At 35.8% G+C, this 61,022-nt stretch overlaps 3 protein-coding genes and 1 pseudogene across 3 annotated transcripts; 3 read left to right on the plus strand and 1 right to left on the minus strand.

Annotated features, from left to right (window-relative positions):
- Positions 1 to 16,099: 16,099 nt before the first annotated feature.
- On the plus strand, positions 16,100 to 17,044 carry LOC141516673 (olfactory receptor 5B12-like). The gene has a single exon (XM_074227670.1). It carries the CDS (start codon positions 16,100 to 16,102, stop codon positions 17,042 to 17,044), a length of 945 nt encoding a protein of 314 aa, XP_074083771.1.
- Positions 17,045 to 29,959: 12,915 nt separating this feature from the next.
- LOC141516674 (olfactory receptor 5B12-like) lies at positions 29,960 to 30,907 on the plus strand. The gene has a single exon (XM_074227672.1). It carries the CDS (start codon positions 29,960 to 29,962, stop codon positions 30,905 to 30,907), a length of 948 nt encoding a protein of 315 aa, XP_074083773.1.
- A 14,081-nt stretch (positions 30,908 to 44,988) lies between these two features.
- Positions 44,989 to 46,172, minus strand: LOC141516675 (eukaryotic translation initiation factor 3 subunit M pseudogene; annotated as a pseudogene).
- Positions 46,173 to 50,857: 4,685 nt separating this feature from the next.
- LOC141516676 (olfactory receptor 5B12-like) lies at positions 50,858 to 51,784 on the plus strand. The gene has a single exon (XM_074227673.1). It carries the CDS (start codon positions 50,858 to 50,860, stop codon positions 51,782 to 51,784), a length of 927 nt encoding a protein of 308 aa, XP_074083774.1.
- Positions 51,785 to 61,022: the final 9,238 nt, after the last annotated feature.

The following is a 61,022-nucleotide window of genomic DNA, read 5'->3' on the forward strand; positions in this document are numbered from 1 at the left end:
ATATAATGTAAACCCAGATAAATCAGCAATTTTAGTACCAACAAATCTCTGCAAGAAGAAATAGTAAGAGATACCCCATTTTAAATAACTTTAGACAGTATAATACATTTGAGAGTTTATCTGTCAAATAGACTCAAGAAATACATGAATGAAATTATAAAACTTTTTCTTTAGATAAATAAAGGCAGATTTAAGTCATTGGCAAAAATATCAATTTCATGCGTAGGCAAAGTCAAGATAATAAAAATGACAATTTTACCTAATTTACCCATTTGTCCCAAGTAAATTACTAGAGGTTGTTTGACAGTTTGAAAAAATAATGACAAAATTCATTCAGACAAACAAGCAAGATTAAGAAATTCAAAGATACCATGAAAACACTGCAAAGGAAGACACTTCAGTAGTATTAGATGTTAAACTACATTATAAAGCAGTAAATATCAACACTGACACTGATTAAGTAATAGAAAGGTGGTTCAGTGGAACAAAAAAGATATACAATACACAATATTAAAGCATTGTAGTAACCTTGTGTTTGACAAATTTAAAAATTTAGATTTAGCGATATAATTTGCTAGTTCGTAAATTTTTTGAGAAAGCTAGAAGACAGTCTAGCAGAAATTGGGCATAGATCAGTATCTTTTTTTTAAGATTTTTTTTTGCAAGGCAAATGGTTTAAGTGGCTTGCCCAAGGCCACACGGCTATGTAATTATTAAGTGTCTGAGGCTGGATTTGAAATCAGGTACTCCTGACTCCAGGGCCAGTGCTCTATCCACTGCACCACCTAGCCGTCCCATAGATCAGTATCTTAAAACATTTATGAAAATAAGGTCAAAGTTGTCACAAGATCTAGATAGAAAGGAAGATAGCACAAGAAAGTTAGAACTGTGGTACATATTTCTTATCAGACATGCCTAGGAGAACTATTTATTAATAAACAACAGATAGAGAGTAGTATTTAAAATGGATAATTTAGATTATATTAAATTTAAAAAGTAATGTACTAATAAAGCCATTATAACCAAAATTAGAAAGAAAGCAAAAAAGTGAGGATAATTTTCAAAAAAGTGTTTTAGATAAAGGTCTGGTTTCTTACATATATTTTGTCAAGTTTATAATTTTATGGGTAATTCCTCAATTGATAAATGGTTAAAGTTTATAAACGGGCAATTTTTCAATAAGGAAATCAAAACTATAGGTACTCATATGAAAGAAAGCTTTAAATCATTTTTGATTAGAGAAGTGCAAATTAAAACAACTTTGAGACATTATTTTTCACCTATCAGAGTGGCTAGAATGATAGTGAACTTCAGTTGAGGAATGGCTAAACAATTTGTGCTATATGATTGAGATGGAATACTACCGTGCTATAAGAAGTGATGAGTTGTTGGTTTTGGAAAATACATAGAAAGACTTACATGAAATAATGAAAACAAAGCTGTACCAAGAAAACATTGTACAAAGGAACAGTAATATTGCCATAAGAGCAACTTTGATTTAATATATTGAGTATCATAAATATTCAAATCAACTAAAGGGAATGTATGGAGAAAGATGCTATCTACCTAGAGAGAAGGAATTGATAAATAGGTGTTTAGTATGGTTTTACATATCTAGTACATAAGTATATGTGTGAATATTCATGTTTAATTGTATCCTTCTCTGAATGAGAACAAGGAGCGAGAAAATATAAATAAAACATAGAAATACTCTAATATAAATAAAACATTTATAATATAAGATGACAATTTATAGAAGAAAACAAAAGAGATTTTGAAGGAAGTACAGAAAAGCAGGGTAGCATTGAAAGCAATGCGTAGCATTCATTACATAGTTGGCTTTTTTTGAGTAAATAGTCTGAAATGGTTTTATAGTGAATTTTTCTTTTATGATTCCTGTGTGTGGAAATGTCATTTTTTTCTCTGGGTTTTCTATTTAAGTACAAAATGAATAAAATATTAAAAACAAAATAAAAGTCTAGTAGAAAATCACCTATTTTTCTCCCTAAGCATTTCCATTTAAAGGACAATGTCAAATGGAGAGAGGTAGTATGTAGACCTCTTTTGGCAACTCCCAATAACAAATGCAAATCAGAAACCTCTGCCTAACACATATACTTAAAGAGATGTGAGAATATAATTATTTGTCCTCACATAGATAATCAGATACAGGATCTTTCACAGTGACTGATATTTACCAAGAACTTAGATTTTTGTTCACTGATGAATTGCCTTGAATGCATTTCAGCCCTTTGACCACTGTGCCATGAAACCTAAATATTTTATATAATGGAAATAAAGGTCCTTATTCATTGTGTTTGTCCTGAACATAAGACCCTAGGTCAAACCTAGGGTTGGTTTTTTCTTTTTCTTTTTGCTACTTATCTTCAAAGTGTATATTAATAAATTGATTAATATTATTTAGAATTAGATTCAGGTACAAAATAATTTGGACTTATATTCTAACTCATATCCCAAAGAAATCTTTAACCTGAACATTCCTAGCAAAGCAGCCAACATATATTTAAAGGAGGGGAAAGCCACTGTCTCTTAATGGTACTTATTTCACTTTTGTTGTAGGAATTTAGAACTCTTTCCCCTCAATATCTAGCCTCTCCATAACTTCTTATGACATATTCTACCCAATGGTTTTTTATCAGATAACCTCATTTCTTCCAGCTCAGGGATATCCCATTGCATTCAGTTCTTTTAGCCATTCCCAGTCGATGGTCATGTATATTGTTTCCAAGTTTTTGTTATTTTCTAAGGAGTGTTGTACATATTTTGATGACTTAGAGTATAAAACTAATAGGAGAGTATCTGGTTCAAAGGATATGAGAATATTTTTAAATTTATTTTTATTAAAGATATTATTTGAGTTTTACAATTTTCCCCCCAATCTTGCTTCCTTCCTGCCCCCCCCCCCCCACGGGAAGTACTCTGTCAGTCTTTACTTTGTTTCCATGTTGTACCTTGATCCAGATTGGGTGTGATGAGAGAGAAATCATATCCTTAAAGAAGAGAAGTCTAAGAGGTAACAAGATCAGGCAATAGGATATCTGTTTTTTTCTAAATTAAAGGGAATAGTCCATGCATTTTGTTCAAACTCCACATCTCCTTATCTGGATACAGATGGCACTCTCCTTTGCAGACAGCCCAAAATTGTTCCCGATTGTTGCACTGATGGAATGAGCAAGTCCTTCAAGCTTGAACATCACTCCCATGTTGCTGTTAGGGTGTACAGTGTTTTTTTGGTTTTGCTCATCTCACTCAGCATCAGTTCATGCAAATCCCTCTAGTCTTCCCTGAAACCCTGTCCCTCCTGGTTTCTAATAGAACAATAGTGTTCCATGACATACATATACCACAGTTTGCTAAGCAATTCCCCAATTGAAGGACATTTAGTTGATTTCCAATTCTTTGCCACCACAAACAGGGCTGCTATAAATATTTTTTGTACAACTAATGTTTTTACCCTTTTCCCTCATCTCTTCAGGGTATAGACACAGTAGTGGTATTGCTGGGTCAAAGGGTATACACATTTTTGTTGCCCTTTTGGGCATAGTTCCAAATAGCTCTCCAGAAGGGCTGGATGAGTTCGCAGCTCCACCAACAGTGTAATAGTGTCCCAGATTTCCCACAACCCTTCCAACAATGATCATTATCATTCCTGGTCATATTGGCCAATCTGAGATGTGTGAGGTAGTACATCAGAGAAGCTTTAATTTGAATTTCTCTAATAATTAATGATTTAGAGCATTTTTTCATATGGCTATGGATTGCTTTGATCTCCTCATCTGTAAATTGCCTTTGCATATCCTTTGGCCATTTGTCAATTGGGGAATGGCTTTTTGTTTTAAAAATATGACTCAGTTCTCTGTATATTTTAGAAATGAGTCGTTTGTCAGAATCATTAGTTGTAAATATTGTTTCCCAATTTACTACATTTCTTTTGATCTTGGTTACATTGGTTTTATCTGTGCAAAAGCTTTTTAATTTAATGTAATCGAAATCATCTAATTGATTTTTGGTGATATTCTCCAACACTTCCTTAGTCATAAACTGCTCCCCTTTCCATAGATCTGACATGTAGACTAGTCCTTGATCTTCTAATTTGCTTATAGTATTGTTTTTTATGTCTATGTCCTGTAACCATTTGGATCTTATCTCAGTAAAGGGTGTGAGGTGTTGGTCTAATCTAAGTTTCTTCCATACTAACTTCCAATTATCACAGCAATTTTTATCAAAGAGGGAGTTTTTATCCCAATGGCTGGACTCTTTGGGTTTATCAGACAGCAGATTATTATAATTATCTCCTGCTTTTACACCTAGTCGATTCCCCATGTCCACCACTCTATTTCTTAGCCAATACCAAACAGTTTTGATGACTGATGCTTTATAATATAATTTTAGATCAGGTAGGGCTAAACCATCTTCTTTTGCACTTTTTTTCATTAAGCTCCTGGCAATTCTTGACTTTTGATTTCTCCATATGAATTTACTTACAATTTTTTTTAACTCATTAAAGTAATTTTTTTGGAATTTTGATTGGTAGGGCACTAAACAGGTAGTTCAGTTTTGGTAGAATTGTCATTTTTATTATATTAGCTCTCCCTATCCATGAACAGTTGATATTTGCCAAGTTATTTAAATCTGATTTAATTTGTGTGAGAAGTGTTTTATAATTGTTTTCAAAAAGATTCTGAGTCTGTCTTGGCAAATAAACTCCCAAATATTTTATATTGCCTGAGGTTACTTTGAATGGGATTTCTCTTTCTAGCTCTTCCTGCTATTTCTTGCTAGACATATGTAGAAAAGTTGAGGATTTATGAGGGTTTATTTTATAACCTGAAACTTTGCTAAAATTGCTAATTGTTTCCAGCAGTTTTTTGTATGATTTCTTGTGATCCTCTAGGTAGACCATCATGCCATCTGCAAAGAGTGAGAGTTTTGTCTTTTCCTTCCCAATTCTAATTCCTTCAATTTCTTTTTCTTCTCTAATTGCTGATGCTAACATTTCTAATACAATATTGAATAGTAGTGGTGATAATGGGCACCCTTGTTTCACCCCTGATCTTACTGGGAATGCCTCTAGCCTCTCCCCATTGAATATAATGATTGTTGATAGTTTCAAATAAATACTGCTAATTATTTTAAGGAACAGTCCATTTATTCCTGCACTCTCTAATGTTTTTAATAGGAATGGATGCTGTATTTTGTCAAAAGCTTTTTCAGCATCTATTGATATGATCATATGATTTCTGATAGGTTTGTTGTTGTTATAATTGAGTAACTAACAGTTTTCCTAATATTGAACCAACCCTGCATTCCTGGAATAAATCCTACTTGATCATAATGTATTATCCTAGTGATGACTTGTAATCGTTTTGCTAAGATATTATTTAGGATTTTTGCATCTATATTCATGAGGGAAATAGGTCTATAATTTTCTTTCTCTGTTTTAACTCTTCCTGGTTTAGGTAACAGTACCATATTGGTTTCATAGAAAGAGTTAGGCAGAGTTCCATCTTTCCCTATTTTTCCAAAGAGTTTATATAGAATTGCAACCAATTGTTCCTTAAATGTTTGGTAGAATTCACTTGTGAGTCCATCAGGCCCTGAAGTTTTTTTTAGGGAGTTCAATAATGGCTTGTTGAATTTCTTTTTCTGAAATAGGGTTGTTTAGGTATTTAATCTCTTCTTCATTTAACCTGGGCAACTTATAGTTTTGTAAATATTCATCCATTTCACTTAGATTATCAAATTTATTGGCATAGAGTTGGGCAAAATAATTTCAAATTATTACTTTAATTTCCTCCTCATTGGTGGTGAGTTCACCCTTTTCATTTATGATACTAGCAATTTGGTTTTCTTCTTTCTTTTTTTAATCAAATTGACCAGAGGTTTATCAATTTTATTGGTTTTTTCATAATACCAACTTTTGGTTTTATTTATTAAATAAATAGTTTTTTTGCTTTCGATTTTATTAATTTCTCCTTTAATTTTTAGAATTTCTAATTTGGTATTTAATTGGGGATTTTTGATTTCTTCTTTCTCTAATTTTTTTAGTTGCATGTTTAGTTCATTGATTTCCTCTTTCTCCAATTTATTCATGTAAGCATTTAGAGGTATAATATATCCCCTGAGAGTCGCTTTGAATGAATACCATATGTTGTTTCATTATTATCATTATCTAGGATAAAATGGTTAATTCTTTCTATTATTTGTTTTTTTGTCCACTCATTTTTTAAAATGAGGTTATTCAGTTTCCAATTTGTTCTGGGTCTACATCTCCTTGGCCCAGTATTGCATATGACTTTTATTGCATTGTGATCTGAGAAAGATGTATTCACTATTTTTGCCTTTCTGCAGTTGATCATTAGGTTTTTATGTCCTAGTACATGGTCAATTTTTGTATAAGTTCCATGTACTGCAGAGAAAAAGGTATATTCCTTTCTATCCCCATTCAGTTTCCTCCATAAGTCTACCATATCTGATTTTTCTAACAATCTATTTACCTCTCCCCCCAGCCCTGTCCCCAAGCTCCAGGGGGACAGCACCAATACCAGTGACTCTGCTCCCCCATCGACCCAAGCCCCTGTGGTCCAGCCCCACTGCTGATCCAGCAGGTCCAGCTCTTGGATCCTTAGACACCCGGTTCTAATTCAGTTGTTAATCTGGCTGATCCAGGGCTGATCCTCCCTCTGAGCCCAGACTCGCCACAGGAATTCGGCCAAAGCTGCTGATGGAGACAAATCCTGAGGTAGATGTTTTTTCTCCTGGCTTTTCTTTCTGGGTTTTGTGAGTTGGATTTCTTTTAAGAGGTTTGTTTCATGTGATAGATGGGGAAGAGATCAGGAGACTTTAGAACTGTACCTGTCTTCTCTCCGCCATCTTGGTCGGAAGTCAGGATATGAGAATTTTAATCATATTATTTATTTAATTCCAAATTACATTCCAAAATACTATTTCATAGATTTACCAATAATTTATTAGTATCAATCTACTGCCCCTCCAACATTGAGTATTAACAATTTATTGGTTATCCTTCCTAAATTATAATTGAAATAAGAGATGCCAAAAGACCTAGTTGTAGGTTACTAGGTCTTTGGAATACCTCAGCTGTTAATCACTCAGCTGAAGACCATAAGGAAGCCCTTTCTACCTGTGCTTCCCACATCACAGCCCTGTCCATATTCTATGGGATAGTATGCACATATAACCCAGCTCCAGGAATTCCATGGATATAGACAAATGGCTTCATTGTTCTACACTATGATCATCCCCATGCTGAATTTTTTGGTCTATAGTCTGAGGAATAAAGAAGTCAGTAGTGCTTTTAGAAAAATTGTGGACAAGACAAAGTCTTCATTAAGCATCTTTTTTTTAACCAGGAAGAAAAGTATTCAAGTGTTTTTCTTACACATGATCTTTAAAATACAGTCTCTTTTAGGTTGACACATATTTTATTATCTGTGCAGTAAGCTTCCTCTTTCCATCTGGAATTTGGTAAACATGTCCCCTCATTACCTTCCTTTATCTGACTCTATTTTCTATAGTTTTTAGAAATTTTGGCAGTCTGCATGTTTTGTACCTAAATTCTTAGTTTTGAAGTTCATACCCTTATTCTTCGTTTCATGGTAGCATTAACAAATCTTCCTTTACCACAGCAATTTATATGTTGTATACATCAGTCTATATGGGTCTGTCTTTGTGTTTTTATGTGAACATGGGCATAGTATTGCTATATGATTTGGGCAAGGATTGTCAAGGTTTGGAAGACCTGCTATGGTGAAAGGGATAGTGAATTAATTAGGGAGGCATAAAAGGATGGTCATCCAGTTAGCATTGTATAACCTACTTTGTAGTATATCCAGTTAATTCAGTTTTGTGATTTTTTTCCAACTCTGTAATAGCACATATATAGGAACAAAAAACATCTACCAGCTGCTCTTCTTACTTGTCTCCACCTTTATTATCATCATATGCCACCTGTTCTTTGGTACTCTCCTACCCCTATGATTACAGGCCCTCATGAAAAGTTAAAATAAATAAATAAATAATTAAGTAAATAAATAAACTTTCCCTATAATGTCCCTTTAGAAAGGGCTGAAAGTTATTCCTCCTCATTTTCTACCCGCTACTCTGCTTTATTTTTGTCATCATTACCATGACCACCACAATCACCATTACCACCACCATCATCATAGTCTTCAAATCCCTGACTGCACAGTCATCATTATATCTCCTCTCCAATACATTCATATGATTTTTTCCCATCATTAGGCTGCAGACTCCTTGAGGGCAGGGACTATTTTTTGTTCTTCTTATTTCCTTAGCAGTTAATACAATGCATTGGGATATAACTGGTAATTGCCAGTTATATGAATGATGGGAGTGAGCTAAAATGGAGGCTAGGCAGAACAAGATCTTAGATTTGATAAGTGGTCAGAGAACTCCAGAGAAAAGGACAGTCTAGAGTTGAATTGGTTCACTAAGGGGTCATTAAGGGACAAAGCTGAGATTGTCCATGGTGGAGGAGTGATGCCCTAGCAGACAATTACTGTATCAAGGAATTCTTTCTCATGGTGTGGATAAAGAACAGTGTTTGTAATTGTAAGAGAGAAAGAGAAGTGATGATGTTTAACCAAATACAGAAAACTGGTCTTGGGACATAAGTAAACTGAGAAATGCCAGTAGGATACTTGAAGGAGCCTCAATATGTATGATAGTATCCCTTAATATGAGGAGAGTAATGAAGAAGAAAATAGAACTAAAGTATACATTCTTAAGTTATCTGATACAGGGTGAGGGAAAGAAGATTCAATTACCCTCCTCCACTCAGAGAATTTTAGTGCCTCCTTCTCCTTTTCTAATGTCACCAGATTCAGAAAGAACTAAATATTAAAGTTTATTATGGCTAGTTAATGCCTAGTGAATTCTCTTTAGTTTAAGTTCCAGTTTTTATGTCCCAGGAATTTTCATCTTCAAATACAATTATATATTTGCTTCAGTAACATCCCTTATGAATTTTGTCAACTTTTCAACCATTTCTACAGCAGTTATGACTGACTTCTTCATGTTCAACTACTACAATGAATGAATCGCACAGTTTTACTTTCTTGTAGAATTTTTCTCTCTCCACTTTTGTTCTGACTTATGATTTAATCTTTTGTTAGTTTTTTTGTTTCCTTTTCTTCATAAAAATTATTAAAAATAATTGTACTTTTAAATGACTTCTTTTCCTTAATTTTGATTTTTGATGAGTTAATTCCTCTTCCAGTTGGTTATTTTTACTTTTAAAGGAGTTGATTTCTTAAGTCAATTTTTCATAATTCTGTAATTCTCTCATTTCTTTTCTCCAATTTGCTTCTTCATCTCTTTTGAGGTTTTTAAAAATCATTTTTGAGCTTTTCCAAAAGGTATTTTTGGATTTGAGTTCAATTCATAACCTCCTTTGAGACTTCAAATGTAGGCATTTTGTCCCTGCTTTTCTCTGACCTGGTATTTTCATCTTTCTATACGAACAGTACCTTTCCATGCTTAGTGCTTTATAAAATGTTTTTGATCATTTTGATAGTTGAGCTCTACTCCTGAGGCACAGGGTTTATAGTCACAGGATTTTTGTGGTGAGGCCAGGATCTGGACCCTGGCTTAATCCTTGCCTATGACATTGTCCATAAAGTGGCTTGTTCCCAGTATTAGGGCAGTTCAACCCAGTCCTTTCTGTTGCAAAACCATCCCCAGGACTTGAACTTTGTCTTTTGAGTTGGGGTTGGTGGCTTGCTGAGTCTTGACCTGAACTTTGCTGTGGCTAAAGCTTCCCACTAGCTTTCTACTTTTCTCACCTATGTTGGGTTATACTCCCCTTTTCCCCTTGTGAGATAAACCTTTACAATATCTTGGGTTGAGAACTTGTCTATACTTTCAATTAAGCTTCATTTAATGTAGAGATTTCATGTAAAGTTGTTTCAAGGAAAGCTCTGGGAGTTTCTCAGTTTCTGACTCCTATTTTCCTGACTTGTGATTTAAATATATCTTTATGTAAAATCCTCCATTATACCACCACTGTGACATCTAGCCTAATTTCTCATTTGGTCATTAAATCCTATATTTGCAGTCTTTTGACTTCCTCTATTCACAGAGACAACTTCAACTTGACTTCAGTAGTTCCAATGTGTTCCATCACTTTTCCTGTGACCTTTCTTTACCTATCACTCGTTCCTATTTTGAGACATACCTCAGAGAGCTAGTTTTGCATATTGTATGATTCAATGAGTTTTACCTTTTTTTTGTTATCTTAAGACAACAAAACCATGAGAATCTGGTTGTGTTTAAAACTTTTAGCAAGATTTCATCTGTGTTTCCCTCTTCACAGCAATGTTCATAATCTGTAGGACAGGAATCTCCTCTATTTAGACCCTGTTCTAGTCATTCCATGGCTACAGAGAAAATAGCACCATTGTTTCACATCATGATCACTCCAATGTTGAGCTCTCTCATTTATAGCCTGGGGAATAAAGATGTCAGTATTGCTTTTAATAAAATTTTCAGGTGAAAAATCATCATTAGACTTATTCTTCTAAGTAACAAAAACACCTAAAATACCACTTTTATACATATATATTTTCTATTGTGAAATTCTTTAAAGTCTACTACTTAATCTACATAGAACATAGAAATTTGACTCTCCCATTCCTTCCAGATCTTGGAAAGCATCATATCCTTGAAAGTTTCCATTGACTGAATATGCAATTTCATTTTATAGGGATATACAGTTTATAGGAATTAAGGAAATTTAAATCATTTGTCATATCTCCAGCCCTCAGTATAGAATAGTATCCGGATTTCATTAATTTTTAATTTATCTTTTTGAGGAATCCTTAGGTCAGCTCTCACAGAAGAAAGGGGAAGGATGCATCGTATTGAAAATTGCCAGTATGCCTATTTTACTTTCTCATTATATATAACTTTCTGCAAATAACCCAACCTTTCTAATTGCTATAGGAAACATCATTATTAATATTCTCCCTCCAACCATTTGAATGTGTGTAAGTCTATCTTCTCTATAATCAACACTATGATTACAGTAATGGACAACTGAGTCCACCTCCATTATTTTCATCACATTGCAAAAATAGCCCCTGGGAAAAGTCTTTGGAAACAAAGCAGGTTGAAAGCATAGGGCAAGAAGAACAAAACTTGAATAGTCTTTCATCTGATCAAAATCCAACATGGACTACTAGAATTGAGTCATTGGTCTTAGAACTGACTAACCTATCACTTTAAGGTAGAATGAGGGAATGTGGAGTTTCTTTCCCCCATTGGGGCAGTGGCAGTCCCTGAGACCTGGATGGTTGGATTAGGAAAATTCCTGGAAGATTCAGTGAAATGAAGAAAGGAAGTTGTGTTATTTTCTCATCTTCCATCTGGCACATAGCTACTTATTTAAGAACTGAGTACTAGGTAGTGGTTGTGGTCACTGGCCATGAGTCAGTAAGACTTGAGTTCAAATTTAGTCTCAGACACTTACTAGCTGTGTGTGCTAATTGATTAACTCTGTTTGTCTCAGGTTCCTTATCTGTAAAATGAGCTGGAAAAGGAAACAGTATAACACTTCAATATTTTTGCCAAGAAAATTCTAAATGTGATCACAAAAGATCACTGGTGATTGAAAACTACTGAAAGTTACTTTGAACAAAAGTAAAGAAATGTTTCCTCATTCTTATAATTATCTTTTTTTAATATGCAGTGAATATACAGCAATAGACATGATAATTTCAATACAGAAATAAGAGAAACTTTTATATTTTATATAGTATTGTGCTTACTAAATTTAATTAATAATAAAACAATTGAGGTGGCTGGGTAGATAGAGAACTGGCCCTGGAGTCAGGAGTCCCTGAGTTCAAATTTGGCTTCAGACACTTAATAATTATCTAGCTGTGGGGCCTTGGGCAAGCCACTTAACCCCATTGTCTTGCCAAAAAACCTAAAAAAAATTAATAATACAATTGTTAGGTTGTATCCATTTTGAAATTCCTTCTGTGATTTTCTTCACTTTTAAAATGATTATCTGATTCTCTTTTATTTCTTTTATTTTTTTCTTCCAGCACAGTGATCACCTATTAAGTCTCCAAATCTCATGTTATATCATCCATCAGATATATTTTTTTTAAAGAAACAAATAAATGGAAGCTATCCTCTTAGAGGCAGTGTGCCTAGGCACTAGAAGACCTGTCTCATCCACTGGCTATTTTGCTTCTGTCCATGTGGTGGTTTCTTCAAGTCTAGGCCTAGTGAGTTCATGTCTTGTGTCCTTTGAGAGGAGCCATGCCCTCTGTGTACCATGAAGCCCTGACAGCATCTGAATATACCCATGACTTCCCTTAGTAATTGTGATTAGTCTCCAAAGACATGGGTATGCCATTATGGTTTGTCAGAGATACACTCTAAGTAGCTTTGGGTCCCCTCAGAGGAACATTTGTCCCTCAAGAGTACAAATATGCCCATTCTTGTAAAACCCTACTTAAAATTTGTGCCCAACAGCTACAAAGTCTTTTATGATTCAAATTGAATCATTGTCCATTGGACAAGTTTGGCTTTGGTTGTTGGCATCCTTCACTTGTTATTAAAATCAGAAACAGTTTTCCCTTGCTTAGTTCCTCTAGTCACCTTACTGACTTCCAAGTCCAAGGAGAAACAATGGTTGAAGACAACAGATCATTATGAGGAAACTGAGGATTTTTTAATCTCCAGATGGAAAGAACAGTTTCTTCAAGTTTTCTTTTTTTCTTTTTGGATTAAATATCTAAAAGAATTCCAGCTAAGGTGAAGATTCTCAACAATTCCTCTCTTGGAATCTTGCGCTATCCTTAAGAAGGCAGGTAGGTCTTGATTATTAAAATACTAGTGGCAGTTCTATTATATCAGTAACATATGAATGAAAACATAATTGTCTTCAATGTATGAGGAGGTGGAGAGCTCAAAATCACAGGTTTGGAACTGCCATTTTTGTGATGGTTCATGTTATTATCTTTAAATAGATGATAATGGTACCTAGCATTTACCGGGAACCTCAAGGTTCACAGAGAGCTATGCCATTAAAAATGTCATTTGATCCTCACAGGAGCTGTGTGAGACACTATTATTTTAGAAATGAGGAAACTAAAGCTGAGAGATTTTAAGTGACTTGTCCATGGTAATACATGTGACAAGCATGTTAGATAGATTTGAACTCACTTTATCCAGTTTCCACATCTTCTATCCTTTTAATATCCTTCCTGCCTTATCAGTCTTATGATTGAATGGGTAAAGGCCTTATGGAGCATCCAGTCTTGTAGCTGAGAAAACTGAGACTGGCATGAGAGGCCTCTGACGTGATAAATATAATAAAAACAGAACTGGAATTCAAACCCAGGTCTTCTTCACCCTAAATCAAATCATCTTGCCATGGTATCAATCATCATTATTTCATATACTTATCCCAAGTACTTCACCCAAGTATTTCAAGGAACTTTATAAAGAACTGGGAACTTTGAAGTTTAACAAAAAGCAATCTCTTTCAGATTTTCCAAGAGATGAGATTTTTGTTTTAGTAGTAAAAAGCCTGTTCTCTGATTTTGCCATGATTTAGAGTTTCAGTTGCCTTGATTGTATATTTGTATATTTTGTATACTGTATATTTTGTATATAAAAATTTCCATGTGGACTTACTCCTTCATCCTGCATGTGCTGTAGCTGAAGCTCAGATTGTGAAGCTGACTTGTGTAAAATTTCAGAGTAAATTAGTCAGAGTAACAGGATCAGAAGCCAACTCTCTAAACTCATAACTCCCTAGTCTCTCCCCCACATCAGATTTCCTTAATGAGGTAAGAATTGGGAACCAGAGTATCATGGTTCAAATTCTGAGTCAGTGATTATCTAATCATTTATGCTTTTGTCAAGTCACTTATACGTGAAAGGATTAGACTATATGACTTTTACAGTCTCATTTAAATCTTTCCAGGTTGAAATAAATGAATCTATTGAGGTTTTGTGCAATTTTTTTGATCTTTATTGCTGATGAGGAATGCTGATGAATGCTGATGAATACCCAATAGTATTCATCCATTCAATTTTTTCATGAAATTAATTCAATTCAACAGCAAAATATTTAGTGTTGACTATTAGATACTAAGTTTTTCTCTGAGAATAGAGCTGTCACCCCACAAGCACACACATGCAATCAGAGATATTTGCCACCCTCATCGATATTATAATGTACAGCTAGAAAACAATTTTTATACAGATAAATAGACAAAATATAGTAAGAAAATGAAAATGAAGAGCACAAACAATGAGAGGAACAAGAAAAGTTGTGACTATTGGAGGAGATGGTTGAACTATTTATTTTAAGGAACTAGGAATTTTAAGGGGAAGTGTTGACGAAATAGAACATTAGACACATAGATGGAAGATGGAAGAGTTGGGATAGAGAGAAGAATATAGATCCATTTGCTTTGCATAATGTTTTTTGTTTTTCATTTTCTTTTTTTTTAAATTTATTTAAGGCAATGGGGCTAAGGGTGACTTGCCCAAGGTCACACAGCTAGACAATTATTAAGTGTCTGAAGCTGGATTTGAATTCAGGTCCTCCTGATTCCTGGGCTGGTATTCTATCCACTGCACTGCCCAACTATGCCCCTGTTCTTAATTTTCAAAGAAGTGATGTTATGACAAAGCCATGAATTGGATATGAGTGAGAGTAGGTTGTGTTAAGTTGCCAGTCTCACTTTCTCCTTCAGAGTCACCTGGCTCCAGTGGCCAGATATGGATCAGGATGACTGGAGATGGCCCTGGATGGGAGACAGCTAGGGTTAAGTGACTTGCCCAACATGAGGGAGAATTTGAACTCCTGTCTTCTTGACTCCAAAACCAGGGCTCTGTCAACTGTGCCACCTAGCATGGTCTTGCATATGGGACACATCAGATGGGAAGACAATGTGAAAAAATAACTAGAAAGATAGACTGGGGATAGTTTGCAGATGCTTTGAAGAGTGCAACATGGATATTCATACTTTATAAAGGAGACAATATTGATTCACTGAATAACAATGAACATCAGAGAGATAAACGGTGATTTAGGAATATCAAGTAACTTTGTGGAAGCTGCATTTTTAATGGTGACTCTTTTAAGATGTCAGGATCTAGGCATTATTGTAAATAATAGGGAATGAGAAATTGTATAAGAGGAAGAAAATAAGCTAAAATAATGTTGGAGAGGTTGAATTCTTTGGAGGCTTGGATATAGTATGAGACCTGAAGGCAGAGATAATTGAGTTCAAAATGGGTCTCAGATACTTACTAGGTCATCCTTGTCAAGTTTAATGTATCTGTCTGCTTCTGTTTCCTCTACTGTAAAATGGGCATGTCTCCTACATTACAGGTTTGTTGTGAAAATCATATGTGGTAATGTTAATAAATCACTCTCCTAAACTAATAATACTATCTAAATCATAATATATATATTAATACTTTTGGAAGAGATAGGATAAGCAAGAAGAGTAGACATAGAGAAATTAAAATTAGTAGTGAGACAATTCAACTTTCCATCTAAGATATGGATGAATCCCTAGGATGAATTGGGGAATAAGGAAAAATGGGTTTAGAGTGTGGAGTAAGGAAATGAATGAAAACAAATGCTATGACATTATTTTTGCTGATAGAAGGGGGAAGAAAGTAGTATAGGAAAGGGGGAAAGAGTTAATGAGGGATGTTAACTGGGTTCCTTTGGACCAGAAAGAGGGCAAATAGAGCAACAATATATGGACTTGATGCTGAATAAAGATGAAGTTCATGAAAATTGTGGAGGTTGAACACACATGTTCATTAATGATCTTAATGAGAACAAGGGAACTTATTATGGTGTTTGCTTTCAACAGTAGTATGATGTCAATTTGTTATACATCAAAACCCCACAAATTTTATGTGGCAAAATTTTGTTGTTTCATATTATATCCTATACAAAAACCTCTTGAAAAAGAGTGATAAATGCTGTGATTTACTTTGCTTGTTAAATTTCTTTGTCACAGGTGAATCATCAAAATACAAGACATTTATGGAGAATTGTTCAGAGGTGAAGGAGTTCATCCTTGTGGGATTAACAGATTCCCCTGAACTTCAGGCCCCCCTCTTCATAATATTCACTGTCATTTACCTCATCACTCTGGTGTGGAACCTGGGCCTGGTATTTCTGATATTCTGGGACTCTTGTCTCCACACTCCCATGTACTTTTTTCTAAGCAACCTCTCTCTGGCAGATTTGGGCTACTCTTCAGCTGTTACTCCAAAAGTGATTGCTGGATTCTTTCCGGGGGAAAATATCATCTCCTATGGTGAATGTGCTACACAAATGTTTGTCTTTGCATACTTTTCCACAGTTGAAAGTTATCTTCTGGCTGCTATGGCCTATGATCGCCAGGCAGCTGTATGTAAACCCCTACATTATACCACCACGATGACATTCAGTGTGTGTGCTTTTCTGGCCATTAGTTCCCATATGTGTGGTTTTCTCTTTGCCTCCATTCATACAGGTAACACCTTCAGCCTCTCCTTTTGCAATTCCAAACTGATTCGCCACTTTTTCTGTGATGTTCCACCCCTATTGGTTCTTTCCTACTCTGTCTCATACACCCATGAATTGGTTGTTTTCTTTGCTGTAGGATTCAATGTATTCTTTTCCCTTTTTTTCATCTTAAAATCCTATTTTTTAATTTTTATTAGCATCCTAAGAATGCACTCAGCTGAGGGCCGTCAGAAAGCCTTCTCAACCTGTGCTTCTCATCTGACAGCTGTTTCCATATTTTATGGAACAATAATCTTCATGTACTTACAACCGAGCTCAAGTCATTCCATGGACACAGACAAAATGGCTTCAGTGTTCTACACCATGATCATCCCCATGTTGAATCCTCTGGTTTATAGTTTGAGGAATAAGGAAGTCAATAGTGCTTTTAGGAAAATAAAGGAGAAAACAAAGACTTCATTAGCCATCTCCTATTAATTAAGGAGAAAAGTATTCAAGCATTTTTCTCTCAAACAATTATCTTTAAAGTACATTATCTCCTAGTCTGACACACAATATATTATTCATGTATTATTTCCAGTTACATTTCTTTCCATTCTGAATTTGGAAAACATCCCCTTTCTTTCTGTATCTGTTCTCATTATCTATAATTTTTAGAAATTTGAAGAATCTGAATATTTTTATATTTAAACTCATACGAAGAATCTTTTGAAGTCTTAATATGTTTATCTTTTCACATGAGCTTTAACAAAATTCTTTTAACACAGAAAGTTATATTGCACTGGAGACATTCACTTTTTTGAGTCCTCCATTTTCTTTTCATGTGAATCTAGGCAAGGTATTATTAAGTGACTTGGCCATGGATGGTTATCATAATTACATTGCCATTCTTAATGGTTTTCTCTAAATTCTTGAAGAAAATTAAGCAATTTACTTCTTAAAAGTGAAAATATAATCAGTAGTCTTAAGATTGTCATCATTTCTTGGGTTTTTTGAAATAAAGACTTGAGTTGTCAAGAATATGGAATGCATCTAAAATGCAAAAGTGAGTAGGGAGAGGCGAAAGGAGCAATTTTCTCATACAAATAAGGTATGAATGGAACACCTGATGGAGAAGAAACAAATGGGGGTGGGAATGTTGTTAGTGCCAAAAGCTTGCTCTCCTCAGAAATGGGTTAAAGAGGGAATAACATATAAATATCTTCTAAATCTGTAAAGAAATGAGAGGGAAAGGGAATCAGGTAAGGGAGAAACTTTTATAAGAATCTGTAGTTTAAGATTTAGGATCATGAAGGAGATAACAGGGTAGAGATAGATGGGTGGGTAGATTTACAAACAGAAGAGCAAGGTAGTAATTACAAATAAATTAGACCTATGAGGAGGGATAAGGTAAATATGGCATATAGGACAGAGAAGAAATAAAGGATGAATGAAAACACACAACTTGGAATAACTTGGAATATGAATTGGATGGATTTATACATAAAATAGAACTAAGTGACAGAATGGATTAAGAATTTGAATTCAATAATATATTATTTACAATAAATATAAGAAAATTAAGTGGAATTAAGGAGGTTAAAATAAAGGCATGGAAAATTATTATACTTCATCTTAATGTTTAAAAATCATGAACTATAGGGAACACTATTTTATTTTATTTTTTTTAGATTTTTCAAGGCAATGGGGTTAAGTGGCTTGCCCAAGGCCACACAGCTAGGTAATTATTAAGTGTCTGAGGTTGGATTTGAACCCAAGTACTCCTGACTCCAAGGCCGGTGCTCTATTCACTGCAGCACCTAGCCGCCCCAGGCACACTATTTTAAAGGGATAGTTTTGATTATATTAAATTTAAAAGGTCAAGTACAAATAAAACAAATATAACCAAGATTAGAAGTATAACAGAAAAAGTTAGGATAATTTTAAGAGAAAGTCTTTTAGATAAAGGTCTAATTTTTTACATATATAAAGAACTTTATAAAACTTATAATTATGAGTAATTACTAAAGATTATAAACAGACACACTTTCCAGAACTATAGGTACTCATATGAATGAATGCTCTAAATCAATAGATTAGAGTAGGACAAATTAAAAAAATTTGAGATATTTTCTTACACTTAAGACTGGTTAAAATGGTAGTGCATTTCAATTGGAGAATGACTACAGTGTGTACTATTTAATTGAAATGGAATGCTACTGTGTTATAAGAAATGATGAGCTGGTTGTTTTTGGAAAAAAAAAAACAGAAAAATTTACATGAAATGATGAAAAAGTGAAATGAGCAGCACCAAGAAAATATTCTACAAAGTAACAGTAATATTGCCATAAGAACAACTTTGATTTATTATTTTATGTTGAATATCATAAATACTTAAATCAACTTCAAGGGATGTATGAAGAATGATGCTATCTACCTAGAGAGAACTGATAAATAGATGTATAGTATGATTTTACCTATCTAGTATATTGATAACGATATATGTGAATGTTCATGTTTAATTGTATCCTTCTCTGAGTGAGAGTGGGGAGAGAGAGAAAACATAAATAAAATGTTATATAAATAATATAATATAAATAAAATATTTGTAATATAAGTTGAAAGTTTACTGAAGAAAACAAGAGAACTTTGAAGGAAGTATAGAAAAGAAGGGTAGCATTTAAAACAATGTGCTGCATTCATTACATAGTAGGATTTTTTTTCTGAGTAAACAATCTGAAATGGTTTCATATTGAATCTTTTATTTATGGTCTGCTGTCTTTGTGTTTGTGTTTGTGTGTGTGTGTGTGTGTGTGTGTGTGTGTGTGTGTGTGTGTGAATGTTCTTTTTCCTCTAGGTTTTCTATTTAAGTTTAAAATGAATAAAAATATTAAAAATTAAAGTCAAGTAGAAAAATCATCTATCCCCACCCCAGCCCCCAAATAATTTGCATGTAAAGGACTGAGCCAAATTAAGAGAGGTGGTGTGTAGACATTTGCTGGCAATTCCATCTGTTGATTCAAATCAGAAAACTCTGCCTAACACGTATTCTTTTTTGTTTTGTAATTTAATATTTATTCTCATTTTGTACAAATAATGTTTTTTATATTAATAAAATATTCTTGTTTAAGAGTAAATGAAGTACCCCCTCCCCCTCCCCCCATAAATATAGATTTGCTTGAGCGATAAAATAAAGGGGAGAGAAAAAATAAAATTAAAAAATAATAGTAATAATTGTAGGTATGGCCAGGTGGTGCAATGGACAGAGCACCAGCCCTAGAGCCACGAGCACCCGAGCCCACATATGGCCCCATACACCTCACAATCACCCAGCCGTGTGACATGCAAGCCACCTGAACCCCACTGCCCTTCAAAAACCAAAAAATGAAAAAGAAAAATAAGACCCAAATAAAATAAAATATTAATAATAGTAGGGGTGGCTGGGTGGCAGACAGAGCATTGGTCCTTGAGCCAGGAGCACCTGGGTCCAAATCCTGCCTCAGACACCCAAGGATCACCCTGCTATGTGGCCCCAGGCAGGTCACCCAGACCCATTTGCCCTGCACCCCCCAAAATAATAATAAAAAAATGTGCTTGAGTCTTTGTTCCAACACCAACAACTCTGTCATGGGTGGATCTCATTCTTTATGATAAGTCCATGGCAAGAGTTACTTCCATATTTTTCCAACGTTGCCATTGCTGATCGCAACTCCCTCCTTTCGTATTTCTCCACTACCATGTACTATATTTTCTCTCTCCTTTCACTCTGACTCTGCTGTAGGGTCACTGAGTGGTGCAGCGGACAGATCCCTGGCCCTGGGGCCAAGAGGCCCTGAGCCCCCATACCACCCCTTAGGCCTAGCATCCACCTGGCCCTACGGTCCTGGGCAGCCCTTCCAATCCCAGCCCCTTGCAAGAAGTAAAAAAGAAAATGAGTTATATCTGACCACTCTCCCCCCATGGTCCATCCTCTCCTCCATCACTCACATCCCCCCTTCCCCCTGTCCCCCCTCTCTCCTTCTTACTCCAGATGCCTATACCCCATTGAGTATATATGCTGTTTCCTCTCCTAGCCACCTCTGATGAGAGCGAACATTCCCTCATTCCCCCTTGCCTTCCCTGCTTCCATATCATTGCAATAGCTCATTGTAATAAAGGAAAAATCTCATATGAAATATCTTGACCTATTTCCCCCTCTCCTTTTTCTTTATCCCATTACATTTCCCTTTTTTTCTATTGACTCCATTTTTACACCATATTTTATCTTCAAATTCAGCTTTCTCCTGTGCTTCAACTATAAAAGCTCCCTCTACCTGCTCTATTAACTGAGATGGTTCATATGAGTATTATTTCTATACAGGAATACATGCAGTTCATCACCATTAAGTCCCTCATATTTTCCCCTTCTCCTCCAATCTCTATGCTTCACCTGAGTCCTGTATCTGAAGATCAAACCTTCTGTTCAGCTCTGGCGATTCCAACAGGAACATTTGAAATTCCCCTGGTTCATTGAAAGTCCATCTTTTTTCCTGGAAGGGGACATTCACCCTTGCTGGGTAGTTCATTCTTGGCTGCATTCTAAGCTTTTTTGCCTTCCGGTATATTGTTTTCCAAGCCCTACGAGCTTCCAATGTAGTTGCTGCTGCTAAGTCCTGTGTGATCCTGACTGCAGCTCCACGATAGTTGAACTGTGTCCTTCTGGCTACTTGTAGTATTTTCTCTTTGACTTGGGAGTTCTGGAACTTGGCTATACTATTCCTAGGGGTTGTTTTTTTGGGATCTCTTTCTCGGGGGGGATCGGTGGATTCTCTCCATTTCTATTTTGCCCTCTGCTTCTGGAATATCAGGACAATTTTCCTGTAGTAATTCTTTGAAAATGATGTCAAGGCTCTTTTCCTGATCATGACTTTCAGGTATTCCAATAATTTTTAAATTATCTTTCCTAAGCCTGTTTTCCATATCAGTTGTTTTTTCAATGAGATATTTCACATTTTCTACTAATTTTTCATTTTTTGGGGGGTTTTGAAGTATTGATTCCTGATTTCTGGTAAATTCATCAATCTCCCTGAATTCTATTCTTTGTCTGAAGGATTTGTTCTCCTCAGAGAGTTTTCTTATCTCTTTTTTCCATCTGGCCAATTTCTCTTTTTAAAGCATTCTTCTCCTCCATAACTTTTTGAACTGTTTTATCCATTTGACCTAAGCTGTTTTTTAGCATGCTATTTTCTTCAGCATTCTTTTGGATTTCCTTGACTAAGCTGCTGACTTCATTTTCATGTTTTTTTTCTGCATCTCTCTCCTTTCTTTTCCCAGTTTTTCTTCCAACTCCCTCATTTGATTTTCAAAGTCTTTTTTGAGCTCTGTCATAGCCTGAGCCCAATTTCTGTTTTTCTTGGAGTCTTTAGATGCAGGAGTTTGTGTTTCCTCATCTTCAGACTGAGTATATTGATCCTTCTTGGGATCATAGATAATGTATTTCTCAATGGTGGTTCCTCTTTTTTCTCTGCTTGCTCATTTTCCCAGCCTTAGCCTGTTTTGGGGGTGCTTCCTGAGCTTTTGGGACACTCCCTCAAGGGTCTCAGTGTGTGAGGCTCTGTCCTCCCTCCTGGTCTGTGAATGACCATATGTGCCCCTCTCTGCCACGGGGCTGAGGTGGGGGGAGCCCTGCTGTTCTATGGGGGGCCTAGACGGCGATCAGAATCTGAATGTGGTCAGAGCCCCAGAGTCCTGTTCCAGGGGCAGAGCTTGGCAGTCTCTTTCTTCACTCCCCTCCTTAGGTTCAATGGGCTCATGCCCTGGGGGCTCCTGCTTATGGGCTCCACCTGCTTCTGTTTCCTGGATCTGGGCTGTGCTGGCCAGGCTGCTCTCTGTGTGCTCTGAGGGCTGGGCTCCACGTGCTCGCTCTGGCAGAGGTCCCCCACTGTTCCCCCACTTTGTGCCCGGTGCTCTCCAGGGTACAGCTCAGGAGACTCCCCCACTGCTGTGAGCTGTGGCTCCCAGCACCCTGGGGCTGCCTCCGGGAGGCTGAAGCTCTTTGGCCCTGGCAGGCCACCCCTCTGGCATGCCGCCCCTCTGACCCCGGGGAGCAGAGCCTTTCTGCTCTTTTCCAGGTTACCTTGAGTAGGAGAACTGCCTCACTGGGTCCCTTTGTGGGTTCTGTCTCTTGAAAGTTTAGTTAGAGTCCTTAGTTTATGAGTTTTATGAGAGAGCACCTAAGACATGATCCTTTCTTGTAGCCATCTTGGCTTCTCCCCCCCCCCCCCCCATACATATTCTTAGAGAGGTGTGTGCTAGAAGTGAGAATCTAATTGCATATGATCACATAGATAATCACAGACAGGAGCTTTCATAGTGACTGACATATACCAAGAATTTACATTTTTGTTTACTGATTAACTGTGTTAAATGCACTTCAGCCCTTTGACCATTATGCCATGAAATCTAAATATTTTATATAATGGAAATAAAGGTCCTTATTCACTGTGGTTGTTCTGAGTATAAAACTCTAGCTCAAATTTGGGAATGGGTTTCTTCTTCTTTTTGCTCTTTTTCTTCTAAGTGTATATTAATAAATTGATTAATATAATTTAGAATTAGCTTGAGGTACAAAATAATTTCTACTTTTAATCTAACTTATAACCAAAATAAATCTTTACCTTTACTATTCTCAACAGAATATCCAACATATGTTTAAAGGAGGTGAAAGTCACTGTCTCTTAATGATACTTATTTCACTTTGTCTGGTTTAGAACCTTAGAAATCTTTTCCCCCTAAAATCTAGCCTCTTCATAACTTCTCCTGATATGTTCTACCCTCTGTTTTTTTTTTTTTTTTATCAGAGTCATCATTCCTTCCAGCACAGGGGTATTCAGAAACCCCAATTCTTTTAAGCCATTTCCAGTTGATGGCCATGTAGTTTGTTTTCAATTCTTTGTTATTTTCTAAACTGTTGTAAAGTCTATTCTAAAGACTGGTGCATATGATGACTTTTTTCTCCCTTATCAATGGCTTTCTTAGAGTATTAGTCTAAAAGGGGAGTCTCTGGTTCAAAGGCTATGGGAACTTTAATCACATTATTTATTTTTATCTCCAAATTACATTCTAAAATTATTGTACAATTTCATAGCCCTACTAGCAATTTATTAATGTGCCAACATTCTACAGCTCTTCCAACATTGAACACTGGCAAATCTCAATTTGTATGAAGTGAGGTAAAGTCTCAGGTTTGTTTTAATTTATAGTTTTCTTTTTTTGGGAGAAATGACCTTTTTACACGCACACATACATACATACATACATGCATATATATATATATATATTTATATATATTTTCAAGGTATATCCACATATGCAATATATACCCCCAAACATGTATATATACACACACACACACACACACACATATATATATATAACTATATAATATACACATATATACATATTTATACATATAAATATATATGTATGGTCATTGCCTCTCACCAGATAATAGGATCTAAGGGGTCACGATATTAGACTGCAATTGAAATAAGAGATGCCAAAAGACTTAGGTGGTAGTTACTGGGTCTTTAGAATATCTCTGCAGTTAATCAAATTGCCTCCCATTTTCAATGAGATGGCTCTATTTATTTGTCAATTTTTTTGTATAGCAATGACTAGTCTCTATAAAGAGAATAAGGTTATCTACTACAAAGGAATGTGTTACCAATTTATTTTACTTTGCAATGTTGATTGTTTCCTCTTGGCCAGAGAAGATGAGAGTGAGTTAGATCACATGTGCATGTAGAGAAATTTGTTTTGGCAGAGAGAAGGGGAAATTCATTTATAGGAGATCAAAGAGAATGAGGAGATCATGGCAAAACACATCTGAAAGATGTGAGAGAATTAGGGCAGAAATGGTAGTTTTTCAGTGAATAGTCCCAATTTTTTCAATAAAATATGAAGCAATAGTCTCAGCTAAGTAGAAGAGGGAACAGGGAGTCATTAGAGACTTGAGTAAGACTTTAAAAGTTTGGAAAGCCCACTGTGGTGAGAGGATTAGCAAATCAACTAGGGAGGGTATAAAGGAATGTTAAGGTTATACAACCTAAATTTGCACTGCCTCTAGGCAACTCACGTTGTCATTTTTTTCTTTCCAACCCACATCAGGAATACATGTGAAAGAGTAGAACATCTACTTGCTGCTTTTCTTAGTCTTCTCTCCATCTTTACCATCATGTGCTACTCCTTTCCTCAGGATAAATTCCATCACCAGATACCCCATCATTACGGAGATTGCTTTGCTATTGATATTAACAACTTATTAGAACCCTCATCTCCTTCTGACCCTCTGATTACAAGGTTTGAGTGAAGAGTAAAAATCTTTCCCTATAGATTCCCTTTATAAGGGGCTGATAATTTTAGTCTACTACTCATTTGTCACCTGCTATTCTGCTCAGTTTTGTCATTTTCCTTTTCCTCTTCTTCTTCATCCTCATCATCACCACCACCACCATGCCACTAACTCCACAGTCATTATGTCTCCTCTCCAGGTATCTTTACATGCATTGTTATTCTGGGTTAGATTGTAAACTTCTGGATGGGAGGTGTTATGTTCATTTTTCTTACTTATATCCTTAGCAGTTAGTACAAAGCTTTGCATATAGTTGACCATTAAAATTGTTTGTCAAATCAAATAAAAAGCAATGCATAGTGGGAGTGATCCAAAATGGAAGCTAGGTAGAGCAAGATCTGGTCAAAGGACTCCAGAGGGTCATTTAGAATAGAACTGGTTCACTATGGTGTTATGGGGAAAAGGTGAAATTGTTCATGATGGAAAGATGATGACCAAGGTCTAAAGTATCAAGGACTTGATTCTTATGTTGTGGATAAAGCACAAAGTTTGAAATTGCATGATAGAAAGAGAGGCTTAAAGACAATTTACAGTTTCATAACTTCAGTGTCCACAAACATGTAAAGTAATCATTTGTGGATGATGACAAGATCAAGGGCAGGTCTTTTTGTAACAATGAGGTAAAATGCAGGAACTGGCCATGAGAGCTGAATCACTTGAGAAGTATAAGATATAGGGTAGTTAGGGATTATCAGTTTGTTATAAACTAGTAGTTTTAGAAAAGAAATAGGGAGAAAAAGAGGGGAGTTTTGCATTCTTAGTTTCACTCAAGTTCAGGGTGTGAGGAAGAAGTCCAAGGAATATCCCCTTCTAGAGAATTCTTCTTTTCCAATGTTATTCCAATGACTCCTCATCCAATGAGCTCTCAGAAAGAGTTAAAATACCAAAGCTTGTCTGTTATCTAATGCCTTTTGAATTCATCGCAGTTCATGTGCCAGTCTTTATGTCCTGGAACTTCCATCCTCACATATCTGTATTTGTTCAGTAACCATTCCTCATGAATTTTAGCTTCTCTTCAGCCATTGCTGTGGTAATGATGGCGGAATCTTCATGTTCATCTAGTACAATAGATTCATAGCACAATTATTCTTTCCTCACCAAATTTTCTCTCAACTCTGATGTACATGTAATTTTATATAAGATCCTCCATTATAATATTATCATACCATCTAGCAAAATTGCTCATTTGACTGTTGGAGGTTATAATTGTGGCCTTCTGAATTTCTCCATTTAAAGAATCAATTTCTTCAATTTTGATTTCTTTAGTTCCAGTGTGGTCCCTCACTGTTTCTGTGGATTTTGTGCACTTACAGCTCTCTTCTACTCTGAGACATTACTCATGGAATTGGTTTTATATATTGTATTACTCAATGTCTTCCCCTCAACTCATTTTGTGATCTTACTACTCATCTTATACATCTTCAAAATCATCATGAGAATCTATCCTTCTAAAATATTCCAGCAAGACTTTTGTGTTTTCCAACCCATAGCAATGTTCATATTCTGTGGGACAGTGATTCTCCTTTATTTAAAGTACTGCCATAGTCATTCCATGGTTATAGTGAAGTATGTACAATAGGCAAGGGATAAGACCAAGTCCTCCAAGGTTCAGGCACAGAGCCTTCTAACAGACATTTTTAATTATATGACCCTTTGAAGAAAAATGTCTGATGGGGAGGCATGATGTATCCAAAAATTTGGGTGATTAATAGAAAATGAAAATGATGCAAGGAATAACTAGTGAATAATTTTAAACATGCACAGAAAATAACAGAAAGAATGCAAAAAGCAACACCATCAAATAGTACAGTTTTATTTTGATTAATCTAGTGAACAAATAACAAAACATAAATATTTCCTACCTTCAATGATCTTAGTCCATAGATAGAAAATATTTTTTACACAGAAAGATCAATAGAAAATACATATCAAGGAATTTTGTACTATTTCAATGTGTGGCACAAACAATGAGAGGAGTAGGAAAGATTCTGAGTAGTTTTGAAGTTGGCAGTTGAATTGTTTATTTCAGGGAGGCAGGGATTCTAAAAACAATCTATTTAAGAGATAAATCTTCAGAGGCATGGAGCTCAGGTTATATAAAGACAAATAGATGACCTAGTTATAAAGAGAGATATTACAAGAAAATCTGAAGAACATGTAACATATTATTCATTATGAATGAACAAATAATTTATGAATAAAAAAATAAAAAGAGAAAAGGTCTATATAAAATGGATAATTTTGATTATGATATATTGAAAATTTTTAGACAACTAAGAAAGTTAAAACAATCAGAAGTAAAACAGACAATTGGGAAAATTTTATAGATAGCTTTTCAGACAAAGGTCTAATATCTCAAATAAGTAAAGAACTTTGTGAAATCTATAAGAATAACAGTCATTACCCAATTCATGAGGGGTCAGAAGTCAGTTTTCCAAGGAAAAAAATCGGAACAACTTATAGTCATATTAAAAAAATTCTCTAAATCATTATTGCTTAGAGAAATGCAAATTTAAAAACAACCTTGTGATATAATTTTAGACCTACCAAATTGGATAAAATTATTGAAGGGGAGATCAATAAAAATCACAGGGAATGTGGAAAAATTGGGACACACTCATTGTAAATTAATCCAACCATTTTGTAGAACAGTCTGGAATTATACGCAAAGGGTAATTAAACCAAATATACCTTTTTGACCTTACAACACGACCACCAGGTTCATTTCCAAAACTGATTAGGGAAAAAGGAAAAGAAACTATGTGTTCTAAAGTGTTAATAGTTATTGGATGCCCATAAATTGGGGAATGGTTGATTAAGTTGTGATTTATGAATATGATAAAATACTACTGGCTAGAAGAAGTGAGTTCAAACATCTTAAAAAATTGGAAATACTCGCCCACAATAATGAAGGCAAAATGATCAGCACCAAGAGATATATATAGTAACAGAAATATTATTTTAAGAATGAATTTGAGTAATTAGATTAACTACTACAAATACTATACTATTATAAGACATATATTAACTATATATAAGACATATACCTTCATCCAGAGAAAGAACTGATAGACATATATATATATGTAATGTGCATGTTTTTGTGTGCATGTATGTAATGGTACCCAACTGTAGAATAGGTTGGGAAAAAATGAAAAAATTTCAAGAATAGAAAGAAATCCACAAGATAACTTTATCATAAATTTTAAAAGTTATATTAAATTATATACTATAGATTTTCCATTTCACATGCATTCATCTTTTTTATTATCCATTGGTATAGAAATGATTTTTTAATTCCACACATTAAAAAAAATATATTTTTAAAATCATATATCTCCATCAAGGATGAAGAAATAAATGTAGATCCATTTGTCTGTATTGATGCATTATAAACAATAAAAGAAATAATCTGAACTCAAACTAGGAAAACAGAAAATGTTAGAGGATTTAAATGTGAAAGCAAGAATTTATATTTTATATTACAGAGTAGTGATCCAGTAAGCATAAAAATGAAAAAAGTTTATCTGTGATTTAAAAATAACAAATGACAATTGTGTGGAAAATGCATTTTTAATTGATGATCTTTTTTAAAATATCAGAATCTAGACCTTATTATTGATAATTGGGAAAGAGTGATTTACAAGAGGAATTAAATAAAATGGAGAAAAGAGTGAAGGGGTAAATTCTTTTTTTTTTTTTTAGGTTTTTGCAAGGCAAATGGGGTTAAGTGGCTTGCCCAAGGCCACACAGCTAGGTAATTATTAAGTATCTGAGACCGGATTTGAACCCAGGTCCTCCTGACTCCAGGGCCAGTGCTTTATCCACTACGCCACCTAGCCACCCCGAAAGGGTAAATTCTTGCAGGCTTTGAAGTGCATATAATATAGGACCTGGAATCAGAGAGACAAGTTCAAATTTAATCACTAATACTTTCTGGGGGACCCTTGGCAACTCTTTCCTTTGCTTTTGTTTTTTTCCTTCTAAAATGTATAGGCAACCTACTTTCAGGTTTTGTTGTGCAGATCAAATGAAGTAATGTTATGTATTGAAGGACTTTCCTAAAACAACAGTGCTATTTAATTCCCATTTATTAGTATTTTTAGAGGAGAAAGAATGAGATAAGAGAGATTAACACTGACAGTGAGAAAACCCACCTTTTTTTCTAAAATAGGGTTCAAAGCAAGAGGAAGCAGTAAATACTCAAGAAAGGTTTGGAGTGAAGAGAGACTCTGAGAGTGATGATCTTTTGGATCAAGGTGAAGAAAATACTAATGAAAAACGGGGATACAGAGTTAATGAGGGAAGAGTATATATATATATATATATATATATATATATATATATATATATATATGTATTTATATATATATGTGGAACCATAAAAGGTACATAGTGGCCATGGTTGCAATGGTTGCCACGTTGCACGTTGCAATATTTGGTGAAAGGCAACACAGTAAAGAATTATGGGGTAGCTGAAGAACTATAGTGAAGCAGTCAATCATCAGTTCAATTCTGTGAAGGGGAAAGAATAAAACCAAACTAGGGGAAATAAAATTGGAAAAATGTTGGGGATATAGGAACTAGTGTTAATAAGGAGTATAGAGGGAGGAAAGTGAATAGATGTATATAGAAAGAAAGTAGGATATATTCAAAACAAGGATTTCAGAGTTCTGGGTCATTGAGTTGGAGGGATGATCAGTTCAATATTATGGCCAGAATATATGTGACTGATGCCAAGTAAAGATGGAGATTATGGGAACTATGGAGGTTCAGTATTGATCTTAATGTCCCTAAGGGGGCTTATAATGTGTGCTGAAAAATCATAATTATAACATCAATATGTTATTTTATCTTGCATCAGACCCCACAGTGTTTATGTAACAATATTTAGTAGTTCCATAAGAAACAGAATATGATTCTCTTAATATGCAACAAAGAAAGATAAAATGCCATGATTTGCTTTGCTTATTGTGTTTCTGTCCTTGAAGGTGCATCATCCAAACACATACAAGACATTTATGGAGAATTGTTCGAAGGTGAAGGAGTTCGTCCTTGTGGGATTAACAGATTCCTCTGAACTTCAGATTCCCCTGTTCATAGTATTTGCTATCATCTACCTCATCACCCTGGTGGGCAACTTGGGTCTGATATTCCTGATATTGTGGGACACCCATCTTCACACACCTATGTACTTTTTCCTTAGTAACCTCTCTCTGGCGGATTTGGGTTACTCTTCAGCTATTACTCCTAAACTTATGGCTGGATTTCTTCCAGGGGAAAAAACTATCTCCTATAGTGAATGTGTTGCCCAAATGTACTTTTTTTTGTACTTTGCCACTGTTGAAAGTTATCTCCTGGCTGCTATGGCCTATGATCGTCAGGTAGCTGTGTGTAAACCCCTCCATTATAACACAACCATGACTTCTAGAGTTTGTGCTAGTCTAGTAATTGCTTGCCATGTTTGTGGTTTTCTGAATTCTTCCACTCACACAGGAAACACCTTCAGCCTCTATTTTTGCAGTTCCAATGTAATCCATGACTTTTTCTGTGATATTCCACCTCTCCTGGCTCTCTCTTCCTCAGTCACTTACATCAATGAATTGATTGTCTTTGTTGCTGTAGTATTTCATTCATCTTTTTCCCTTTTTTTCATCTTGAAATCCTATTTTTTAATTTTCATTGCCATTCTGAGAATACGCTCAGCTGAAGGCCGTAAGAAAGCCTTCTCTACCTGTGCTTCCCATCTCACAACCCTGTCCATATTCTATGGGACAGTAATCTTCATGTATGTACAACCCAGCTCCTCCAGGAATTCCATGGATACAGACAAAATGGCTTCAGTGTTCTACACCATGGTCATTCCCATGCTGAATCCTTTGGTCTATAGTCTGAGGAATAAAGAAGTCAGTAGTGCTTTTAGGAAATTTGTGGACAAGACAAAGTCTTCATTAGGCATCTTTTTCTAACTAGGGAAAAAAGTTTTCAAGTATTTTTCTTATACATTATGATTTTTAAAATAATCATCTTTTAGATTCTTATGTACTTTATTATCCATGCATCATAGGTAGTAACCTTCCTCTTTCCTTCTTGAATTTTGAAAAACATGTCCTCTCATTGACTTTCTGTAACTTATTTAACTTATTCTATTGTCCATAATTTTTAGAAATTTTGGGAGTCTGCATGTTTTACGCCTAAACTCTCAGTTTTGAAGTTCCAAGCATCTATTCTTCTTTTCATGGTAGCATTAAGAATCTTCTGTTACCAGAGAAAGTTATGCTATGTTGTATACATCAGTCTATATGGGTCTATCACCATCTCTCTTCTTGTCTCATTCTTCCTTCCCCCAAAATACAAATATATGGGAATTATATCTGGGCATGGTATTGTTATGTGACTTGGGCAGGGATTGTCATTATCTTTCAATGATCAATCTGAGTTTTGTTGCTGAAAAAGTCAGTAAATTATCTTCTTATATGTGAAAATGTTTTCAGTGTTAGGAAGCATTTCACCATTATTTGGGTATTTTGGTTTTTTAATTTTTTAATTTTTATGTTTTTGCAAGGCAAACGGGGTTAAGTGGCTTGCCCAAGGCCACACAGCTAGGTAATTATTAAGTGTCTGAGACCAGATTTGAACCCAGGTACTCCTGACTTCAGGGCCGGTGCTTTATCCACTATGCTACTTAGCCGCCCCCATTTGGGTATTTTGAAAGAAAGGCTTGGTCTAAGGATGATGGGGTGATTCTAAAAAACAGAACTGGGTAGGGAGAGGTAAAAAAGGAGAAATTATGCAAATGAGGTGAGAAAGGAAGACTTGACTGAGAAGAAGCTAGTGAGGGTGGAGTGTTGGTAGAGCTAGAAGGTTACTCTCATAGGAAATGGGTTGAAGAAGAAACAACATATACATCTACAAGTATATAAAAGTATTATAAATCTTTAATGAGATAAAAAGATCATGGAATAGGACAAGGGAGGGAATTTTAGAAGAGTTATAGATTAATATTTTGGATTATGAAGAGAGGAAAAAGGGAGGGACTCAGGGAGAGTTCTATGTATACAACTGGGGGAGATGATATGGGAGGAGCTTTTTGAGGAATGAATAGAAATAGGAATAGAAGGAAATGCTTTTTGTTTTTACTTTTTTCTTCCCTCCCATCTTTCTTCCTTCCCTCTTTCCTTTTGTCCCCTTCCTCTGTCTATGTATGGTATCATGCATTTAATGCAATGTAAAGTTTTATCACTGAGACTTCTCAGGATATCTTGGCTTTTAGGGATATATTCAGTGGTAGAATTCAGCTCATTTACACTGACTCAGCAGAACTGACACCTAATTTTTTTTTGTTGAATTCAGCAAAACAGTTGTTAAAATGACACTTGTAATGTGGGTTCTTGGCCAGTGGTGGGTTCAACCAATTCATACCGGTTCAGCAGAACTCATACCTAATTTTATATTGAGTCCTCTGAACCACTTGGTAGTTTATTTGAATCCCACCACTGGATATATTTTGTTCTTGGGAACCATGTTCTAAACCCAAATGATTCTAGTTCTCATGAATGGCCAACAATAAGTCCCAATTCAAGCCTCATTGAATGTAAATAGAAATTGTTTCTGTTTTCTAATCCTATGTAGTTTTTTTTTAACAAGCTAAAAGAGATCCTTCTTTGCCTCATTTCTTACCTAAACCTAATCACTGAATGGGTTTTGCCTCAGTCAAACTGAGACCTGAGAAGGACCTTAACTTCAAAAGGCCAAGTTCTCTCACTGCATAGGAATTATTTCTAGTCTTCCTGATCTATCACTGGACTTACATTAGGAGAGATTGGACAAATACTGTGATAAGGATAGTAAAGGCATGTTTTTCTTTCATTCTTCAAAGAAGTCCATGACATGGCGGGTAGAAGGATGGGGTGACAAGCATATGAACTGAATTTGAGTGAGAGGGGCTCTACTAAGTCACTAGTTTCACTTTCTCCCCCAGAGCTACTTGGATCCAGTGGCCAGATATGAGTCAAGGTGATGACCTTGGATGTAAGGCAATCTTTTGGAAGTGACAGGTGTTTGAGGCTGAATTGGAATTTCTGTCCTCCTGGCTCCAAGGTCAGTGCTCCATCCACTGCCCAAGTATCTGTGGTGCAACCAGTTAGCATATTCTGTTGTTGACCAAAAAGTTGATAGTTTGAGTCCATACAGTCCATTTGCAAATTTTGAATTTCAAATCTGAGAATCCTTTGCTATCACATCCTTTGGCACAACTAATCAACTTTGTTGGTTTGCTTAGATGAAAGGCCCCAATTAACTTATTTAATGACTGAATATTGAGGAAAAATAGGAGGGAAATATAAAAGCAATAATTGCTTTGAATGTGAAGAGGATGCATTTAATGATAATAGCAGAATGGACTAAAAATCTGACCAACAAGAAATACAATAAATATACAAACTATACAAAGAGTTAAAACAAATTCTGGTTAGAGTAGAATTCATTAAGCTTCAGCTAATGTAAAAATTAAGCAGGGGTAGCAATCGATATCTCAGTCAAGGAGCGGCTAGGTGGCACAGTGGATAGAGTACCAGCCCTGGAGTCAGGTGGACCTGATTTCAAATCTGGCCTCAGACACTTAATAGTTACTTAGCTACGTGGCCTTGGGCAAGTCACTTAACTCCATTGCCTTGTAAAAAAAGATCTCAGTCAAAGTTAAAATTAAAATAGATTTAATTAAAAAAAGGTAAAAAGAAACTACACTGTGTCACCAATATTATGCAATATTGTTTTAGATATGCTAGCAATAGCAAAGAGGGAACAACTGAAAATATCTGAAAGTTAAATGAATTAAGAAAGTATATCTTTTTGTAGACAATTTGATGATATATTTGATGAGGTTATAAAACTAAAAAGCTAATTGAACCAATACACAATTTTAGTAAAGTAGTATGAAGAAAGAGAAATTTCTGTCTGGTTTTTAATTTTAAATAAATGTCATTTGTGACTGTTTGATGTTTTATGAGGGCTCCCTTGGCTGCATGGGCCCTAATCAGATGTAAATTCTTTCCTATTGTTCATTGTACCTACACTGTTAAATATAAATTCACCAAGTAAGAGAAACCTCAATTCATTCTTCCACCCCTCCTCCAGCTTCCTGCCTCACCAAATAGGTTCCCGAACTCAGTCATGTAGAGGGCTTGGGGTCCCCCTTTTACCCACTTTTTGCTGACTATTTTCTGCACAGGAAGTGGGCAAGACTATAAAAGTTTGATCTACGCTCCCCTCATGGCTGGACTCATCTGAGTCTAAGCTCAACCAGCTCTTATGGATGTTTTTTTCTTACTTCTTTTTCCTTAAACATTCTTATCTAGACTTTTGCTTTTCAGCTTGTCCTCAACCAGTTTAATTCTCTTCTGGAAAAGGTTTAATCTGTGAATTTAGGAAGGCTTGTGGAATAAAAATCCTAAACTTTCCCAAACCCTATGATTCCTCATAGGCAGAATCAAACTCAAGTACCCAGCAGCTACACCATTTAACATCAAACCCCATAGGGCTAAAATGGCTTCACTGGCATATTGTCTTTCTGTATGATCATAGCTGATGTCAGGCAGATCAATATGTTGCAATATAGCAATTACTTATAACCAGAGCTTCAGGTGACTTGAACACTAAGGAGAACCAAGAGTGTGCAGACTGCAATTTAGAAAAAAATCATAATTTAGTTGTTGCTCATGTAGCTAAGGACAGTGCTGTAAATGAAATGCAAAACAGATTTAGAGGTGCAAAAACAATAATATATATTTAATAAAATCAACTTTTTGCAATTAACTCAATTATTTATGTTTTTAAGGGGTTTTTTTGCAAGGCAAATGGGGTTAAGTGGCTTGCCCAAGGCCACACAGCTAGGTAATTATTAAGTGTCTGAGACTGGATTTGAACCCAGGTACTCCTGACTCCACGGGTGGTGCTTTATCCACTGTGCCACCTAGACACCCCCAAATGAAATCATTTAGTTATTAACTGTTTAAAATAACTAAATATATCCTTCTAGCTAGGAGGTTGCCCATCATCTCCATACTTCTCACATAACAATTGGCTAGAGATTACTATAGAGAAATCACAAATCATCATCATTATTTTATCTTCCTCATGTTACATGGGTGCTTTTCCTTCAAAGCAAGTAACTAGTTTGGTCCCAGTTCACATATATATAGCTAGAAATATCTATACATAAACTTTTAACTACTAGCCATCTTTAAAAATACAAATTGTTACTTTAAGAATTCTTTAAACTATTAGAACATCTTAGATAACTTTAAATTTCTAACATGTGTTATTGATTCTGATGCAATAAAACAATAGTAAAACAAACCAGGCATTCAAGTCAATTAATAACATGAGTTACTAAATTTTACAAAATAATATTTCCATCATTATATTATGCATGAATCCACAGATTTATCCCAGAAGGGGGTCATAATTTGTGATATTTCCCTTCCCCCCTTCAAAACAATCACATGTCAATTCCAGGCTTTAATATTCCAGTATTCAAATAGTTTACATGTCCACAAGAGAACCAAACACTGTTAGTATCATTTCTTTGAAGTTACAAAAGAACATCACATAACTGAGAAATATATATATATGTATATATATATATTCCATTCCATAAACATATGATAGATGATGAGACAAAGATTACAAACTTTCTTCCTTTACCAACAAAAGACCTTGTGAGATTGTTGAAAATTATCAATTTAGCATCAAAATAGATCAGATTACAAAATTTAATACAATATCTCTTTCCCAAAAGAAATCAGGAAATTATATATGATTCACTATTCCCAAATTCCTTGACATACAATTTATCCCAATTATATTTTCCTTCTTAATAACACACACACAAAATTCTCAAGACTTGTTATAAAACTTAGGTGAGTAAATTACGCTCATAGAGCTCTGACAGTTTTTTTTAAACACAAGGTGGTGACATTTTCCTATCAAAGGCCTTCCCTCCCTCTTTTCAAAGCATCTTGAGGATCTGTCTACATTTACTAAACCTAAACCTTAAGGTCTCCATTTACCTAAATTGAATACAGCTTTCAATCAATATTAGGTTAACAAAAATTTAACTCACAGCTGAAATCATTTCACACTTTGCCACTTACAAACTTTCAAATGGTATAAGCAGATAGGCTCATATCCCAATTTAGATTGTTTTAAGCAATTAAATTCAAAACCCAAACTAAAAGGAGTAACATTTAACTCAGGTAACTCATTATTTCATATCTTAATTACACACACAGAGCCAGGCACAAATAACAAAAACAATTCTTTTGTATCAAATTTACCATGGTGAGATTGATACCCTGGCCAGTACCAGATCTCAGAATATACAAACATTTTCCCACCTCTCCAGGCCAGTAGAGAGATGTGAAAACATACCATGGATGTTTAAATACACATATATACAATATACACACATATATTTATCTGAATGTACCAATTAAGACCAGTCAAAAAATAACCTTTAGAATCAATCAGAATTTTTTGAGGAACTTCATATATGTATAGACATATATATATATATATATGTATATAGACAGGATATATAGAAGGAAGGAAGGAAGGAAGGAAGAAAGAAAGAAAGAAAGAAAGAAAGAAAGAAAGAAAGAAAGAAAGAAAGAAAGAGAAAGAAAGAGAGTACCACCCAAGGATGATTTTCAGGGGCTCAAGGTGTTTTGCTTTTGTCAAATCTAATTTCTTCCAAGGAGCGAGCACACAGCTGGGGGAGGAGTATTGGTACTGAATTTCCCTCCATACTTTAATTCTCATCAATTTATAGGTAGGCAAATATGTCAGTTGGACATGCGCCGAACATCCTTCCTTAACAACCCTCACTCACAAACCCAAGCACACCTCAGAACTGCCAGCATTGGTTGGTCTGAAAAACAGAGCAGACCCCATACCAGAGCTACTATGAAACACCATGTGGGATCAAGTTTGCTGACAATCCACAAACTCAACCTTTTTCCATTTTCCAGAAAAAAGGTAAATACAGAAGGAGGGCTAGAGGTCCAATAACTTTGCTACTTTTCTAAAAAAGGGTGTGACTTCTTACCTATGGAGCTCAGTCCAGTTTCCCAGTCTGGGCAGTCTCCTAGCTGACTCACTATAATGTAGCCGATGGCTACTTGAATTCAGTTCTGCCTATGAGGAACCATTATTCAGATTCAGGAAAGTAAGTGTAGAAATGAAACAAAAATTTTTAAAAATGGTTATAAGACATAGGAAGTGGAGAGATAGAGAGAGAGAGAGAGAGAGAGAGAGAGAGAGAGAGAGAGAGAGAGAGAGAGAGACATAAAAGAACAGTCAAGCAGCATTGGCTGGGCCATGGTCAGAGGAGACTATGGATGGGCTGGAGCTGGACTCAAGCTCAGGGTTTTATGTCTTGCCTCTCATCCAGGGGGTGAAAGGAGAATGCCCTTCCCCTATACTGGTCAGGTATTAGATAGAGGGTAAAGACTAAGGAGATAAGGATACAAATTTTACATTAAATAATGAATCAATAGTACCCTAAGAATGGGGAGGGTCTCCACCCAAGACTGCAATGGTTTCTATTACAATCACAATTCTCTACTTCAAGTCAATTTATATCTCCACCCAAGTTCTTTCTATTACATTCACAATTCTCTTCATTTTTCCCCTGCAAGAACAACCCTAGTCTCAACTAGGGTAGGATTCTTTCAAAAGTTCCTTCACCTGGCCTATTGAAAAATATTGTCTGTATGACTTCAGAAAGGAACATGCCCTGGTGTTCCCCTCTGCTCTGTAATAGCTAATTGCCATGATCATTGCAGGTGCATCATGATTAAGTATGAGAGTGAGCCAGTGGATCAAGGAAATGGCTATTGGCATATTTAACTGCTTTAAAGAGAGATCCATTCTTCAAATGGAATTTTTGTTCATTCTAAACATGGCCAAAGCCATAGAAAATTTTGTTGCAAATTACTTTTTGGATATGTGCAGGTTTAAAATGCTTTTTTCTACATTTGTTTATACTATTTTTGGACTTTTGTTTACAACTTATGTGGCATTCATTAACAATTCAACAAATCTGTGTTGCATTGGAACCCATGTTCTTATAAAAAGTTTTGATACTGCTTTAGGATTACAAAGTAAAATTCTTGCCCCTTATAGATCTTCTAGTTTTTTCCTAATTATTGGGATTCTGTTAAATAGCCTTTTCTGTTACGATATCTCTGGTTTTTGCTTGCTTATTTTTTTTCCCCTTGAGTTTTGTTTCTCTTAGCTGTATAGCTCCAAGATCAGCCTCTGCAGGATGCCAACCAACTCAAGTAGCCATTGGCTACAGGGCTACTTGTGAATTTTTCACTTTAAAAGGAACTGCAACCCATTTCCCCATCAGTCACCAACGAAGGGACATGAATTGGGCCCTGGATGAGGTTGGATTTTTCTAGAAGGTGAAGGACTCCTGAAACATGCCCCATCTCTTCCAGATCAGACCATATTGAACTCTTGGCCAGCTTCTCACTTTATCCTTCTCTTGCCCTGGTGGAAATTGTGAAGAGAAGTGGAGCATGTGTGAGTTTGTGGGGTGCCCAGAAGCAATATACTATTGTGGGATGATTGTGGTTGCCAATTAAAGATTGAGAGTTGGTGAAAATGGATGAATTAACAGATACCCCCAGGGTTAAAAACTGTTCAGGATTTATTACACAAGACTGCAAAGTGTACAAATTAAAGCCTTTTCTCTTTCTGGAGAAGCAGTTTTTCAAATGTTGAGGACAGGCTAGGTGATTTTGTTTCATTTGCAATATCTCCTATGTCTATACCCCCCCCCCACATCAAGGTGGGACACCTCTATTTGTAGAACCCTAGTTTTGTGTAGTTCCTGCTCCTAGAGGATCATATGTGTTTCTGTGTGGCTTGAAATCTCAAGGATCAAATGTGTTACTGAGGTTCCTCTCTTTCTAGGTGAGTTTTTTGGCTGTTTCTCAGACACTGAGTACCATGTGTCAGTTGTTTTTGTGTGGTTCTATTGGCTAATAGAAGACCGCATGAAAAATTAGCAATGAGAAGGTTCATCAACTCTGAGATGGAGTTACAATGCTTTAGGGGCTAGAGTCCAATTGATGAGAACATTTCAGTAACCAGAGTTTAAGAACTTGGTGGTTCTATCAATGTACAGTAACCTAGGGAGGGAATGTCCCCTAGGGGAAAAAGAAAGGCTTTTTATCTCTTAAGAAATCTGGGTTTTTTAAGGAGTTGGCATGGTTTCTAGCCTCTCTCCTTGTCTCTGGAAAGATAGTTACTTATCTATGGCATCCTCTTTCTTGATTTGCCTAATCTGTTGTCCCCAAATCCCTTAGTCTGGGTGCCATGGATTGTGTTAATCCACTAATTGTATCTTCCAAAGAGAGACTCTCAGCCAAGCTCTGTCAGTCTCAGTTTATGCTTCTCTCTCTCTCTCTCTCTCTCTCTCTCTCTCTCTCTCTCTCTCTCTCTCTCTCTCTCTCTCTCTCTCTCTCTCTCTCTCTCTCTCTCTCTCTCTCGGAAACAGAGCCTTTCTTTTTACAAAACTCTCTCCTCCCCTCTGCCACATGGACCCCACTCTGAGCTGGTGACTGGGAGGGACAGTGGAGGGGTCTATGCCTCCAAGCATAGAGAAGATGCTAATCTGACTCCAGTTGAAGTGACCTCCTGGTCTCCAGTGCATTGAGTACGTTCTTCAAGTCACACTTGGCCCTGTGGCCATCTGAAGGAAGGCTCCTTATCTTCTCCCTGGTTTGGGGATGCAGCCTTTCCCAGATCTACCCAAGTGGTAGTTATCCCCAACTCTATCACTAGGGCTTTACAACCAGTTTGCCCACATGTCTGGGAGTTCAGGTCACACTTGGGGAAGGGGCAGGGGGAGTGCCCTGACTAAAAATCTGAGAACGTCCAAAAGTTACTACCAATGTGCTATATAAGTTAAGGACTTGTTATTAATTGGCTGAAAAAGTAAATTTTGTTTTGGAAGTTTTCTAACTTTTATTTTTAAAATAAATGAAAAGAACTATATGGAAACTGATAATCCAAAGTTAACTTAGAGACTCTCTCTGGGAGTGGGGAATGCAGATTTGAGTTCCATCAAACTGTAATATATTTAGAAATGAGGTAAAGCTAAACCCTAATACTGGACTGCTACATTTGTAAATCCTACCTAAGTGAAATAAATGTGTTAAAATGCGAAGCATGGAAGAATTTTCTATGTGAATATTAACATTTTTATTATTATCTATGCAATTAGATAACTGGGTTCGATCTGTGCATGGTAACTTAAAATGTATTTAACTACATCGAAGTTTTTAATTACTGATTGACTTTAAAATATTAATATACAATATGAGGTTCCTCAAGAAATTATAATTGATCCCAAAATTATTTTCTGAGTAGCATTAATTAGTATGATTCAAAAAATGATATAAATATGTATATATATGTATGTATTTTAAATCAGAGGTCTCTGTGTAGCTCCCAGCAGGCCCTGAGAAGAAGACCTGGTTCCTTGCTAGAGCATTTTAATAGTATAAACAATTTAGCTTCAATTAGAAACTGAAAAGACAATATTTCCCTTTTTAAATCAATTTAGTCAATAAGATTTAAAGTAGAGAAAGAGTTCAAGATACATATCTGTAGGAAGCTTTTAAAGCAATCCATACCTTGATAGCAAAATTTCATTCCACCTGGATTGGTAAACTATACTTAATTCAATGGGCTCTTTAAAAGCTCAACTCAGTCACGAGGTGAGCTGCTCCTAGTTCTCTCTGGTTTTGAAAAGGTGAGCTCTGCTTATTTCTGAGGTATGGTAATTTAATATTTGAAAGTGTAAGTGTTTGTGTGTAAAATATTCTTCAACCAAGAGAAAGTAGAATTTGGAAGTTTTATGAAATGTGAAATATTTTTGTGAAATATTTTCATCTGTCAGCTGAATGTTTTTGTTTGTGTTTTGTTTGTATTTGTTAACAGTATTCACTAAATAGGCTTATCTTTTAATTTTATGCCAAGGTAGGCCAAGAGTTTTAATTGCTTCCTTTCAGTACTTGGGGTCATCTTTGATATTGAGAAACCTGTTTTCCCAGCACAACTTATGACCTCCAAACCCACTTTCAAACAGACAACTATTTATCTGAGATCATTTTATCTCTCTTCCTTCCTCCCCTTTCCCCATAGAAAGGAGGGTATGTCAGATGCTTCCATAATGGCACCATATTATGGAGGTAGGAATGCCAACAAAATGATAGTTTGTAATTAAATAAGATTTTGTTGTGTTTCACAACTCTATAATATTGGGGTTGGTGCTGATCTGAGAAAGGAGTCACAAAATGTAGAGCTCTCTCCTACGCAAGTTGACATTTTATTGGACATTGTGCTTGCACAGTGGGCTGAGAGTTGGGAGATACTCTAGCAAAGAGGTAACCAACACACATGTACATTGAATATACATTCAAGATAAATATCTGTAGGATATATATATATATATATATGCGTGTGTGTGTGTGTATGTGTGTGTGTGTGTGTGTGTGTGTTTATACAATAGCCATCAGAAGAACAGACCTTTTGATAGAGTTATGGCACATGCTTATAAAATGGGTTTTTGTATATCAAAGAATACTCCAAGCATTGCAAGCATTTTACTGACCTTTGCATGAAGTTAAAGAAAACCTCATTCAGTATGTAAGCCCTTGCAATACAATTCAACAATGAAATCTAGTGTTTAGGCTAGTTTGGTCACTAGTTGCTATGTTTATGATTTTTTTTCCAGTCTCATAGTTGTCCCAATTCAATGGGATGGTAATTTTCATGTACTTACAATCGAGCTCTGGGCATTCTATAGACATAGCAAAAATGGCATTAGTATTCTATTTCATGGTCATCCCCAGGTTGAATGCTCTTGGCTTTCATTTGAGGAGTAAAGAAGTGCTTTGGGGAATATCATGGAGAAGACAGAGTCTTCATTATTCATCTCCTTTTGATGCAGGGGAAAGATGAAGAAAATTGTGAATTTAACAGAATTTGGGTGGAGATGTAAATTGACTTTTGAGATGTAAATTGTGAAGCAGAGGAAACAATTGAAATCTTGGATGGAGACCCTCCTTTAATGTAAAATTTGTATCCTGAACTCCTTGTTTTTACCCTCTACCTAATTCTGTGTCTAGTAAGAGAAAGGGAGTTCACCTTTTGCCCTCTGGATGAGAGGTAAGACATAAAATCCAGAGTGGATTCCAGTTCAGGGTTGCCTAAGTCTTCTCTGACAATGGCCCACCAACACTGCTTGGCTGTTCTTTTCTCTCTCTCTCTCTCTCTCTCTGTTAGAAATTTGGGGACTCTTAATGGTTTTATACTACAATTCATGAAGTTTATATTGATTCATCATTTCAAAGGAATTTTAATAAAATTGCTGCATCACAAAACATATCAACCATAATATTTCTGGCATTTGCTTTCCAATGGAATCTTGGCATTCTATTTTTAAGTGGCTTAGATGGGGGAGGGTATATATATAAAACTATCCTCTATGTTTTGATGAAAAGTTCAATGGAAATTATCTTTTATCCTCCCCAAGATTTTGAACTTGCAGGATGTTGCCAAATAATCAAAGGGGGTATATAAAATTGCCAATGTAGCAATTCTCTCTACTACTATAGACTGGTGTACTCTGCCTAATTTTACTTCTTAAAGAGTTGTGTGAGAGAACTGAGAGTTTAAATGAATTACACATGGTTGCAGTCTTTCACAGAAAAGACATTTCATAGTGACTCACACATAAGGTTTTTTTCCACTGTTTTTTTTTATTTACTACCTTGATTGCAAGCCAGCCCACTCTTCATTATGTTCAGAAATCTTGATCTTTTATATGATGTATGTCAAGATTCTAATTTACCCAGAATTGCCTTAATATAAAATCTTCTAGGCTTCATTTTTTTCTCTTGTTTTCTCTTCTAAGTTTTCTTTAATAAATGAATTCATATTATTTAGAATTGGAATCAAAGAAGAAATGAATTTGAGAGGTGGAAGAGTTTTCAATAACTAAGTCATACCCAAAAGAGATTTTTATGCTTAATATTCCAAACAAGGAATCTAGTCTCTGTTTAAAAACCTGCAAGAAAGAAAACTCACTGGCCATTGAAGACAGTCTTATGTCTTAGAAAAATTTTCCCTAATATCAAGTCTAAATTTGCCTCTTCATAAATTCTACACTTTATATTCAACCCTTCAAATTCATCAAAGTCATATCTCACAGCACAGAAATTATCCCACTACATTTAAACATCAGAATTCTTTTAACCATTCCTGAACTGATAGGCATCCATTTTATTTCTAATTCTTTGCTTTCTTCAAAATTGATCTTTTAAATATGTTTGTGTGTGTGTGTGTGTGTGTGTGTGTGTGTGTGTGTGTGTGTATGTGAAATATTTCTTCTTAACAATGCCTTTTTATGGAGCTATCAACCCAATAATGGATTCATTTGTCTCAGAGCTTTGTAATTTTTAGATCTTTATTTGCATAATTCAAAATCACCTTCCAAAATTTCTGTACCATTTCACAGCTCTACCCCCAATGTATTAGTGTGTCACAGCCCCCTCTCACACTGATTATTTTTGACAATTTGATTGGTGTGAGGTAAAGTTTCTGCATTGTTGGGGTTCATATTTCTTTATTTTGAAGAATGGTGATTGATGAATAGATGGATAAAGAGACAGATAAAGATACATATGTATGTTTATGTACATATATATTGCATACATTAGGACTTAAATGATTTTAGATACCAATCTCAGAACAATTTGATGCAAAGATTGTTTTGCTCATTTAGTTGGTTACCTTCTTATCATAGGTGCATTAGTTTTGTCTGTGCAGAAGCTGAGAATCTGTCCTAATGAAAGCTACCAATAAGATTTCTTCATCTGTGCTTCCTGTCTCACTACAATGTCCATATTCTTTGGGAAAGGAATACTGTTCTAGTCATTCTATGACTACAGAGAAAATGTTAACTATATCTATATCATGATCATTCCAATCTTGAGTCTTCTCATGTATACCATGAGGAATAAAGACATCAATGTAGTTTTCATTACAATTCCCAGGGGAAAAAGTCATCATTAGATTTATCTTTTTAATTAAAGATCACATCTAAGAAATAGATTTTTTCCTACATTCATATTTTCCTAGGGACAATGTCTCCATCCTATTTGACCTCCTTAGAATGTGAAAGCTGGATACTGCTTTTCATTCAAGACCTTGGAAATATCTTATCCTTGAAAATTTCTAGTGACTGAATCTGTAGTCCCAATGCAGATTTAGAGTTTCCAGGATGAGACAGCTAGGTGGTACATTAGATAGAGCACTGGTCTTGGATTCAGGAGGATGGAAGTTTGAATTTGACTTCATACACATGACTCTATTTAGTTGTGTGACTTTGGGTAAGTTACTTAACCCTGATTGCCTCGCATCCAGGGCCATCTCCAATCTTCCTGATCCATATCTGGCCACTGGACCCAGAAGGTTCTGGAGGAGGAGAAAGTGAGGATGAAGACTCACCACAGACTGTCTCATTCAAATCCAATTTGTATGCTTGTCATGGCACCACCTCCTTGATTTTGTGGTCTTTGTTGAAAATGAAGGATATTATTATTATTATTATTATTATTATTAAATTTTCTGGGAGTTATGTGTCATAGCTCTAGGCCTCATTGCACAAGAGTTTCTGAAGTTCGGAAGTTTTTTTTATAAGGGTTTTTTTTTTTGCAAGCTAATGGGGTTAAATTGCTTGCCCAAGACCACACAACTAGGTAATTGTTAAGAGTCTGAGCACGGATTTGAACTCAGGTACTCCTGACTCCAGGGCTGGAGCTCTATCCACTCCATCACCTAGCCACCCCATCTTAGAAGCTTTTAATACTCTTTTTGAGGAAATATTTAGATTATCTCTTGCAGTAGAAAGGGGAAGACTGTAGTGTCCAAGAATGCAGAGTGCCTATTTCTTTTCTTTTATTTTTAGAATGTTTTACTATGATTTAGAATTTTCTCTAAAGAGAACAAAATCATTCATAAAAATTTAGGTATCAGAAAGACTGAGAAGGCTGTTTTTCACTTGGTTCAAGTTTTGTTTCCAGTCATTTAGTGTATCACACAGCTGTTGCCATTGCTGTTTTCCAAATGTCCGATGTGTGCTATGACTGGCAACTACTTTTTTCTGTGTTTGGTCAATTTTGCAGTAAACCATCTTAGTTCTTACAGCATCAATAACAAATGCTTCCACATCATCAGCCCCAATCTGAAGTTCTTGTTGCATTGTGTCAAAAAAAGTTTCTTTATTGTCTACTGCCATTCCCATAAAAGTAAGGAGTCTCATTTTTGCCATATTTTGTTCATGCAAGAAGCCAAGAGAATCAATGAATTCCTTATTATTCTGGTAAAACTTAACATATGATGCCAATTTAGCACTCACAAAAATGGTTAAAAGATCATGAATAAGCTCCCCTTCCAAAAACTTGACTGGTTTTAAAGTAAGAAGGTCGTCAAAAAGGAAGGCATTTGGATCTTTCAATGCTCTTACAATACACCTGTGAGCATCAACCCGAGCCTGAGAAGCATTGTCCTCTGTGTAACTTCCTAACAACTCCACCATGACTTTTGAAGCAGTCTCACTCTTTTTGCCGTCCACAAGAGCTTCATAAAAGAGCCTCAAAAGAGTATGTTTTTTTTTCAGTGTTAAGGTTCCAGTCAGACATCCATTTCCGAACCTGATCCAATTCAGTTGGAATGTACTGAATGGCACCATAAGATGCTGCTACTTTAATAAGACTGCAATAGACTGTGTATCTTACGGGTGTGTTCTTATCCATTCCATGGAAAAGATTTCTCAACAATTGCAGCCTCAAGGGATGGACGTTCACCTTCCCGAAATTTAACCAGCTTTTCACACAGGCTTTCAATTAATGCTTCTTGCTTGTCAGGCTCCAGGATCAAGAGGAGGGATACAACGCTGTTCATCACACTCTCGACATCTTTATCATCCTCTTTTAGACAGACATCACATGCTTCAATGATCTGAGCTAAATCTACAAGGAGTCCACCTTCAGAATTCTCTTCAGAGATTTCAGCTCCTTTAGATGTCAGGTAAGCTCGAAGTTCTGCAGCCTGGTCCTCCTCGGTGATGTCGATGAAGGCCGGGACGCTCATGGCAAAGCTCCAGGGGCCTCCGCTGGCAGGACCACGCCAACCAGAAGAGAGCGGAGTACCTATTTCACTTGCTCTCTATATGTCTTTGTTCAAGTAACTTAATTTTTCTATTAAGTGACTTGGGATGATAATTCTTTAATATGTTAGAAAACATTGCTATTATTTTTCTCAAACTTTTTTGTTTTGGTGTCTTCTTGCTACATTAGGATTAGACTAACAGTGGACAACTCTTTCCATCTCCATTATTTTTACCACATTGCCAAAAGAAATCTTATTTAATTTTTGTTCAGATATAATGTACTTTAAGGTCCCTTCTATATCTGAAAGCATCTGATTCTTCAATTAGATGCTTGATAGAAGCCAGGAAGGTTATAGGAAGAGAGTAGAATCAAGGTAATTTGAATGGTCCTTCATCGATCAAATTTCAACCAGAACTGCTAGAACAAGGAATGATCATTCTTAAGAGAAATTTGAGACTGTTTTCAACAGTGGCAACATTTCTTTCTTTGACATGGGTTTAGGGAAACTTCTAAACATTGTAGTGACCTGGAGCTGTAGTATGTCCATCCTCTTTCACCTAGCACACACCTGGCTTACTTGGGGACTGACCACAAAGAACACAGGAAGGCAGTTGTGTTCTTCATTATTTTAATTTAATTTGTTTCTTATTATAAACTCAATAAGCATCAACAGACATGGACATACCAATACACAAATGATGGAAGAAAAAGGAACATGAAACTCTTATTTTTCCTGTTGTACAGTTTTCAGTACTATGTTTAGCCAGTAATAAAATTGTACTTCACTTCTGTGTGCCCTTATGAAATTCCTTCTACTCTTTTCTCTGTGATTCTCTGATTCTCCCATTTCTTTTCTTTTTCCTTGCATCATTGTGATTATCTATTAATGCCTGAAATCTCTGGATACCTCATCCCTCCCCCATTAGACAGGGGCAAATGACTGAAAACTACAATATTAGAGGTTGGGCCCTATGGAAAAAAGTCTCATGGCTTGGCTATATTTTGTCCATGTGATGGCTCCACCAGGTCTAGACCTAGTGCACATGTCCCTGGTTTTTGTGTCCTTTGAGAGCAGTGATGTTCTCTATGTGCAATTGAGAAATCCTGACAACAACATCTGAATATACCCATGACTTCTTTTAGTAATCATGACTGCGTCCCCACAGACTTGGATTAGCTATTATGTGCTTTCCATAGATGCATGCTAAGCAGCTGTGGGCATCCTCGGAGAATACTTCATCCCTTTAGAATGCTATTCTGCCCATTCTTATACAATCCAACTTCAAGTTTTGACCAAAAACCGCAGAAATCTTTAAAGTCTCAATTTGGACCATTGTTGACTTTGACTGTTGTCTTCGCTTTATTAAGATCAGAGTTTTGCATTTCTTAGTTCATCTAGTGATCTTACTGTCACCAAAAGCCAAGGAACAACAATAGCTGAAGAGAACAGACCATGAGATAAAACACTGCATTTTTTTATACCAGATTCCAGGAACAATTTCTACAAGTCCTCTTCTCCAGTCTCTGGATTAAACTTCTAATTGAAAATTTAAGCTTAAGTGAAGGTGCTTTGTTAGTTCTCCTCCTCATCACCCTTCTAAAAAATCAGGTAGGTCTCAGTTATTAGAATGCTATTGACAGGTCCCACTTAGTTTTGCAATAGGAGTGCACCATGAAAGAAAAGCAGTATCCATTTTTAATATAGAGGGAGCTAAGAGTTCAGAATCATAGATTTGGATCTGCCATTTTTATAATGCTCAGTATTATAATCACATAGATGATGACGTTAGGTAGCCTTTATTGGGAACTTCAAGGTATGCAAAGCACTGAACTTGTAAAATCTCATTTGATCCTCACTACTGACTGTGCTATGAATTAAGGGCCATTATGACCTCCATTTTGGAGATGAGCAAACTGAGCTGAGAGATGTTAAGTGATTTGTCTAGGGTCATACAAATGATAAGTGTCTTAAGACAGAGGTTGAACTTACTTCATACAGACTTCATTTCATTTTTCCATTCTCTGTGCCACTTACCTGTCTCCTCAATCTTAAGATTGAATGGGTGAAGGCCTTATGTATCATTTAGGTCTATAGGTGAAGAAATAGATAACTCTGAGATGACTAGGATCTTGCCTGAAGTGACATAAGTAATAAAGAGCAGAATTAGTATTCATATCTGGGCATTCTCACCCTAAATCACATAGTTTGCCATGGTCTCACTTATCATTTAATTAATTTATTATTTCTTCACCCAAGTATTTCAAAGAATTTCATAATTAATTATTATATAATTATGAAAATTATGAAAATCTAATTTAAAAGAAAACAAACCTCTTCTAGCTATTGCAAATGATATTTTTAAGAGTAAAAAATAAAAGAGTAAAAAAAATCCTTCATCTCAATTTTGTCCACAGATTAAAACCCTGTATTTGCCTAGATTTCAAGATAAATTTTGGAGATAAGCAAGATTGTCTGATCTTACTCCCTGAGTCTGTTACCAATTTAATTGAGACCCAGGTTGGCGGCAGTGACTTGTTAAAGCTCTGAGTATGTTTATGGTAGTGGCAGGGCTACAAGCTAACTCTCTAAACTAATAATTCCCTAATTTTTCCCTTACTAGTCTTCCTTACTAAGATAAGAATTTGGAACCAGAATATCATGGTTCAAATCTGGGTCAGACATCTATACTTTGGAGAAATCACATAAATGAAGAAATTGGAGTGAATGGACTTTAAGGTCATTCCCAATTTTAAATGATTTATTTTATTAGGATTTTATGTAGGAATTCTTGTCTTCATTATTTGACAAGTTTTACTGTGCAGTCGTATTTATGTTTTCAATTTTATTCATTCAACAAGTGCATACTTACTGCTGTCTCTGTAACAAGGCATTGTTAATCAACAAGAATATCGACACCCCCCGCCCATGTCCTTCCAACCCCTCCTCCCCACCAAATACCCACCATCACAGGCAGAAACACCAATAGTCCCATCCTCCATGTTCTTACATTCTACTGGAAGAAGTCAACGTTTACATGCTCAATCAATGGAAAATATATAGTAATTAAAATGCAAACTCTTTAAATGGGGAGCACAAATAATATGAGGAACAAGAAAGGTTCTAACTATTGGCAATGACAATTAAAATGTTTGTTTCAGGGAGCCAGAGATTCTAAGTGGAAATATAGAGATACAGAGCTTTGGAAGTTTGAAAGACAGATTGTATACATGTTTATATGTAGAAGATGGGAGATCTAGGGTAGAGAAATGAACATAGAGTCATCTTGACAGTGGGACATATGAGATGTGTAAATAATGTGAAATCAATCTCAAAAGATAGGAATGATTGTGAATATTTTAAATGTAAAACAAAAGAATTCATATTTTACTTTAGGAAAAATCACTGTACAACAAAGAAACATTAGGTTGATATATTATGGAATATGAATTCAGAGAGATTTAAGTTCAAATTGGGTCTCTGATACTTGTGGGGGCCCTTGGAAAAAAATCCTCTCTTTTCCTGCTGTTTTCTCCTCTGTAAAATGGGAATTGCACCTATATCCTAGGTTTGTTGTAAGCATCAAATAATGTAATATTAATAAATCACTTTCCTAAATTAATAGAACTTATCATATTTATATAATATATATTATTTATAAATTAATGTATTATTTTATCAATATTTTTAGAGTAGATAGTTTTAGAAGAAATGATGGACACATGCAAAATGTTCTCACTTTGACAGTGAGAAGATCCACTACTTTCTGTAAAATAGGGAAAAAGCAGGAGACATGGACTAATCCAGAGGGTTTGGAGTGCAGAATAGGGAAAAGAGTGATGACATTTATTTCTGCTGTTACATGGGGAAGAAAGTAATTTAGAAAATTGGATTAGAAGGTTAATTGGAGAACATTGGATTACATTGGCCTAGGATGGGCATAAAGACCTCATTCAGCAGAATTCTAAGTCTTGGTGAACACCATATTTGTGGGACCATTACAGGTATATGGCAAGGATAACGCTGTTTTTGGATGAGTGATGAAAGGGCAAAGAAGCAAAGAATTCCTGATTAGTTGTGTCAGTATCATGTAAGTCCTTAATCATGGGGTGAATCCTATGAAAGGGAAAGATGAGGTCGAAGTAAGGAAAAGATAACTGGAAAACCAGTAGGGAACCTGTATTTATGGTAAAGAGCATATATAGGCAGAAGATAGGTGAAATGGAATATGCAATGAAAAGATTGAAAGCTGTGTTCAAAGAGGAATTTCAGAGTTCTGGATCATAGAGTTGGAGGAATAATGAATTCCATAGTATATCCATAATATATGTGACTGATCCTGAGTAACGATAGGGGTCATGGAAGTTGTGCAGGTTGAGCATCTATTTAAGAATAATAATAATGAGTATGTACTGAAAAAAATCATAATCGAAAGATCAGAATGATGTTCATTTATCAAACATCAAAAAAGCCTAATGTTTGTAGCCAAACTTTGTAGTTTCATATTGTAAAAAATATTATTCTATAAACCTCACAAAAGAATGATAGATGTCATGATTTTATCTTTCTCTCTGTGTGTGTGTGTGTGTGTGTGTGTGTGTGTGTATGTCTATTTGTTTGTTTTTCTCTTGTTCCAGCTTAATCCTTTAAATCCCTAGGAGACATTCATGGAGAATTGTTCAGAGGTGAAGGAATTCATCCTTGTGGGAATAACAGATTCTCCTGAACTTCAGATCCCCCTCTTCATAATATTCACTATCATCTACTTCATCACCCTGGTTGGCAACCTGGGTCTGGTATTTCTGATACTGTGGGACTCCCGTCTTCACATACCCATGTATTTTTTCCTCAGTAACCTCTCTCTGGTAGATGTGGGTTACTCTTCAGCCATTACTCCCAAAGTGATAGCTGTATTCCTTCTAGGGGACAAAAACATCTCCTATAGTGGATGTGCTGCACAAATGTACTTTTTTGTGTACTTTGCCACTGTTGAAACTTACCTCTTGGCTGCTATGGCCTATGATCGCCAGGTAGCTGTGTGTAAGCCCTTCCATTACGCCACCACCATGACACCCACTGTGTGTGTTTGTCTTACTATTTGTTCTTATATCTCTGGTTTTATTTTTGCTTCCATTCACACAGGAAACACCTTCAGCCTCTATTTTTGCAGTTCCGACATGATCCATCACTTTTTCTGTGATATTCCAGCTCTCTTGGTTCTCTCCTACTCTATGTCATACATCAATGAAATGATTGTTTTCTTTGCTGTAGGGTTTAATGTATTCTTTACCCTGTTTTTCATTTTGAAATCATATTTTTTAATTTTCATTGCAATTTTGCGAATGCGCTCAACTGGGGGCCATCAGAAAGCCTTCTCTACTTGTTCTTCCCATCTCACAGCTGTGTCGATATTCTATGGGACAGTAATCTTCATGTACTTGCAACCCAGCTCAAGGCATTCCATGGACATGGACAAAATGGCTTCAGTGTTCTACACAATGGTCATCCCCATGTTGAATCCTTTGGTCTATAGCCTAAGGAATAAGGAAGTTAGCTTTGCTTTTAGGAAAGTCATTGAGAAGATAAAGTCTTAAATTAGGCCTTTCCTTTTAATTAAGGAGAAAAGTACTTAAGTATTTTTCTTTTTCTTTCACACTATGATCTTTATATCCTCTCCTGGTTTGAAAACTCTTTATTAGCCATGAATCATGGGCATCAAATTCTCATTTTCCATATTGATTCTGGTAAATATCTCTACTTAATGACTTTCAGTATCAGATTCCATGATTTGATATTTTTTTTTTAGAAATTTTGGGAATTTGGATATTTTTGCCCTTCAGCTCTCATTGCAGCATCCTTTTGAATTTAAGTGTTAATTTATCTTTTCCGAAGAGCTTTAGAAAAATTCTCACATCACAGAAAGCCCCTATAAATCTGTCATTTATTCTTCAGTTGTGTTTGGGTGAGCTATTATAAATTGAATTGGATGGGGTTAGGATTCAGGGTCTGTTTCCATTCATGTTTTACTGATTAATGTTTTTCTGAAAAATCCAGCAAAAATTACTTGTTATTTTTCCCAAGCTTTTGCACTTGGAGGGTGGTGCCAAATGGGCAGAGAATTGTACAAAACTCACATTGTGGCAATGCCTTCTACTTATGTAGATTAGCAAACTCTACTTACCACATACATTTAGGTGTTGAATGAAGAGTTGCATTAATTACACATGGTCATAAACAAAGATTTTCATAGTGACAGATACTAAGAACTTAATAAATTTTTGTTCACTTCCTGACTGTCTTGAGTGCAAGCCACCCCTTTATCCATTATGTCATGAGGTCTAAATCTCTCTTTTTTTTAATAATGGAAATAAAGTTCCTAATCCCTCTATAGTTGCCTGAATATAAAAAAAAAAAACAGGGTTTGAGTTTTTACTTTCCATGTTTCCTCTTCTAAGTTTTCTTTAATAAATAAATTCATATTATTTAGAATTAGAATCAAATAAGAAAAGCATTTGAGGGTTGAAAGAGATTTCAGTGGTCTTATATTCTGACCCCTGAATAGGGAGAAGAAATTTCCACTCTTATCATTAAATGAAGAATCCAGGATCTATTTAAAGAACTAAGTGAAGACTGAATTTCTTTTGGGGGTGGGGGGAACAAGCAGGGAAAGTCACTTACCATTGAGGATATCCATTTCACTTTTGTTCAACATTAATGGCTTATAATTTTTTCCTAATATCATGTCTGTTTTTCTTTTCACAAATTCTTTTCTTGTAATCGACCCTCTGTATTTATTAGATACATAATTTCTTACAGCACAGTTACATTCCATTGCATTCAAACATCATAACTCCTTTGTTATTTAATTGTTGATGTGCTTCTACTTTACTTCCAACACTTTATTATCTTTTAAAGCCCTGCAATTAATTTTTGGTGTATATGAATCTTTCTTCTTATCAGTGACTTCCTTGGGATATAAGATTAGTAAGAATCTGGTTCAAAGGGGATGGGAATTTTCATTATTTTGTCTAATTCCAAATCACCTTCTAAATTTGTTATACCATTTTACATTTCCATCACCAATGCATTATCATGCTTATTATCCAATAGGCTCTCTAACATTGACTCACCATTTTTTAGTTATTTTTTCAATTTGTTTGGGAAGAGGTGAAACCTCTGGGTTGTTTTATTTACATTACTCTTATTTTATGGAGTGGTTATTATCCATATTTCTATGTGTATATTGACATTGCATATGCATACATAAGTTATACACAGATGTATAATCTTGACCACTACTTTCTTATCCTTGCTATTTGATACAAAGATATCTTTTCAGTTCAGATTGCCTTGCTATCATTGATGCATTTATTTTGTCTGTTCAGAAGCCTCTTAGCTTTATGTAATCAAAGTTATCTACCTATGTTTTGTTGTTAACTTCCTGCCTCTTTGTTTAAGAATACATTTCCTATTCATAACTGTGAAGGTATTTGATTTACTTCTCAATTTATTTTTGTATTAATTTTAATATTAAGATTACTTATAAACTCAACCAGATGATGCAATGTATAGATTACTAGATTGGGAGTCAATAAGACAAATCTTTCTAACACTGTGAGACCTTGGACAAGTTGATTTAATGCTATTTGCCACAACCCTGGGTAAGTCATCTTATTTGCCTCAATTTCTTCATCTACTAAATGAACTAGAGAAAGAAATGAAAAGTCACTCCATTATCTTTTCCAAGAAAATCCCCTATTAGGTTTACAAAAAGTAAGGCATAAGGGAAACTTATTAAATCTCAATATAAGTAGTCAAATGTAGTTTACTGTAGTGGCCTAAGTTTTGCCAGTAGCTTTTATCAAATGTAATTTGTAGTTTTTGTCTAAGTAATTTATTAGTTATACTTTATCAATCAATTAACCCATAAACATTTATTATATATAGTCATCGTGCTAAACACTGGGGATTCATATAGCCTGAAAAGACAGATTCTACTCTTAACTTGAAGTCTAATGATTGAGAAAAAGAAAATAAATACAGTCAAGTAATGTTGTGTCATATGAATTCCAGGCTAAGAGCTATGAAGGGTTAACACAGAAGTAGTTATGTGCTTTAACCAGCAAGATGTACTTCAGAGCTTAGATAAGGGAGTAGCTGCATGTCTGAGCTAACGAGGTGTATTCCCAGGCTCAGATAGATAGCGCATTCTGAGATAATTACCTTCTGCACTTTGTTTTTGAAATCACTGGTTCTCAAAACAATCACCTAAGACATACACAAGATATGCATGTGAAAAAAATGCTTGCTAAAATGCTTATGTAATTAGTTAAGTAAATGTAGAGTATAAAAGTATGTATCCTGTGATCAATAAATGAACCAGCTTATGCATCATATTGATGTTGGCCTGAGTTCCCTCCTCTGGACTCAACATATGGTGACTCCGACGTGAGGGAAGTGAGTCGAATGGGGAGAAGACATCCCAGTTTGAGTTGGTAGGGAAGTGCTGGACACCCCCTCACTCAGCACTAGAAGAAAAGTGGATTTAAGTGGCCACGACTGACCTGTGAGTCAGGAAATTTGGGATGGGAATGGCTGCATCAGCCACAGAGTGCACTGCGCTCAATACCTTAGAGGACTTATCGAAAAAATATGACCTGCCTGTTAAGAGATCAGAAATTTCCTGGGTGCTACATTGGGGAAGAGACAAGGGCATAATTACTAAGACTGAAGAACTCTTCTCCTTGGAAAAATGGGATAAGCTGGGAAAAAGCTTATGGGAAGCAGTCCAAACTAAGAACAAGGAAGCCCAAAGACTGGCAGAACCGTATGGCACACTGGGCAGAATTGTCTTTGATGACATTGAAAGTTTGTGGGCTTGCCCCGCTGTGACTGATGCTGAAAGAACCACTATTGGAGGAAGTTTGGATGTGCCTCCTCTAGCAGAAAAAGTGTTAATTAACCCTGCCACCCCCACCCCAGAGCCTTCCCGCTGCCACCTTTGTGTCTCGCAGGCTTTTCAGATCAGGGGCCCCAGGGCCGCTAGCACTCTGCCTGTACTCTGTGGCCTGGGTGGGGGCTGACCGAGGGGAGGAAAGCCGATCCTGTTCGCCACTCCACTCCGTTAGTCTGGCCACTGCCGCCTCCACTCCCTCCCCCTGCTGTATCCTGCTCATCTCAGCCAAGGCTTTGGCAAAAACCTTCAACCTGCCCCTGACACAGACGAGAATGCTTGTTGCCTCCTGCCCTGACTGCAGTAAAATGACTCTCCTCCTTAATGAGGACTTGACTTGGCAGCTGCTGTGAATCATCCCTGGGCTGGCAGAGGAGGGAGGAGGATTTAACCTCCTCCCACCCTGCTTCATGTCCGCGTCTCATTCGCCTTGGTCTGCTTGGCAGGACTGCCGCTGACAGGGCTCGTCAGGATGCTAAGAACTACTTAGCCTTGTTTTTAAAAGAAAAGGGGGAGGTTGGGGGATCACCGCATAACATAGTGAGCAAAGTGATTTATGTTTTGAACTGGCTTAACCCTAAGCACTCCATCTCAGATAACAAGCCTCTTTATTTTCATTTTTCAAAGAACGTAGCACACTTTGCCGGTGTTGACATTTCTGTCTCTGTTTTTCATCCTAAGACTGCCCAATGGGACAATTCCTATTGGTTATTAACCTGTGGACAAGGGTATGGGTGAGTTGTTTCAGGTTCATCGAAACCACAGTGGGTTCCTGCAAAGTGGGTAAAACCTCACCTGAAAAATGATACTTCTTCTGCTGGCACTTGCATCCTGCCCACTATGGCTCTTGTGACTCATCTGATTCCTAAGTATCTACAGCATCAAATGTGTATCTCCCTAAAATCAGCTGGTGATCCCTTCAAGACATGCTTCATAGGGATCCCCCTGGACCCAGAGAACATCAAACAGAGACTGAAAGGGTACTATGGACAGTTAAAGGAAATATGTAGGAGTTTTCAGCAGTATAGTTCTTGTGCATGTATGTGTGATAAACAGCAAAATTATACCTGGCCATCCCTGAAAAATAGTTGTAGCTATTCTAGAGGCTTTAAATAAACCAACTACACAGGAACCACAGGAAATAAATCTCTTGTGGAGTGTTTCCCCTGGAATAAAAGACAATATCGCTCATCTCCCACATTGTAGTCTTGTGAGCTCCCCACAACTTTATAATGCTACAGGAGTTTTTATATTTGGAGGTTTATAGTGTTTTAAAGAAAATGTGCCTTGGGATTCCCCTAAGTGGGAACGATTCACTAATGTATCAGGGCATTCTCATTATTGGAATTTATCAAAAACAGAACTTGGCCCCTTGAAGTAAAAATTGAGGTAGGGAAGTCATTACCCTTTGGAGTATTCTTGATATGTGAAGACAAGGCATACAGTTCTATCCCATGGTGTCCTATAGGAGGACCTTGTTACCTAGGCCAATTAGCACTAGTGTCCACACCATACCTTAATTTCTCCAGAAGCCCTAAGAAAGCAAGGAGCATTCCCCTGGCTTCCAACTGTAATAAAAATGTTAAATTTCTATCAGTATCAGAAACAGTAGCCACATCCTTTTTCACACCAGGGGTAATGGCATCTATTAATTATAATATCATGAAAAAACTTGCATGTTGGGCAAAAGCTCAGACTGACATTACCTCCATGGCTTTAATGGTTATAATTATGGAAGTACAGAGCATTCGCAAGGCTACACTACAAAATACAGCTTCAATAGATTTCTTGCTTTTATTACATAATCATGGTTGTGAGGAATTTGAAGGCATGTGTTGTTTTAATATTTCAGATAATAGTGCTTCAGTCTATGCTAAAATCAAAAAGTTACAAGAAAATCTTGATAAAATAACTGTACATGAAGATTTCTTTAAGGATTACCTGCTTGGCTTTTGGCAATTGTTAAACCTATAATTGTAATTTGCTTTATACTTGTTATATTCTTGTTGTTTGGACCATGCATCCTTTTGTGTTGTCAGAGATCTCTAGTAAACATGCTCTCCCAGGCCTTTAAACAAAAAGGGGGAGATGTTGTGTCATATGTATTCCAAGCTAAGAGCTATGAAGGGTTAACACAGAAATAGTTATGTGCTTTAACCAGCAATATGTACTTCAGAGCTTAGATAAGGGAGTAGCTGCATGTCTGAGCTAACGAGGTGTATTCCCAGGCTCAGATAGATAGCGCATTCTGAGATAATTACCTTCTGCACTTTGTTTATGAAATCACTGTTTGGTTCTCAAAACAATCACCTAAGACATACACAAGATATGCATGTGAAAAAAATGCTTGCTAAAATGCTTATGTAATTGGTTAAGTAAATGTAGAGTATAAAAGTATGTATCCTGTGATCAATAAACGAACCAGCTTATGCATCATATTGATGTTGGCCTGAGTTCCCTCATCCGGACTCAACAAAGTAATATAAAAAAATACATAATAAATACTTAACTGGGGAACCCAACAGAATTAAAGAATTTCACTTGGCATATTTTCCTGATCTAAGAGCTAAATAGAACTTTCCATAAGATCCTCCATTTAACCTTCACCATAACATTTAAAGTAACTAATATTTTGGCTTTTGGTTCTAAATTTGTGTCTTTTTGAATTACTTCATTCACAGAGACAACATCTTCATTTTTGATTTCTGTAGTTCCAATCTAATCAGTCACTTTTGCTGTGATTTCCTTTACTTACAGCTCTCTGCTCTGAGATATAACTCAGACAATTGAATTAATGTATTACATAAATTGTTATCTTTCTCCCATTATTTTGTCATCTTACTGGTCATAGTCACCATAAAATTTTTTTTGAAAATTTATCTTGCTGAAAGCTACCAATAAGATCTCTTCACCTTTATTTTCCATCTCACAGCAATTTTCATGTTCTGTGTTATAGGAATTGTTCTATGGATAGGAAGAAAGTAATGTCAGTGTTTTATAACTTGATATTCCCACTCTTGAATATTCTCAACTATAGACTAAGAAATAAAGATATAAATGTTGTTTCATGAAAATTTCAGTGGACAAAGTCATCATTAGGTTTATTCTTTTAAATAATGAGTATCTAAGAAATTATTTTTTCTATACTTATATTTTCCTGATGCACCAACTCTCTAAGATCCATGTTCCACTGTGTCTTGATACATTATAGAATCTAGAATTTCTCTTTTTTTCCATGACCTTATTATCTTCCCCATATAACTTTACTGAATCTGCACCTCCAACTTTGAGCTGCAGTTTTTAGGAATTCAGGCAATTTGAACCCTCCTCATAATTCCAGCCCTTGGGTCAGGATAGTTTCTGAAGTTCTGAAACTTTTGACACATCTCTTTGAGGGGTCTTCAGGTCAGCTCTCACAATAAAAAGGGCCATGATGTGTACTCCTGGAAACTGTCCACGTTCCTATTGAACTTGCTCATTATATAGCTTTGTGCAAGTAACCTAGTCTTTATTTTAAGTATCTTTGAAATAATGATAATTATTTAATACTATAGAGAACATTATTAATATTCTCTTCAGTCTTTTTGTTGTTTGGCATCATTTATTCATTTATTTTTTTTTGTCATGGCACATCCATCATGACATGGGAATAATTTGAAATATGCTATTAATTTAAGTTTTTAGATTACTTGGAGCTCTCACAAGTGCATTACCTATGATTACCCAGCCTTTTAGAAACAGCATTATCATCCTAGGTCTTCATCCCAATGCACTTCTCCTACCATAATACTATGATCTATCTCTATCTATCTATCTATCTATCTATCTATCTATCTATCTATCTATCTATCTATCTTTTTATTTGTTTAATGTATTGGGGTAAAGTGACCTGGCCAAGGTCACACAGGGAATTATTAATTATCTGAGGCCAGATTTGAACTCAAGTTCTCCTACCTCCAGGGCCAGTGCTCTATCCACTGCGCCACCTAGCTGCTTCCTATTTATATATTTTTTAAATGTGTACATAAAGGGCTTAAATTGGGTGAGTATATAATAGTAAGGAAACTGGACTTTTCTATGCTATTTCTTATGTTTTAAGTAAAAGATTAAATATGTATTTAATATATTGAGATATCTCAAGGTCCTTGGTTTATTATTTCATCAGCTAATCTGAAGGAATGATAATAGCTTCTTCTCACCAAAGCAAGATCAGAACAGTATCTATAGCTGGTTCTATCTTTAACATTTCCTCCATTTTGCAAAAATATATTTATTGGATATGCATGTACTCTGTTAGTCAGCCAACAAACATTTATTAAGCATTAATGCCATTTATTAATGCCACTATTGCCAATTATTAAGCTCATGTCAGGTACATGCCATGTGAAATATAAATACAAGTAGAAAAAAGGGTTTTTAACTTTGAAAAACTTAACTTTTAATGAGGAAGAAAAGAAGTAAAATTAAGCTGACATAGGAATGTAGGTGGAGGGGTTAATGTAACCAGTTCTGGAGTATAGTTAAGAGAGGCTGACATAGCTCAGAAAAAAATAAATATATGAATAACAAAGAAAATTCCCTTAAAGGGAGGATCTGGGAAGAGCCACCCAATAAGAGGAAGACTCAATAGAACTGGAAGATACTTCCAATGTAGGGATTCCAGATCTGGAGAGAGCCTATAAGACAAAGAACCTTGGCATGGTTGCAGAGATCCAGAGTTCAAGTTCAGGATTAAAAGAGTCAACCACCTCTGAGCAAATCCGAATCTGAATGCTTACAATTTGATATTAAGAAAACTACAGGGGCAGCTATGTGGCACAGTGGATAGAGCACCAACCCTGGAGTCAGGAGGACCTGAGTTCAAATCTGGCCTCATTTCATAATTGCCTAGCTGTTAGACCTTGGGCAAGCCACTTAACCCCATTTCCTAGCCCCCCCCCCCAAAAAAAGAAGGTGACAGAAGACCTTGAGGTTGATTGTTAAACTACAAGGATGAAAAACTGGAATGGTCATTCATCCAATCAAAGTCCAGCATGAATAAAAAGAATTAGAAGACATCGCATTTATATTTGTCTCATCATAAGGTATGTTGAGAGATTGTGGACATGGGGGCAATGGCCGTTTGGAAAATTTAGGCTGATGAATTAGGAAGAACTTAGATGTTGTATTCTGGATAAAGAAAGACAGCCCATGTGCTTTTCTAGAACCCAGCTTGTAAATTAACAAATTTGGGAGATGGCTACATGGAACACAATTGGGCAGACAGTTCCCTTTTCATTTGTTTTATTTTTATGATTAACTTACTGTTAATGAACAGAAAATGTTCAACATACAAAGAACAGAAAAAACATGATTGCAAATGAGAATTGTCAGTTATTTTTCTGTGCAGTTATTCCATGTTTACTTCCTTTAAACACAGCAAAACCGTCCTTGTTGTCTGGGTACCCTTCTGAGATTCCTTCTGTCCTTTTCTATATATTTTGAATGATTTGTTGATTCTTTTCTTCTTTTTCCCTCTTTCATTTTCATTACTTACAAATATTCCAAGTCTTGTTTTGCTCCATCTTCCCTTAAGCAAACAACTTTTTTCAAATCAAGTGAATTTAAGTGTTAAATCACTTCATCCTTTGTCAGATTTCCTGTTGTTTAATGGAGTAATTTCATCAGATCCATGTACAGTGCTTTCTTGACTCTACTGAAAGTAAATGTGCTTTGTGTAAATTGGAGGAACTTTTGAAATAGCCAAATAGCCCAATCAATTCCTTAAGCAGTGAAAGATGACTTATCACAGAGTTGGATGTGCTTTCATGTGTTTTACAGAGAAGAATTAAAATCTCTAAGGGTCCTCAGGAAAAAAATATCATTGTCCCCTAAGAATG

The sequence above is a fragment of the Macrotis lagotis genome, chromosome 3, assembly GCF_037893015.1.
Source record: "Macrotis lagotis isolate mMagLag1 chromosome 3, bilby.v1.9.chrom.fasta, whole genome shotgun sequence".
Classification (NCBI taxonomy): Eukaryota; Metazoa; Chordata; class Mammalia; order Peramelemorphia; family Peramelidae; genus Macrotis; species Macrotis lagotis.

What these genes read in the sequence shown, in the direction of transcription:
- LOC141516674 (XM_074227672.1), top strand. Translation starts at nt 29,960, where the DNA reads ATGGAGAATTGTTCGAAGGTGAAGGAGTTCGTCCTTGTGGGATTAACA.
- LOC141516676 (XM_074227673.1), top strand. Translation starts at nt 50,858, where the DNA reads ATGGAGAATTGTTCAGAGGTGAAGGAATTCATCCTTGTGGGAATAACA.
- LOC141516673 (XM_074227670.1), top strand. Translation starts at nt 16,100, where the DNA reads ATGGAGAATTGTTCAGAGGTGAAGGAGTTCATCCTTGTGGGATTAACA.